Source organism: Salvia hispanica, chromosome 5, assembly GCF_029641045.1.
Source record: "Salvia hispanica isolate PSC_SH4W2 chromosome 5, Shi_PSC_v1, whole genome shotgun sequence".
NCBI lineage: Eukaryota > Viridiplantae > Streptophyta > Magnoliopsida > Lamiales > Lamiaceae > Salvia > Salvia hispanica.
This window is the reverse complement of record NC_142696.1, coordinates 26,082,477-26,154,565: the sequence shown is the minus strand read 5'-3', so window position 1 is coordinate 26,154,565 and position 72,089 is coordinate 26,082,477. Positions and strand designations below refer to the sequence as shown.

General features: G+C 39.6%; 3 protein-coding genes and 5 pseudogenes across 4 annotated transcripts; 6 read left to right on the top strand and 2 right to left on the bottom strand.

Moving 5' to 3' along the window:
- The window catches only part of LOC148926552 (uncharacterized), a 4,645-nt pseudogene extending 4,315 nt beyond the window's left edge, over nucleotides 1-330 (top strand).
- A 5,204-nt stretch (nucleotides 331-5,534) lies between these two features.
- On the top strand, nucleotides 5,535-6,473 carry LOC148926551 (wall-associated receptor kinase 2-like). The gene is made up of 2 exons (XM_089059169.1): nucleotides 5,535-6,012; nucleotides 6,112-6,473. Exons 1-2 carry the CDS (start codon nucleotides 5,535-5,537, stop codon nucleotides 6,471-6,473), a joined length of 840 nt encoding a protein of 279 aa, XP_088915295.1.
- A 23,657-nt stretch (nucleotides 6,474-30,130) lies between these two features.
- On the top strand, nucleotides 30,131-31,075 carry LOC125189611 (wall-associated receptor kinase-like 1 pseudogene; annotated as a pseudogene).
- A 5,810-nt stretch (nucleotides 31,076-36,885) lies between these two features.
- On the top strand, nucleotides 36,886-44,308 carry LOC125189612 (putative late blight resistance protein homolog R1C-3; annotated as a pseudogene).
- Nucleotides 40,381-42,742, bottom strand: LOC148926550 (uncharacterized; annotated as a pseudogene).
- A 6,495-nt stretch (nucleotides 44,309-50,803) lies between the features above and the next one.
- LOC125189613 (uncharacterized) lies at nucleotides 50,804-51,755 on the top strand (annotated as a pseudogene).
- Nucleotides 51,756-56,702: 4,947 nt separating this feature from the next.
- LOC125189124 (wall-associated receptor kinase-like 1) lies at nucleotides 56,703-62,556 on the top strand. 2 transcript variants are annotated; one of them, XM_048086345.2, is made up of 6 exons: nucleotides 56,703-57,248; nucleotides 58,709-59,113; nucleotides 59,250-59,762; nucleotides 60,372-60,728; nucleotides 60,841-61,017; nucleotides 61,127-62,556. In XM_048086345.2, the coding sequence occupies exons 1-6, from the start codon at nucleotides 56,735-56,737 to the stop codon at nucleotides 62,230-62,232; spliced, it is 3,072 nt and encodes a 1,023-aa protein (XP_047942302.1). In that variant the 5' UTR covers nucleotides 56,703-56,734; the 3' UTR covers nucleotides 62,233-62,556. The 2 variants fall into 2 exon arrangements, with proteins under 2 accessions (XP_047942302.1, XP_047942301.1); XM_048086344.2 differs by having other exon boundaries at nucleotides 60,796-61,017.
- Nucleotides 62,557-63,100: 544 nt separating this feature from the next.
- Nucleotides 63,101-64,417, bottom strand: LOC148926549 (uncharacterized). The gene has a single exon (XM_089059168.1). The coding sequence runs from the start codon at nucleotides 64,415-64,417 to the stop codon at nucleotides 63,101-63,103; it is 1,317 nt and encodes a 438-aa protein (XP_088915294.1).
- Between the last annotated feature and the right edge of the window lie 7,672 nt (nucleotides 64,418-72,089).

The following is a 72,089-nucleotide window of genomic DNA, read 5'->3' as shown; positions in this document are numbered from 1 at the left end:
AGTTAGTAAGGCCAATAGAATTATGGAAAGACTTCTCTACACAAAAAGGCCTATGACGATCCACGTGCTCTCCTGCTCAGGAGAGGTATGGCGAATGCTGCAGTAGTGGGAAATGATGATCAGTTGGAGAGTCGGATTGACAAGCTCGAGAGCGCACTTTTGTCGGCAACTGAGAAGAATAAGCCGCAAGCTCCTCCAATCAAGGCCACCACAGTAAATGCCCAAGAGGATCACTATATGAATACGACTGGGCTTTGGAATTCAAATAGGAGCTCGAATCCTGAAAGGCAGGATGACGCACCTTGGAGAGAACACCCGAACTTTAAATGAGAAGAGGGAAACTCTAACCAGCCTAACCTACCTCAGAATGCTTACGATGGACCCCCAACCCAAGATACACAACTGAACTGGTTAGGAAGAAACCAGCATCACCACCACAACTAGTTCAGCCGGTACCCTTCACACCAAAATCAACCAAACTACCCATACAATCAAAACCATCCAAACTACCAGCCGCTTCCCAACGACCAGTATAACTCCCATCACCAAAAAATTCCCTACCAAAACCATCCAAATCCCAATCGTAGTCAATGCCACAACTCTAACCAACTCGACCAGTACCCTTCTCATCAAAATCAGCCAAACTATACCTACCATCCACACCCTAACACCTAGTACAAAACACGCCAGGAAGATCTATGGAAGAGATGATGGGAGAGATGCTTTCTTCGTACAAAAATATGAGGAATGATTTGCAGTCAAACAATGAGGTGGTGCAAGGCATGAAAAATGCCTAGAAAGAGCATAAGGAAAACATGGACAAGTTGAATAATCAATTGTCTCACCTGGAAAATTCGATGAATGAGATTTATGTGAATTCGGGAAGGCTCCCAGCCACGGTGCACATACCTGACAAGAATAATGTGAGCAAGGCGATATTATGGTTGGGAACATCGTACAAGGAGTCTGAATGGAAGGAGTCATTGGGGGAATCAAGCAAGACGAAGGATAAGGGGGACATACTGACCAAGATGAGTGGTCCTGATGAAACTGAACAAGTTGTTGAACCTCAAATTAGCGAGGCCCCAAAGGAGAGTTTAAGGGAAACCACTGAAGAACCTGAAGAAGGGGTGAGGAAGGTGGAGGAAGATGCTGCCAAGATGGCTGAGGGTCCGGACCTCGTATCTGAGGTAGTAGGAGATAAGAGCCCAGCAGAACCGATAAGAGAACAAGAGGAGGAACCCGCCAAGCCAGTAGAGAAGGCAGAGTATGAGAAAGTAGTGGAGACAGAACCCAAGGTTCCAACTGACCAGTTTGAGGCAGAAGTGTCAACCGTGATAAAGCCGAAAGTTGTAAAGAGAAAGTTGGTGCTAAAGGACGACCCGAAGGTGGAAAGGCAGAAACCAAAATGCATATCGCAGAGGTGCTTGGGTCATGGAATGGCAAAGAATGCAGGGGAAACTACCGCATCTGAAGCGGTGGAGATCTCGAGCGAAGAAGAAGGGACTCCTACAAAACTTGGGGAGGATCCCGTCTTGACTACTACCCAGGAGGAAAGCCACCCAATTACAGAGCCAGGACCTTCTCTCGCTACTAGTCAGGAAGGAAGGAGGGGATCCTACAAAACTTGGGGAAAACCCAACTGAAGGGCCAGAAGAGGAGGCGGTCATTGAAGCCAAAGAGAGCCAACTTACTTCCCAGCTTACTACCCAGGAAGGTCCATCAACTCCCAAAAGCTGAAAGAAGGAGATCAAGAGAATGACACCCCTAATGATGTACCACCAAAGGTATCCATTAGAAGAAGGAACTAAAGAAGGCGAGGATGAAACCCATAACTCGGTAGAGGGAGACAGTGTACACTCCGATGATGTACCACCTGAAATACCCTGCACAGCAGCTACACAATGCTCCAGCCCGAGGTGGAGCCTGAGGAAACAGTGATCACACCCCGACACTGACCATTTATATGTTTGTCGGTTTTATGTTTATGTGTTAATATATTTGTGATAGTGTGCGCATACCCTTTTTCATAACACTTAGCCTATTCCATAGTCTAAGTGTGAGAAGGATGGGGTTTACACCTTATATATGTTGTTTAGAAATTTTCATTCTGTTATGTGATTTTTGTTTTTTAAATATTATATCTTCTCCCACTTAGCCTATTGCATAGTCTAAGTTTTGTGGACCTAGTATGTTTTGCATCTCTAGTTTTTTGTTCTACATTGTCTATGTGTTCTCTATGTTCGTTACTCTTCTCCCACTTAGCCTATTGCATAGTGTAAGTGTGAGAAGTTTCATGTATATTATGTTTTTCATGTGTTATTTATTTTTCATTTTTTCTATGTCCTACGTGTTTGATACTGGCCATCCTGTTTTCCACTTTATTGAGCTCACTTGAGGGCATGCAAGGATGAAGTGAGAGGGGGGACCTAATGGTCAGTATAAATGTATGTATGTGTTGTCGCATGTTGTGTCAGTACCTAGTAAGTCAGTTTAGGTTATGTTTTTTTTAGGATATGTGCTGAATGAACGGGCTTAAAACTCAACCGTTTCAAACTGATGGTGGGGCAATTGATGGAAATAAAGCATGTTAAACAATGGAAACCACCCCTCCCAGTAGATCCTAGTTAGTATAGAGGATGCAAGTATTAGAGAAAAGCCCAACCTTAAAGCTAGACACAAAAGCCCTCTTAAATGGTGAGTTAGAAGCCTAAAAGTGGAACTACTTTCCGTTAAACATATAAAAGAAGAGTGACTGCCACATGATGTCTAGGGTGAAGTGACCGCGTGTAGAAAAATCCTAAGAGCAATAGGAAACCCCCCCGAAAAAAAAAATCCCTTCCCTTAGAACCCTTTTTCTAGCCCACTCCTTTAAACCCCGATATAACACACTAGCCACTAGGACTGTGTGTATGGAAGGTATAAGGCAAGAAACTACTGATCAAGAGCTGAGGCAGAGAACCAACCGGAAAAAAAAGCAGAAAAATGAAGAAAACTGACGAGGAAGAGATACTTGGTCCAAAAAAAAAGAGAGAAAGAAGAAAAATGGAGAAAATGGCCTAGAAAAATCATCCGGACCATACACAAAAAAAAAAGAAGAAGGAAAAAGGAGTCTACTGACCAGTTGGAGGCCAAATCATGAAAAACATCAAGCCAAGCAAGAAGAAATGCCAAGCGCTCAAGTACACACAGCTCCTCCGCATCAGAATAAAGTAGTGCTGTTTTGAACCTTAGAGCCTTAGGAACATCCACCCCAAACGTTACAAGCCCATAGCCCAATTACAAGCCAATAAAGACCCTTAGGAGCTGTGCGTGAGATCTAAGTCCGAAGCATATGTGATTTAGCGTACTGAGAGAAACAATCCGAGCATCCCTGGTGAGGAATGAGTGACTGAGCGAATATAGTGTTTGGGTGAGGGTTTGGGCAATCTTGACAAGGGGATATACTGGCTAGGAAGGAAAAGGGGGGCGGCGGAAGTTTGAGGCAGCTTACAGCCAGATTGAACTCAAACTAGAAGGGAAGAATGGTTAAAAATATAGCCTGTTCAATGTGTTTTCTTTTATGTGCGTTTTTTGTTTAGCGTTTTTCTCTTTGCATCAAAGTTCTTAGAGCGTTGCGTCTTTAGTTTTCGGTCTAAGGTCGGTCAAGAGAGGTAACCGGCTTGCAAACTCAACTCATTATTTTTATTTGGCTTGTTTCTTCATACTTGAGGACAAGTATATTTTAAGTGTGAGCAGTTGATGAGTCTCGTTCTAGGCCTTGGTTACTGGTCAGTATAACGTGCTTTATTGGAAAATATCTGGAAAATAGTTGTTAAAGTGTGCAGGTTAAGGTACTAAATCAAGAGGAAAGGATCAGAAGGAATTCGAGTTAAAAAGCACCAAAAAATGTGCAAACTGGTCAATATGAGCAGAAAAGGTGCAAACTGGCCAGGATGGATGCTACGGAACTGGACACGAGAAGGAAGGACTTGCTTGGAACAATCCACTACTAAAGAGGGGCAAGATTGTCATTTCGCATGAAGTGGCAGCCCTAAAAATTAAGGTCTTAAGTGGCAGCCCTAAATGAGAAGTAGTGTTAGTGGAATGATATGTAGGGTTATTATTTGTTAAAAACTTTTCATAAATGAATGTGCTCTATTTTTTGTGTATGACCAAAAATGGTAAATGTGCCCTATTTTTTTTGGACGGATGGAGTAATTATTAGAATACATTAGTTTAAATATAAAATGTAATTAAAGAAAAAAAATATAATAAAGACATTATGTCTCTCAAAAATCATAATATTACTCTAAAACTAAAATACTCCCTCTGTCCCAGATTTATAGTCACATTTAGTTATGACACGGGTTTTAAGGAATTGATGGAATGTATAATTAATGAAGTGAGATGGTGGAGTGTGTAATAAATGAAGTGAGTTAGTTGAAGGTGGGTCCTTTTTTTACTTTTTGGTTGTTTATTTTTGTTTTAGTTTATTTTAATATAGATAATGATATTTTGATGTAATTTTGATGAACAATGGGATAAAATTGTATAACCAAATATGGAAAATTCTAAATGTGACTCTAAATGTGGGATGGACTTTTATGGCAAAATGTGACTATAAAACTGGGACGGAGGGAGTATTAGTTAAACAGCAATCCTGCTTTATCCAAATTTTATTAAAGGGGCAACCTCATTTTTACCTTTTACCATTGGTCAAAAAATGTGGATTTCTAGTCTCATTATTTACTAATACGATTTCAATTAGTTTTTTTTTCTCATAATCAATGAATTTTAGTATTTTATATCAAAATTAGTATTGCCTCCAAATCCTAATTATCAAAATTATAACTTTTTAATTTAGTTTTCTAAAATATGATTTTGACTCACTGTCACAGGAACACGTTTCTTGGAAGCAGAAAATCGCAACGTAAAAAGCTTTTCCCATGTAGTTATGCCTTTATCCATGAGAGGACAAATTGGATGTACTATCTGAATAACTCAACGGCATTGGCAAATGATAATTGTGCATCAAAAAAAGGCCACCGGTAGTGCGCTTGGACTGGCTCGTTGGCGCTGAGAACTGCAGCCGAGCTAAGAATTCTAGCACTTACGCGTGTCTAGACCAAAGGAGTGATTGTGTTGATTATGTTGATGACTATTATCATATTGTAGGATACACATGTAGCTGCCCAAAAGGGTACGAGGGAAATCCTTACTTACCGGGAGGATACAAGAGTTAGTTTCTTTTCTCCCCTAGTTCTTTTCATTTCAAGTTTTCTCTGTCTCATAGAAATAGAACATATTTTCATTTTCGTCCGTTCCATAAAAATAGTCTATATCCATTTAGGAAACTGTTCCACGTGAACAAACACTACTAACAATCATTCTCGCTTAATTTACCAATTGAACTCCAAATCACATATTTCTATGGAACGGAGGGAGTACGAAAACCACTTATGAATACATGCTTTCGGTAACTTGACTCTATCTCATTTGCTTCTCTGCCAGCAATAATTCCCTCTTCAAGTTCACCTACCAGAAGTGGATGCATGGATCAATGTGGGAAAGTATCGATTCGATTTCCATTTGGTGGGGGTCCAAATTGCTTCTTGGAGCCATCTTTTGAAGTTGTTTGCAACAAGGACACCCACCCTGCCACACCCTTCCTCCGTCTTTTCAACACTGAAATCCTTGAGCTGAACTCATCGAAAATTATTGTCATGAACCTATCTTCAAATTGCTACAATTTGTCAGAGTCAGACTATCAAGTTGAGCGGAGCTTGAAGATCGACTTGTTGAAAACACAGTATCGGTTATCAGATGACAACTGGATCACTGCCATTGGCTGCAATGTTATGCTTAACGGGGTTGTTGGACAAGACAAGCAAACTTCTTTACGCAGCAGCTGCGCAGCCATTTGCTCTGACAGTCAGATCTATGCAGGTGGTGATAGTTTGTATGGACTGTGCAGGTATGGACCAACATTTTATGCAGGTGATGGTTGCTGCAGAGTACCAATTCCAAGAGGTAATAATCAATTGATGTTTTGTTTCTATACATTCTCTATTACTCCATTAAAGAGCTTGACATAAGTAGACAGTGAAGTATGTGTTGGATCATTTGCAGGTACATCGTACCTTGAATATAATTGGACTGATCTCGGTGAACGGAGGACAAGTTCCAGTATTTCTTGCAGCTATGCCGTCATTGAATACACTAACAATGAAGATGGAGATGGTTCATTACAAGCTCCATTTATGAATTACTCAAAAGTGATCCAAGGTCAAATTGTTCAGCCGAGCATGGCACTGGATTGGGGGATCGGAAGGATGAATTGCAAAGAAGCCCAGCAGGATCTCGCTAACTTCGTATGTCGAAATAATAGTGAATGTGTTGATTTTAATGCTACGCTTGGAGGGTACCTCTGCATCTGCTCCAAAGGATACACAGGCAATCCCTACCTCAATCCAGGCTGCCATGGTTGGTAACCTCTAAACCTTTTGCCTTATTATAATGATTTACTATTTGGCAATTCATCTACAGATTTATGCTTTATCAAATTTTCAACTAGTGATTATCTTTTGAGCAAATATTGATGAATGCGCTGATAATACAACTAATACATGCGCCTCAAACTCAATTTGCAAAAACCTTCCGGGGACATTTCTCTGCTCATGTCCAAAATGGTATATTCGTGATGGGAAAAAAGATGGCACAGGTTGCATTCCGCTGCCACCATCCAAAACCAAGATGATTATCTTCATAGGTAACAATATACTGTTTCAACTCCCATATCAATCTGTTTAATACTCCCTCTGTCTTTTGCTATGCATATTCCTTTTTGGGATGCTCGAAGTTAAATGAGTCATTTCATTTTTTTTGCATTCCCTCTATTATTTTTTTCTCTCTAGTTTAGTCCCTTTCTTACTTTATTATCCTCCATTAACTAACAAAACCTCATTTTCATAAATACTTGACAGGCCCTAGGAGTGCAGTGCGTGCGGTGTGATATGTGTCACTCGATCTAACAGGTCCAGAGGACTCGACTAGACTTCTGAGGCTAGAAGATCATGAAACTATCAGAAAGGGGTCGTTGGGTGCACTCTATTCCTTCAAAAACCTCAATCCACTATACTAACACTTAGCATAGAGAAGTAAAGGATCGATCCCACGAGGACGAAGGTGTTACGAAACTGCATTTGAGGATGTTTTGGGAAAAGGGGTTGGCTGCTGCCACGCGATTTTTTTGTGGGTCGAGAACTTAAGACTACTTGGTCTAAGAGATAGAAAAATTTAACTCTACCTACTGGGTCTAAGAACTGGAAACGTACGAACATGCATGACTGAGATATTTTAATGCTCTAAAACAACTGGAGTAAACTTAACTAGACAGACTTTCCTAATTTGGACAGACAAGCATAAAGCAAAAAGCAAGACAAGTTTCCTTAAACTACCAGGGTCTGGAAAAGCATGTAGAAAAGTAAAAGAGACAAAGCAGATCGTACTGACAGGGTCTGGAGGATATGCAGAAAAAGTAAAGTACATGCAGAAAGGTACTGACATAAAGCAGATCTGGTTCTACCTACCAACAACTTCATCTTCTTCGAGAATCAAACGAGAATAACAAATAAAACAGAGTAATGAACACCATGAAAACAGAGCAAGCTTTAGATCTAAACTTAAAACAAGAAATTAAAGCCTAAACTAACCAATCTACGCTACTGGACCTAAAGGATGCAGAAACAGAAAGTAAACAGCCATAATCATGCACAATGTAAACAGCAAACTCCAAATACGCAAAACTCCAACTCAAATACACCACGTTTCAACAAAATCCAAACATCTCCATACGCGAATCCCCAACCTCCATCAACAAACCAACATATTTCAGCTCCAAACATCCAACAATAACAAGACGAAAGCTAAAAGCAAGAAATAAACATAAACTCAAAGATATCCAACCCAAAGCAAACATAAACTTCCATAATAACTAGAAATAGGTCCGAATCCAGTAGATCAAAGTCAGAAGCTAAAGTCGCGAGACTTAAAAACCACAAACTACTAAACGAAAGCAAATAACATTGTTTCTTCGCCTTCACAAGGCGGTGTTACATAGCAAAATAACGATGATGATGAGAACCACGGTGGCCAGAATCTTCCATATCCAAGTGCGCAGCAGACGAAATGAAAATTTGAAGTGTGGAACTAGAGCTAGAGCTAGGAAATTGCAGAAGAGCCGTTCACGGTCTGTCTTGTTCTTCAAGGTTGAGCTCCTTATATACGTGAGGCTCTGATCCCTAGGGTATCCCTCTAGTGATTTGACGCTCTTGCCCTTGAGTAAGACTCTCTAAAATAATCTGTTCTCGCTCCATTCTGCTCATGTTGCCAACTTTTGATTCTCCCAGGTCCGAACGATGACTTCTGATTTTTGCTTCAATTTCATCTCTTTTGCATCTGCAAGGTCAGATAACAGCAACTCTTAGGCCCAGCAGATTTACTACGCACCTGAACTCATAAACGCACATTAGCGCCCCAAATGCACAGAATTTTAACCCTAAACCGATGCATTAAACGAGCCTTATCAAACTGCTCACACTTAAACCATACTTGTCCTCAAGTATAAAGACAAGGAAAAGGAATAAGCCCAGTTTCAATGCATGATTTCCCCTTAACCGACTCTACTAACAAAGAAAAAGACTCAAACTATTAGACCTAGACGCTAAAGGACTTAGACAAAGAAAACAGATAAAAACACACATAAACACATAAATGCATAAATTGGTTTATTTTCTAGCAGCCATTCCCACAAGATTGAGGTCAATCTAAGAATCTGCAGTCTCCGAATCTTCCCCTTCTCTTCTTCTATCTAATCGGCTTGTCAGTTTGTCAAGATAGCCTCTAACTTCACTAACTGTTGGATTCGCTCGATCACTCATTCCTCACTAGGGATGTTAGGATCGTTCACTCTTATAGTGCTATACCACTGATGCCTCGGGTCAGAGAGTTCCCATGTCTTAGCTCTTATTATAATTTTTTTCTCCTTTCCTCTCTGGACATCGTCTAGCTTATTCTTCCCTGGACTTTGTCCAGCTTATACCTCCATTTTTTTTTATTTTAGTCTGAACCTAGTCCCGTTTATTCCTCCTTTATATACCCTGGACTTCGTCCAGCTTATACCTCCAGTACCCTTTCCCTAGGCCCGAGAGGTTATTTCTACCACCAAAATTTTTTCTCCTTCTAAGCTCTCTTCCTAATCATCAAGTGGCAGCCCTCTCATTTTGTGTCAGTATGAAGTGTTTAAGGCTTATAACTCACTTTTATGGAGGGCTTCACAACTAGATCAGTCGAGGCATATTCTATCGTCCTTACTTCATCCAAACCGATTTTGATTTATTAAGGAAAAGGGCATCAAAGTTGACATGCATTCTCTCTTCAATTACTCTCACTAAGGGGCTTTTGCTTTCTATTTACCAGTTATGCATAAACACAGAACACATAATTTCCTACTAAACGACTACTACTAACTCCTAGACCTAGTAAACAGACACACATACTTGACAGTAACTTGCACTAACTCCCTCCCCCCTCCCACTTCACCATGCTTGTCCCCAAGCATTTTTGGTGAAGTGGAAAACAGGGCTAAGTTAGTGCAACACTTAACAGACTCACAAAACACATATTATATAAAAACAAACTTCTCACACTTAGACCGAGAATCGGGCTAAGTGGAAAAAGATACACAATTAAACAGACACCAAAGCATGCTATATAAAAACAAACTTCTCACACTTAGACCGAGCATCGGGCTAAGTGGGAGAAGATAGCTAACACGTATATTCATAAAGATAACACAAATATTCACAGACACATATAAACGGGCATGCTTTGTAAAAAGAACTAAAACATAAAAAGACATAAAAAAAAACTGAAATTTAAAATTACTTGGTTATGTGGGGGGGGGTCACTTTCTTCTGGCTGGGCTTTGGTTCATCATCCTTCTTGGCCTTCTGTTCCCCTGGCCTAGGGGTATCCTTCTTCACTGGTACACTGGTGGTGGTCTCACTGTCCTTCCTCTTCTTCTCTGCTGGCATTCCCTGGACGCTGGAGGCTGGCTTCCTTGGGGTGACTCCCGGGATTAGTTGCCTAGATTCTGTGGGCAACTTTGGAGGCATGCTCTACTGCTGGGCCCGGAGGATCTTCTGGTCAACCACGGTGACCATTTTCATCATTGTCCCATGGCCTGGGCCATCTTGTCAGCTTGCGCAGCCATCATCTCCTTCTGAGTTACCGCCCCCTGGTGCAGCTTCAGCAAGATCTCCTGTTGCTGCACCTTATTTGCTCCCAGCTTCAACATCGTTTCTTCCATCCTTGTCTGCCACCCTTCACTTGCCACTTTCTCATCACCTTCTTCATCCGCCTTCTCGGTCTTTATCTTCACTCCATCAGCCTTCCCTACTTCGTAAAATCTCAGCACGCCATCCTTCATTATCGTCAATCCCTTGTTGAAGAAGAACGGGAGATCGAAGTATCCTGGGTCGCTACACATTGGCAGGTTGGTGACTGAGTTGGCTATCTTCATTGACACATTCCTCTGGAGGTATGCTCCCAGCAAGTTGCACGTGTAGAGATGGCGGTCGGAGTGAGTTCTGACTCTCTGGCATGCATAGGCAGTCCAGTACCCGAGGTGGACCTTCACGTTGTTCAACATACACCACATGAAATACAGCTCTGGAGTAGTGAGGATTGCACCCACTTGACCCAAGAGATTGTACCCGATATATACTTGTATACCCTTGGATGTGCTTGTCTTGAACTTGGCCACCTTCTTGTGGGCAACCATCCTCCAGGCCTCCTCAGCATCGAAGCCTGCTGTATACTTGGGTGCGCCGATCTCTCACTCGTTCCACGCTCCTTCTTCCTCCTCCTCGGGTATCAGTAGTCCCAGTCTCAATGACCACTCCCTTATACTCATATCCATCTCCTCGTTGAACAGCCTGAAAGAGATTGTGTCTGCATCGAGATCTGTAGATTGTTTGAACTCGAAGGACGTGAAGAACTCCTTCGCCAGAGCCATTGGTACCTCCGCGTTGCTGTGGTTGAGAAGCCACTCAAACCCTATGCTTTTGAAGTAGGAGATGAACTTCTTCTCCACTCCCAGATCCTCTAGGTCCGAGAGGCACAGTTTCTTTTCGGATTTCGCCGACTTCCCATTCGTGACTCGGCCATCACATGCCTTCTGCAGCTTTGGGTCCTCAAATTGGACCATGGCTTCCAACGACCTCTTGATCACAAGGACCTCCATTGTTTCGAAAGGGCTCTCCTCCACGGCTGGTATCTCAGCCTCCTCTTCTTCAGTTGGATGGGCAAACGGCACACGGATAGCCTCCGGCTCGCTAATCACCACAGTGGTGTTCGCGGGCCGAGATTTCTTCTATTGGGGCTTAGCAGTATGCTTCCCCTTCCTTTTCCTTTCTGCCTCGTATCTCGTCTCCATAGCCTTTGGAGAGATTTCCTTCTCGGCTGCCACACTCTCCTGGACCAAGGGGATATCATCCCCTGCCTCTTCTATGTCCTCCAGCCTCAGGCGCTTGGGCCTGCCTGCCTCTGCCTCATCCACTTGCTTCCTATTACGACGGGAGTGCCTCCTCGTCAGCCTCTCATCAGTTGGGGTCCCTTGGTCATCAGTAGTTATATCGTCTACCACGACGATGTCAGTCTCTATCTCTTCACATTCTTTCTCAGCATCTTGTCCACTGCCGTTTCTTTCCTCTTCCTTCTCAACATCCTTCTCATTAGCATTTTCTTCCTCCTCGGTCTCCCTCTCAACAACTTCCTCATCAACACTCTCACCTTCCTTCTCAGCCTCCTTGTCATCAATTGCTTCACCTTCTTCACCTACGCTGCCCTCACTACCCATCCCACCATCCACAGTCTCCTCTACACCCTGTTCCTCAATCTCTTCCACATCCCCAGTTTCTTCTTGATTTACTTCCTCTGCTCCATCATTCTCCCCACCATCTATACCCTCCTCCTTTTCCCTTTCGTCCCCTGACCCAGTGGCCTCTACATCCGGTGTTTCTTCTTGCTCACCTAGACTACCCCCTCCCTCCTCTCTTTCTGACTCCTCTGTATCCATCCTATCACCCTCCTCCTCTATAGTTTCTTCTTCATTTACAGAGGGTTCGGCATGGGGCTCAGTTTTTGTTTGAGGACTAGTGTGTGGGGGGTTCGTCTCTTGGGTTAGGTTTTCTGGTAAAATTTGGGGGTTTTTGGGGTGTGTGGGTAAGGCTTGTGCAATGGGTGTTTTGATTAAGGTTTGGGGTCTTGGTGGAATTGTAAGTGGGGTTAGGGCAGGAATTACCTCTTCTTGTTTCCGACATGCCTCCGACATTTGGGCAAAGAATTTCCTCGCCTTCGGCCCCTTTCCGTACTTCCTCATGAATTCTTGTATGATTTCCTCAGGGTCCGGTCGGCTGCGAGAGTCGAACTCGTCGCCTCTGTTGCTTTCTTTTTGGTTTTTTCCTTTGGCGGGTTCTTCCCGCTGGTTGAGCGTGATGCTGGATTTCTCTGCATCTTCGTCTACGGCGGTGGTTAATGGCGGTGGGTTTGATGGTTGTCGGATCTGCAGAGAGAGAAAGAAAAGTTTGGGAATTAGGAGTTATGAGAAAATAATTTTAGGTGAGGGAAGTTAATTAGTTTTTAGGGAAGTTATTTTAGGAAAAAGAAAATAAAAGGAAAATAAAAGAAATAAAGGGAAAAGAAAATAAAATAAAATAAGAAAAGGAATATCATGATTGGCTGCAGGCGAACGGTCGCATCTCTGACGCAAGCAACCGTACGCCTCGCCAGCTTTTCGAATTTCAAAATTCAAACTTCCCCCTGATTTTTCTCACTTCTCTCTGACCGGGTAATCTTAAACACTTAGTAAAAAGAACGAAAGTTGCTGAACGTCTAGGTCAAAGAGATGAGCCTTTCACACTTGTGCATTTCCACAGACGATCAGAATTATCAAAAATCTTTTTCGGTTTTAGAAGTATATATATATATTTTTTGTATTTTCATAAAAAAAACTTATTCATGTTATTTACAACTAAATGTTTAAATATTCTTGGGAATTAACTGGTCCAGTCAGCTGATCGAAAATTTTACCCTATCTACCTGACCCAGTAATTCTCGAAGAATATTTAAACATGGCTTACTAGGAAATAGTGGAAGGTATGTGGAGTGGAATTTCTTCCACTTCACACAACTCCGAACTATCCCTAAACACTTTCACTCTATGACCATTAACAAGGAAAGGAACAGAGTTAGCATTGACTCTCTGAATTTCCACTGCTCCATGCGCTCGAATGCCAACGATTGTGTAAGGCCCTATCCACTTGGACTTCAGCTTCCCAGGCATGAGCTTGAGCTTTGACTGAAAAAGGAGTACTTTCTACCCAACCTGCAGCTCCTTGACCCGAAGGTTTTTGTCGTGCCAGAGTTTGGTCTTCTCCTTATACCACATGGCCGAATCATATGACTCCAACCTCAATTCCTCTAGCCCCTGCAGTTGCAGCTTCCTCTCTTCCTCACAAGCATGAGCCTTCATATTCATTTCCTTGACTGCCCAATACGCTTTGTGTTCTATCTCCACGGGCAGGTGGCACATTTTTCCAAATACCAATCTGTAGGGTGACATTCCTATTGGTGTCTTGTAAGCGGTTCTATAGGCCCAGAGGACATCACCCAGACGCTTGCTCCATTCCTTCCTTGAGGTATTCACCGTCTTCTCTAGGATGCCCTTGATCTCTCGATTTGAGATTTCAGCCTGCCCATTTGACTGGGGATGATACGGAGTATATAACCGATGGTGGACTCCATACTTTCTCATCAGTCCTTCAATCGTCCTATTACAGAATTGAGTCCCTTGGTCTGAGATGATCGCTCGGGGCACGCCATATCGGTTGAATATATTGGCCTTTAGGAACTTTGAAACTTCCTTCGCGTCGCTTGAACTTGTAGCCTTGGCCTCTATCCATTTAGACACGTAATCCACAACAACCAATATATACGTATTTCCAAATGAGGACGAAAATGGGCCTATGAAGTCCATGCCCCAAACATCAAAGATCTCGCAGACTATTATCGGAGTCTTTGGCATCTCATCTCTCATAGAAATCCCTCCGGTCAGTTGGCACCTATTGCAATTTTGGCAAAACTCATAAGCATCTCTATTCAGTGAAGGCCAGTAGAACCCGCTATCCAGAATTTTCCTTGCAGTTTTCCTTGGGCCGAAATGGCCACCACACGCTAGTGCATGGCAATGGTTCAGTACGTCTCTTTGCTCCCACTCTAGAATACACCTTCTTATTACTTGATCTGAACCCATCTTCCAGAGGTATGGGTCATCCCAAAAGTAGTACTTGGAATCACTTTTAATTTTTCATCCTCTGGGCCCTAGTGATTTCTTGTGCGGCAGGTAGTTCTCCAGTAACTAAATAATTCGCCAGGTCCGCGAACCAAGGCTCGTCATTCTGCTTGCCTTTCCGTTTCTCTGACTCCTCGGGCCCAGTTAATGCTAACACTGCTACTCATCTAATCGGTCTAGCGGATCCCCTTAAGTAATACAAGTGCTGTTCGGGAAAAGAATCGGGTACGGCTTCCTCATCTTCTCCTCGGGTAATCCTGCTTAAATGGTCTGCCACTCTATTCTCGGTCCCTCTCTTATCTCTAACTTCCCAGTCGAACTCTTGCAATAGCAGCACCCATCGGATTAGCCTTGGTTTAGATTCCTTCTTGGCTAGGAGATATTTAATGGTTGCATGGTCAGTGAACACTATTGCCCTCGACCCCAGTAGATATGGTCGAAATTTTTCAAATGAGTACACCACAGCCAGCATCTCCTTCTCGGTGGTGTCATAGTTCTTCTGGGCCTGGTTGAGCGTCTTCCAGGCATAAAATATGACGTAACTTTTTCCTTCGATCCTCTGGCCCAACACTGCTCCTATTGCAAAGTCACTTGCGTCGTACATTACCTCGAAGGGGTAATCCTAGTTGGGCGAGCGGATTATCGGAGTTGTGCCCAGACGATCCTTGAGTAACTGGAAGGCATTTTTACACTTATCGTCAAACTCAAACTCCACATCATTCTGCAGAAGTCTTGTCAGGGGCTGGGCGATTTTTGCGAAGTCCTTAATGAACCTTCGGTAGAACCCTGCATGCCCCAAGAATCCTCGAATTTCCTTCTGATTCGTTGGGTGTGGAAGCTTAGAGATCACCTCCACTTTTGCTTGATCTACCTCGATGCCCCTCTCAGATACAATATGTCCCAGTACTATCCCTTCCTTGACCATGAAGTGGCATTTCTCATAGTTCAGCACCAGGTTCTTCTTCCTGCATCTCTCCAAAACAATATCTAGGTGCCCCAGGCAAGTGTCGAAAGAATCTCCATATACGGTGAAATCATCCATAAAAATTTCTATGCAGTCCTCCAGTAGATCCGAGAAAATGCTCATCATGCATCGCTGAAATGTCCCAGGTGCGTTGCACAGACCAAAAGGCATTCTCCGGTAGGCGTATGTTCCAAAGGGACAGGTAAATGTGATCTTCTCCTGATCCTCCGGATTGACATAGATTTGGAAGTATCCACTGTAGCTATCTAGAAAGCAGAAGTATGCTTTCCCGCCAACCTTTCCAGCATTTGGTCGATGAAGGGTAGCGGGAAATGATCCTTGCGTGTGGCCGCATTGAGTTTTCGGTAGTCTATGCACATTTTCCACCCCGTGACTAACCTTGTGGGAACAAGCTCGTTGCGGTCATTCTTGACTACTTGTATTCCAGATTTCTTCGGCACCATGTGGACAGGACTCACCCACTCACTATCGGGAATGGAGTATATGATTCCCAGGGCAAGCAGCTTCAATACTTCCTTTAAGACTTCCTCTCTCATGTTGGGGTTGAGTTTCCTCTGGAGATCCCGGTGTGTCTTGGCCCCTTCTTCCAAATGGATATGGTGCATACATAGACCGGGGCTGATCCCTACTAGGTCAGATAGAGTCCACCCTATTGCTTTCAGGTTCCTCCCCAGCACTTCTAATAGCTTGACTTCCTGCTCCTGGGTCAGAAGGCTGTTGATTATGACAGGCGGAGATTCGCCTTCACCTAGGTAGGCATACTTCAGACCCGGAGGAAGATTCTTCAACTCTTTCTTTGGAGGAGTCACTTCAGGTGGCAACGGATTCTTCTCTAAACCTTTCTTGACCAGTTCATCCAACTCTGGCAACTTTTCCACACTGGCCAGTTGGACTGATCCCTTGGACCCAGGGGATCCTGCATCGCCACAGAAGTCCATTACTGCCTTTGTGATTTCTTCATCAGATAGCCCTTGTTTAATAACTGCTTCACACCATCCTGCAACTTCTTTTCTCATAGATTCTGTCATATCCGAGGTATCAGCCTGTTCCTGCAATAGTTCGGTCTCAAGAAACTCCTGGACCAGGGGGTTAATGACATCAACAAAATGGAGATTTTCCACGTCAAGTGGTTTCCTCATAGCTTCATCAATGCTAAAAGTGAATTTCTCCCCATTGTAATCTAAACAGATGGTGCCATAAAAAACATCAATTATAGTCTTAGCGGTCCTCAAAAATGGTCTTCCTAAAAGAACGCCACTAGACTCAGCAGTTTCGTTTTCACTCATCTTTATCACATGGAAATCAGCAGGGTATAGAAAATCATGAACTTTTACTATCACATTTTCTAACACTCCTTCTGGGCTAATGCATGATCTATCAGCTAACTGGATCACCACTTTCGTATCAGTCATTCTTGCTCCTACCAGTTTTTTATATATGGAGAGCGGTAACACATTAATAGATTCACCTAGATCACACATAGCATGCTCGACTCTGACACCTCCTATAGTGATAGGTAAGGTAAACATACCTGGGTCAGTTTGCTTCGACGGCATTATCCTCTTTTGAATTACTGCATACATTCTCCCCGATCACAATCTTTCCATCGGATTTTGCCTTGCCCGCAATGAACTCCTTAATGAATTTGCTGAACGGGGGCAGCTTCATAGCCTCCAGGAACAGGAGATTGATCTCCAGCTTTCCAAAAATCTCCATGAATTCTACGGGGTTGTCCTTTTTCTTCTTGGCATCCCCTCGGTAGGGAAAAGGTTTAATCCTCTTTGTTGCGTTGGCTGGATCTTCCTTAGAGGGCTCTTCCACCTCTCCCTTCACTTTTTCAATTTCTACCTCAGGCTCCGGGTCTAAGAAAAATGGGTCAGCCATCCGAGGTAACGATCCTCCCAAGTCACCGGCTTGGATATCGTCTTCTTTCCTAACTTCCTCTTTTTGCTGGGCCGGGTGGATAACATCTTCGCCCATCGGCACTGGCATTTCATCATTTACCTTCAGCTTGGGTCCTCCATATGCTTTCCCGGATCTCAGGGTAACTTGGCTGATATTTTCCCTTTCTGGTGGCTTTACTGAGGCTGGAATCCTTTCATTGCCTCGCATGTCGCTCAGGGGCGTTGCGATCTGAGATAATTGCTTCGACATCAGATCCACCGTGGCCTTGTGTTCCTGCTGAGCATCCTGGAGCTTGTGGACCACGTCATTATTTTCCAGCAAGTTGTTTTGCATGTGCTGTTGAGAACTCACTAGGTCATGGACCATATCGTCCAGATTCCTCTGGGTCCGGGCGTTCGGTTGACTGCCACTTGGCCCTTGACCATGATTTGGTCCACCCCCTTGAGGCGGGCGAAAGTTTACTTGACCTCCTTGGTTATTGTTGTACTGATTCCCTGGTCCCTGATAGTTGTTGTTCCTCTGGTGTGGGGGTACATATGAGCTTCCCTGGTTATTTTGATTCCTATTGTTCCAACTGGGTTGATTTCCTTGACCTCCCTGACTCCAATTACCTTGTGCTCCTTGATTCCAGTTGCTCTGTCCCTCTTGATTCCTTCCGGACCAGTTGGGTTGGTTCCCTTGGTTTCCTTCTGAGTTAGTAATCTGGAGTTGAGGGTTTTGATTCCCATCGGACCACCTAAAGCATGGATTGTCCCTCCATGGAGCGTCTTTGATTCTCCACTGGTTCCAATTGCTGCCTTGATTATTTTGGTTCCAATTTCCTACATCATTTATATGGGCTGGACAATCCATCCCTCCTTGAGATCCGCAATAATTGTAACCATCCTCTGGACCCAGTGCTTGTTTTTCTTTTTCTGTTGGACCCGGTGAATCGTTCTTCCCCAGGGTAGTTAGAATAGTCTTCTCCAGCTGCTCCATTCTAACATCCATCCTTGCATCCACTCGGGCATCCACTCTTTCTTCACCTTGCACTGTCACTGCATCTGCACTTCCTTTCCTTAGGATGGTACGAGGTGAATCGTATGCCTTTTTTGCATCAATTAATCTTCCCAGTATCTCTCGGGCCTCGCTCACCTTCCTCTTGGTGAAATTTCCTCCACTAGCTGTATTCATCAGGTCTTTGGACTCAGGTTTTGCCCTTTCATAGAATAGATAGTAGGTTTCGGCTTCCATCATCATGTGGTTTGGGCAAGCATCGAGCAGCCCCTTAAATCTGGACCAGTATTGGCTCAACGATTCATCATATTCTTGCTTGCATTCCTGGATCTCCTTCTTAAGAGCATTTGTTTTGTTAGAAGGGAAAAAGTAATCCAGGAATTCCAACTTGAAATCCTTCCACGTATGGATCGAGTCGGGAGGCAACCTTAATAACCACGTGTTAGCCTCTCCCTTCAGCGCAAACGGGATCGCGTGTAGTCGGTAATCCTCCTCGGTTGCATCGTTGGGCCTCTTCTGAATACTGCAAAGCTTACTGAACTCATTGAGAAATTCATATGGACATTCATTCCTCCGATCCGAGAAATTTGGTAGAATACCCAACACATTAGTTTTGATGTCGATTGCCCTCTGGCGCTGGTTGGAGACGATAGCCTGGGCGGGCTCGCCATCTAAATGGGCAGTGAGCCAGCCAATCTCCGGATCGTCGTCGCCTGTGTTGGCCATACCTTCAACGCTTTCCTCCTCTATTTCTGAGGTTGACTTTGGTTCCTTCTTTACTGACGAAGTTGACTCCTCGTCGCTCTCCGAACTCAGTTGAACTGGATCTCCTGTTGTAAGCCCCGATCTGGTGGTAACTGGGAATATCGCTTCCTTCACCCGCCAACTAGTCTGGGCGCTTCTCCAACCAGGTGAGTTGTTCCAGTGTCCGAACCGGTAGCTCCTGTTCATAAACTGAAAAAAGAAACAAAAGAAAACATAGTAAATAAACTATTTACACCAAAACATTCGCAAACACACAAATAACACCATGCTATCCCCGGCAACGGCGCCATTTTGACAGGTCCTAGGAGTGCAATGCGTGCGGTGTGATATGGGTCACTCGATCTAACAGGTCCAAAGGATTCGACTAGACTTCAGAGGCTAGAAGATCATGAAACTATCAGAAAGGGGTCGTTGGGTGCACTCTAATCCTTCAAAAACCTCAACCCTCTATACTAAAACTTAGCATAGGGAAGTAAAGGATCGATCCCACGAGGACGAAGGTGTTATGAAACTGCATTTGAGGATGTTTTGGGAAAAGGGGTTGGCTGCTGCCACGCGATTTTTTTGTGGGTCGAGAACTTAAAACTACTTGGTCTAAGAGATAGAAAAATTTAACTCTACCTACTGGGTCTAAGTACTGGAAACGTACGGAACATGCATGACTGAGATATTTTAAGGCTCTAAAACAGCTGGAGTAAACTTAACTAGACCGACTTGTTGGGACTACCGCCGCGGAAGACACGGAAACCAAACAGGTCCTAGAACGGATCTATTTAGGTGATTATGCATTCAACTCCAATTTCATGCAATATTCATAGATCTATAGATATAACATCAAATAAACACATAATCATGCATATTCGATGTAGATTCGATTGTTACCTCATAATCCATCATTGGATTGACGTTGCTAGCTGCACCACCCGGAGATCCTTGGTTTATCGACCACGAATCTTCCGTACTATTCCCTTGTCCTTGATTCTCCATCCGTGTGGGCGGATCTTAGATAATCAATTAAATAACTTTGAATGGATCTAGGGAAAGCCAATACAAACACCAAATTGTCTAGATCTAATCCTATGAATTAGGATAGATCAAGAACAACAATCAAAACCCTAATTCTCCCACGTGCTAGGCACGAAAATCGAGACCAAGAGGGAGAGAGAGAGAGGCGCCAATTTTGGCGGCTAGGGTTAGGGTTTAGTGTGTCTTGGATTGTGTGCTAGGGTTTCCCTTTCATTCATTATTTATAGTGGACCTTATTGGGCTAGTAAGGGGATCCATGGAATGACTTAAGTGTTGGGTCCCATTAGATAAATTACTAATTAAATCAAATGATCCATGATTTAATATATTATCAATGGAATATTATTTTATTCCACTAAAGAATAATATTGCACTCCCACTTAAATCACCAAATTACAAATAACTTGGGTCCATTTTATTTTATAATATTTCCCGCGTTTAAGATTATCTTGATCCATCAATTTAATTCTTTTGTCTGCTATGTGACTAGAATTAAATTAATTCTCCAAAGAGTTTTTCTAGTTTGAAACTTTATTTATTATTCGTGGAATAAATTCCAACTGCGCAGATTTCTGAATAATAAATTCCTCTTTCAAAACACCTCATTGGGGATCACCCTTTTAGGGATTTAATCATACCACACTGGGCACGCGAATTCTATGAAATAATATTCCAATACCTTCATGTTATTCAATTACTACCACCCAAGATATCATGAACTTGAGTTACATACAAACTCTCACATATTGATAAGTCAAAGTGGCGTTTGATTGAATAAACAATATTGATATTAATATCATAGACTAGAAAATACTAAACTTTCTTGAAATATATTCTTTCAGTAGATAGCAATAAAGAATACATTTCGGATTAGATCCTTTCAGTGCTTTACCACACCGGTGTTACTAATCTCATCTTAGGTAAGAGAGAATTATCACAAACACCGCAACCGTACCAATAGGTAGCCAAAGCCTATCTAGGTTGTGAATACGTTTTTCTTCTTACTAGATCTGGCCAAGTCCCCTACTGGAAAACTCATGAGGAGATTCATCGAATTTCCCTACTTGACCTTCTTAGTAAAAAGCCTTACACTTGTTTATCATATTTCAATAATAAACCATTTATATTATATTATTTATTCTCATAGTTAGGTAAACAAGTGGACGTGGCGTTTCTCGTATACATGCACAAGCTGACTGTACAAAGGCATGTACGCTCGAAGCATCTTTTAGTATACAAACCCCAACAATCTCCCACTTATACTCAAAGAATGCTTTCGAGTACACCAACCGCTCTATTGGCCTTGTGCTACACATTCACACACATTTTCTCCCACTTATACTCAAAGCAGGCTTTGGCCACTATGTACTCAAAACTATAATTCATTAAAAGAATCTACCAACATAGTTTTCTAGAGTACATAAAACGAAAATATACTTGTAATTTATAACCTTAATTCTTGCTAAGGAGCACGATTATTTGATCAAAATATTTCTAGGCCCTTTGATCCAGTGGAATAATTTTATGTGCCTTTCTCAAGTGCACTTATACATATTCCTCTATCAAAATCCACTATTTTGATCATTCTGAATTTCTACTAATTAAAGTAGAATACTTATAGCAAATATAAAGTTTTAATCATGTCAAATATGATTCCCAAAACTTTAATTATATAATACCAACTCAACTTGGTATTAACCTTGCTATATAACTTGTGATATAAATTTATGCATGAACATAATTACCTCATCACAATGACTAATTGGAAATTAGTCCTTATGAAAAAATAAAACCGAATGATTGCATTCTTTGTTTTATAGTCATAAATTCCAAGAGTTCATTTATTTAACCATTTGTTGTGATCTTTAGAAATACTTTTCTTTGGAAATCCAAAAGCAATTCTAATTTTAATAGCTAACTTGGAAATGTCTTTTAATGTTATTAGAGTCTTAGAAAGTGTGCAATTCATCACTTCTTTCATTCTAGGGTGTGAACCCTTTTAACTCTATCAAACATTACCTTAATTCCATTTATGAATATTCTATGAGACAAAATTTAGCTCCCACTTTTAAAAATAGAAAAATACTAGTCTCAATATTCTTTAAGGCTATTAAAACAATTTAAATAGTGCTTGGAGTTAAATTCATCCTAGTTTAATAAAACAAGCCATGACGCTCTTATTAAACACTTAGAATTTAATTATTCATTAAGAAAAGCTCCCACTATTTTAATTATCACTTTCACAACAAAATAAATAAAACAATAACTAATCAAATAGTCAACTCTAGGCTTGGAACATTAAAATAAATTTAATGTGCACACTATATTTACTACACAAGAATTTCTAGTATTTATAATAAATACTTATCTTGTTTCTAGGTGAATTTAATTTACTTGTCTTGTAATCAATTATTGTGATTATTTTTCTTACACCTTTATTTGAACAAACGCGATCATAAGATCAATTTATTTTGTATTGAATCCATGTCGAACATTAATGTTCTATTGACTCTTCAACAAAATAATGGTTCAAAAGACTTAAGGATTAAAGAAACTTAATAATCAATACTTCTAGAAGAAACCTTCATAATAATTGAATCAACAATTTTTAATTACAAGTAAACATTTTGATATTAACCATGTTACATTTGATGTCATAAATAATTGGATAGTCAAAACTTCATTTATCTAATAATGCAAGCATTATAAAATGACATCGATAATCCAAAAACACAATTGATAAACCAAGAATAAAATTCCATATCAATAATCCATATGATATCAAAACCAAACAATATCAAAAACTCTTAAAATTCAACAATGTAAACATAAAAGCAAAAATAAACTCTTCTGACTTGAACATGGTCATCTCGAAAGTCCACCCCTTCTTTTCATCTTTGTTTGAGCAATCACAAGCTTATTATAAAGCTCCAAAAACGAAAACCTTTTGTCGCTAAACAAAATTTCATTTCTGACTTCATTAAAGCTATCTGGAAGCCCATCAAGGATCATTATTTGTTGGGTTTCTGGGTCAACTTCCCCTCCCCCCCCCCCCCCCCCCCCCCCGACAAGTGAAGTTTATTGAAGTAGCCAAGCATGACTAGGGCATATACCCCCACGTCTTGGCCCTCTTCAAACACATCATGCCTTAAATGCTTCACAGCGGTACCAGCTCTTATCTTAGAGGACTTTTCTTCAAACCACGTGGGCTTGTTGACCAACGGCCTTTTGGGTTCGTCAAACCTCTCAAGGGCATTGCCAACACTGGCCAAAACGAAGCCCTTGAGATGACATTCTGCGGTATGCCACTGATCAAGAAACTCCTTGTCCTCTCCTTGTAGATGGTATGTGGGCGGACGAACCTTGCTGAGAATCAATTTCAAGTCATTGATCAAACGATCAACATCAAGTTTACTTTTCCATTCCTTAAACAATTCAGAGTCATGCTTCCTCGAACTAAGTATGGCATAATAAATATCCCAAGTGTCAATCATCTTTCGTTCAAGCTGAGAATAAATACCAATAATATAAACATGTAAAATTTCAAAGAATTGCAAATAACCACAAAACAATTCATCAATTTTACATCCACAAAAATCAAGCACAAACGTTCTTCTACTAGGAAGCCGAGTCTTATTCATGCAAGAAATTCATTATTTTTACTGGCCACAATGTCGACAGATAGTCCAGAGACCATAAGAATAGCATGGCTGACTAACAATGCTAAAGCGTATAACCATAAAATTAAGCACTAAGGATTCTTTACTTGCGCGTGAACTCCTCTAAAGAAAGGTCGAACCGGACAAGCACCTCCTCCTATAGCTCCCTCTAAGCATTATTAAAATACAATCCTTATAATTTCGCAGTAATATTACTGAAAAACTAATTTTACGATTTTAATAACCTTTATCTAGAGAAGTCCAAACTTACGAACTGGTAATGTTCCTCCCGTAAAGACAGGCCGGTCACTACTTCGCACTAAGACCAATTTTATGGAGGCCATATACAAACGTGTTGTAATTATCGCTTCATATTTTCTTGTTGGTGGTTTTAATAGTTTAATTATCACTTAAGCAGATAAGGCAGATATCCATATTCAAAGAGTAATTAAACATGTACTAGCTATGCATGCAAGGCAATAAGTACATAGGTGATGCACGAGTTAAACTAGATTTTAACAAATAAAATCATAACTCAAATTAAATATCCATCAATCATCAATAAAACATGTAAACACATTTACATAAGGTTCACATAAACATAATGACGAAACTTGATCATTTAATTAAGCATCTAAAATAAATAGGTAGAATTAAAATTCTATCTTCACACAAACAAGATTATCTAGACATTAAGTCCAATCTTAAACAATCATACATTATTAGTTAAAATAACGTATCTTGATTATTAGAATTACCTTTTAATACTATTATGATTTTCTTAGATAGAATTAATCCATCCTTATCCTAAAATTAATGTCTAGGTGTATATCATAAAAGATTAGCTAAGTCTTAATTTAAAATGCCCACTTGGATATATAAATCCGCATTTATCCAATTAAGACTAAATCCATTTAAAACACACCAATTAAATTTGAGAACTAAATTTCTCTTAGCTTTCATAAAATCACATGACAAGAAGAATCTTATTACATCTTTAATTCAAAATGATGTTTTCTAGATGAAATAAAATTCACCTTCATCAAAATTAAAGACAAAATTCAACTTAAATAAATAATTAAGGATTTTAATAGCAAAATTAATGCTCTATGAATTTTCATACCTTTAAATCATATTTGATGTTATCTAGATGAAACAAATTCACCTTCATCAAAATTAAAGATAAAATTCAAATTAAACTAGGAATTGAATTCCAATTAAAATCCAATTAACTATTTCAAACTTTAATAATTTAGGATTTAAGTAGCATGTTAATGCAAAGAATTTTTCACTTCTTTAATTAAACTGATGTTATCTAGATGAAATAAAATTCACCTACATCATATTAAAGACAAAATTCAAACTAGGAATAGGATTCCAAATAAAATCCATCCAATTATTATATATGTAATTTTCGAAAATTTGAAGGTTTAAAACAATTGAAAAACTCATGTCTTTTCCTTAGGTATATATCTAGGAAATAATTCCATAACACACCAATTAAAATATAGACAATTTCAATTAAACCTTAAAATTAAAACATGAAAGCATATTAAGAGAATATTCTTTAAAAATCCATCCTTTTAAGGAAAAACCAAAAATTAGATCAATCAAATATTGAATTCCCTTATGTTAATTATTATGATATTATCTAGATGGAAAGAATCCATCAAAATCAACTAATTAACAAATTAACTCAACTTATTTGACCTAATTAATCAATTGGCAATATTTTAAAGAAGACAATTATTCTCTTTTAAATTAGAATCTTGATTTAATTGAAAAATCATTCTAATTCCCACAAGATATTTAATTATTCTAGGTTTAGGATTTTAAATCACAATTATAAATAACTTGTGCCTTAAGAAACGAAAAACACGAAAAACGAAGAACGAGACGACGCAACGACGCAACCCAAAACCCTAATTAGGGTTTGGGCCGCCACGGGCCTCGCGGCAGCCGCTGCTGCCGCGCCCGACCTCCGCTGCCTCCTGCGGCTGCTCCCACTGCAGTAGCCGCCGCCGCCGCTGCCTGCCGCCGCCCGAAGACGGCGCCGCTGTTGCTGCTGCGAGCGTCGCCACTGCCCGGAGTAAGGGCTGCTGTCACTGCAGCATTTCCGCCGTGACGCTCCCACTGGAGTGGCCGCCGCCCGCTGACTGCCTCCCGCCGCCGCCCGAAGACGACGACGCCGCTGCAGCTGCCCGGAGTCGCTGCTGTCAGCCGGAGCTGCTGCCCGGAGAAAGATGACGTCGCAGCTGCCTTTTCTGGAGCTGATCGCCACTGCCGCCGCCGCCTGCCGCCGCCCGAAGACGACGACACCCCAGCCACCGTGGCTGCCTCGCTCAGCCGGATCTGGATCGGCGATCCCCGACAAGGCAAGATCCACAGCCCGGTTTGATTGAACATGCCTAGGGTTTTAGCCCTTGTATTCCTTTTTCGTTTTTCCGATTTAATTAATCTTGATTTATCGCGGTCGCTTCGCTTGACCGAGATCTTAAATCTTAATTATTCGTTTCTCAATTTGTAACAATTCTTTTATGTTCATCACATATGCATATTTAAACATCTAGCATTTAAGCAATTTAAATTATTCTTGCATATTAAGAACATAAAAAATATAGATCTATAAATACTTGCTTAGATCTAGAATATTCTTGTGAAAAACTCGAATAAAATTCAAGATTCATAATATTCTTTCATCGATCCAAGTATTCAATCATGGACCACTTTATTTCTTGATTCAAAAACATATATTCACTTAAACACATACATATATGTAATCATCAAACATATAATCTAGTATATATTACTTAGAATATATAGATCTAATGTTGTTCATCATAGATCTAGAATATTTTTGTGAAAAACTTGAATAAAATTCAAAATTCATAATATTCATTCATCGATCTAGAACATCATATCATAGATCCAAAAATAAAATCAAGAAAAACATAGATCCAACACATATTGCATTATTTTCGAAAATCCCAAGTTTTTACACTATAATTTTCAAAAAATTCAATTAATCAAATACATAATCAGAGCCTAAAAAATGGCTCTGATACCAGTTGTTGGGACTACCGCAGCGGAAGACACGGAAACCAAACAGGTCCTGGAACGGATCTATTTAGGTGATTATGCATTCAACTCCAATTTCATGCAATATTCATAGATCTATAGATATAACATCAAATAAACACATAATCATGCATATTCGATGTAGATTCGATTGTTACCTCATAATCCATCATTGGATTGACGTTGCTAGCTGCACCACCCGGAGATCCTTGGTTTATCGACCACGAATCTTCCGTACTATTCCCTTGTCCTTGATTCTCCATCCGTGTGGGCGGATCTTAGATAATCAATTAAATAACTTTGAATGGATCTAGGGAAAGCCAATACAAACACCAAATTGTCTAGATCTAATCCTATGAATTAGGATAGATCAAGAACAACAATCAAAACCCTAATTCTCCCACGTGCTAGGCACGAAAATCGAGACCAAGAGGGAGAGAGAGAGAGAGGCGCCGATTTTGGCGGCTAGGGTTAGGGTTTAGTGTGTCTTGGATTGTGTGCTAGGGTTTCCCTTTCATTCATTATTTATAGTGGACCTTATTGGGCTAGTAAGGGGATCCATGGAATGACTTAAGTGTTGGGCTCACCCATTAGATAAATTACTAATTAAATCAAATGACCCATGATTTAATATATTATCAATGGAATATTATTTTATTCCACTAAAGAATAATATTGCACTCCCACTTAAATCACCAAATTACAAATAACTTGGGTCCATTTTATTTTATAATATTTCCCGCGTTTAAGATTATCTTGATCCATCAATTTAATTCTTTTGTCTGCTATGTGACTAGAATTAAATTAATTCTCCAAAGAGTTTTTCTAGTTTGAAACTTTATTTATTATTCGTGGAATAAATTCCAACTGCGCAGATTTCTGAATAATAAATTCCTCTTTCAAACACCTCATTGGGGATCACCCTTTTAGGGATTTAATCATACCACACTGGGCACGCGAATTCTATGAAATAATATTCCAATACCTTCATGTTATTCAATTACTACCACCCAAGATATCATGAACTTGAGTTACGTACAAACTCTCACATATTGATAAGTCAAAGTGGCGTTTGATTGAATAAACAATATTGATATTAATATCATAGACTAGAAAATACTAAACTTTCTTGAAATATATTCTTTCAGTAGATAGCAATAAAGAATACATTTCGGATTAGATCCTTTCAGTGCTTTACCACACCGGTGTTACTAATCTCATCTTAGGTAAGAGAGAATTATCACAAACACCGCAACCGTACCAATAGGTAGCCAAAGCCTATCTAGGTTGTGAATACGTTTTTCTTCTTACTAGATCTGGCCAAGTCCCCTACTGAAAAACTCATGAGGAGATTCATCGAATTTCCCTACTTGACCTTCTTAGTAAAAAGCCTTAGACTTGTTTATCATATTTCAATAATAAACCATTTATATTATATTATTTATTCTCATAATTAGGTAAACAAGTGGACGTGGCGTTTCTCGTATACATGCACAAGCTGACTGTACAAAGGCATGTACGCTCGAAGCATCTTTTAGTATACAAACCCCAACAAGACTTTCCTAATTTGGACAGACAAGCATAAAGGAAAAAGCAAGACAAGAATCCTTAAACTACCAGGGTCTGGAAAAGCATGTAGAAAAGTAAAAGAGACAAAGCAGATCGTACTGACAGGGTCTCGAGGATATGTAGAAAAATTAAAGTACATGCAGAAAGGTACTGACATAAAGCAGATCTGGTTCTACCTACCAACAACTTCATCTTCTTCGGGAATCAAACGAGAATAGCTAATAAAACAGAGTAACAAACACCATGAGAACAGAGCAAGCTTTAGATCTAAACTTAAAACAAGAAATTAAAGCCTAAACTAACCAATCTACGCTACTGGACCTAAAGGATGCAGAAACAGAAAGTAAACAGCCATAATCATGCACAACATAAACAACAAACTCCAAATACGCGAAACTCCAAATCAAATACACCACGTTTCAATAAAATCCAAACATCTCCATACGCGAATCCCCAACCTCCATCAACAAACCAAATATATGACAGCTCCAAACATCCAACAATAACAAGACGAAAGCTAAAAGCAAGAAATAAACATAAACTCAGAGATATCCAACCAAAAGCAAACATAAACTTCCATAATAACTAGAAATAGGTCCGAATCCAGTAGATCAAAGTCAGAAGTTAAAGTCGCGAGACTTAAAAACCACAAAGTACTAAACGAAAGCAAATAAGATTGTTTCTTCGCCTTCACAAGGCGGTGTTACACAGCAAAATAACGATGATGATGAGAACCACGGTGGCCAGAATCTTCCATATCCAAGTGCGCAGCAGACGAAATGAAAATTTGAAGTGTGGAACTAGAGCTAGAGCTAGGAAAGTGCAGAAGAGCCGTTCACGGTCTGTCTTGTTCTTCAAGGTTGAGCTCCTTATATATGTGAGGCTCTGATCCCTAGGGTATCCCTCTGGTGATTTGACGCTCTTGCCCTTGAGTAAGACTCTCTAAAATAATTTGCTCTCGCTCCATTCTGCTCCTGTCGCCAACTTTTGATTCTCCCAGGTCCGAACGACGACTTCTAATTTTTGCTTCAATTTCATCTCTTTTGCATCTGCCAGGTCAGGTAACAGCAACTCCTATGCCAAGCAGATTTACTACGCACCTGAACTCATAAACGCACATTAGCGCCCCAAATGCACACAATTTTAACCCTAAACCGATGCATGAAACGAGCCTTATCAATACCGCCCGAAAATAAATGACTCACTTAAGATAATCAAACCAAATAATCAATCTGGATCATTGGAATGGAAAAATAGATGGTATAGATATTCCTCGTTATAAAATTTGTCAGTTACATATATATCAATTTATGATTAAATTGGAAAATATAGATGCTAGTTAGTTCTCCTAAAAATGTGATAAAATTTTTAATTTTACATAATTCTTTGAATTCAAATCAAACCTTTATTGTTTGGAAGAAAGTAATAATCATATATGTGGCTCAATTGACGTCTTTTTATTTTGTAAATTTTACTATTAATTTTCTCTCTCTGAAGTTTCATATAGGTATAGGATCTGGATTGGGGTTTCTACTTATAATCTCGATGTTCTTTTGGTTGTATAAATTATTGCAAAAGAGAAAGAAAAAGTTGGTAAAAGCTAAATTCTTCAAACGAAATGGTGGTCTTCTCTTGCAACAACACACAAATGAAGGTGCGCTTGGAAAAACAATAGTTTTCGCAGCAAAGGAGTTGGAGGTGGCTTCAGATAACTTTAATTAGAGCAGAATTATTGGATAAGGAAGGCAAGGCACTGTCTATAAAGGGATGTTATATGATGGTAAGATTGTAGCGATAAAAAAATCAAAGTTGGTTGAGGTGAATCAATTGGAACAATTTTTAAATGAAGTGGTGATACTATCACAGATAAATCATAGGAATGTGGTCAAATTATTGGGGTGTTGTTTGGAGACTGAGGTTCCTCTGCTTGTTTACGAATTCATGCCAAATGGGACACTATTTGATCTAATACATGATCAAAGTAGTGAATTTCCATGTACATGGAACATGCGCTTGAAAATTGCAGTAGACATAGCAGGGGCAGTAGCGTACTTACACTCTGCATCTTTTGTGCCTATCTATCACAGAGATATCAAGTCTACTAATATCCTCCTAGATGAAAAATATGTTGTCAAAGTGTCAGATTTTGGAACATCGAGGTGTATTGCTTCAGATAAAACTCACTTAACTACTCTGGTTAAAGGGACGTTTGGATATCTAGATCCAGAATATTTCCGGTCAAGTCAATTCACAGAGAAGAGTGATGTTTATAGTTTTGGGGTAGTTCTTGTCGAGCTTCTTACTGGACAACGACCAATATCTCTTGATAAAACAGAAGAGGAAAGAAGCCTAGCGACACGGTTCCTTGTATGCATGGAAGAAGAATGTGTGGATACGATTTTAGATCCACAAGTTCAGGAGCAAGGAAGAAAGGAAGAGGTGACCCTAGTTGCGAAGCTTGCACAAAGATGTTTAAACTTAAAAGGAAGAATGAGACCAACTATGAAAGAAGTTGCTACTGAATTGGAAAGTTTCAGGATATCTGAAATGTCGAGTGGTGTTAATGTTGAATCAGAAGATGTGAGATATTTCGATGATATGCCCATGATGATTTCGGACACTGAGTACACATGGACGAACAGTTATAAAAATGTTTTTGCATCATCATCATTAGACACGCGCCCATTAGTCCGTTAGTGTTATTTTTTAGTGCGTCATAATATTGACGCATTTATAGTAGACTCAAATAAGATGATCAAGACTTGGTTCAATACGATCTCTGCGGTTGAAGATTGTAATATTATGGAATTGTTTTACATATAATTGTTTTAAGTTAATTTTATTAAATGTTTTGGACTTTTCATATTTGTGGTTTTGTTCCTCTGGGTAGGATCTATAAGAAACAACCCGAAGATCCCCTATGCACTTGCAAAAACTCTCTTATTTTTCTTACTAGTTGCTCTGTTCTTATCACCCTTGCACACTTCCTTATCAATAGAACTTAGCTCAATTTATAGAGCAATGACATCATAGGTGGTGACTAGCAAATATTTCATATGCACAAAAGTAATACTAATAATACTAATAATACTACTAGTTATTCTGTTTTAATAATTTATCAATCATTTAAAATTTTACTTCACAAAATATTTTTTTAAATTAATCTAAAATTTCTTTAATAAATAAGCTGGCTGTTTAGACTCAGTCTTTCTTGTGGGGTCAATACTTCACAAGATGTTTTTTTAAATTAATCTAAAAAAATTGTTATACGATATTTGTAAGGAATTGATGGCTCAGCTGCATGATTAGAAGAAGCAGCTGATCACAGCTGATCTCTCAATCAGCTCTTTCAGCAACCGTCAGATTAGATTTTAAGTTTGGGGCTTTTAATCTGAACCGTTGGATGCACATATCAATTAGTTTTGTGATAGGTTTAAATACAAGTTTGTTTGGAGTTTGTTGTAATCGTTTTTTCTTCCGTTCTCAACAATCAGTAAATAGAATTACATTTTCAATCTTGCAATTCCAATCCCAGTCAATTCTCGTCGGTTTCAAGTTTGTTCTACAATCACTTCTACAATTGGCGCCGTCTGTGGGAAGGTCGCCGACGAAGAGGAATCAAGCTCGGGGGAGAGGTCTGATTTGGGGGAATCGAATCCGCGAAGACGATGGCTTCAAGATTTGAGGCCGAGAAATTCACAGGCAAGAATGATTTCGCATTATGGAGGATGAAGATGCGTGCTATGCTGATACAACAAGGTCTTGCTTCCGCTCTGACGAGTGAGGGGAAAGAAGACAAGGAGAAGGAAGATCTCGATGAAAAGGGCGTGCAGAAGCGTGCGGAGATTGAGGCGAAAGCTCATAGCGCAATAGTCCTTTGCCTTGGTGATAAGGTACTTCGAGAAGTTGCGAAGGAGAAAACTGCAGCGGATATCTTGAAGAAATTGGAGGATCTCTATCTCACGAAGTCTCTTGCAAATCGCCTACTGATGAAGCAGAGGCTATACTCCTACAGGTTCTTGGAAGGGAGAGGGATCCTGGAGCAATTGGAAGATTTTAATAAGACCGTCGATGATCTTGAAAACATCGATGTGTCAATAGGAGATGAGGACAAAGCTATTCTCCTATTGAATGCGCTTCCTCCGTCATATGATCAACTTCGTGATGCGATCTTGTATGGCCGTGAAAAGACCATAACCCTGTTGGAGGTGCAATCGGCATTGAGGTCGAAGGAACTGCAGAAGGGAGATTCGAAGCTGGGAGACTCGACATCTGAGAGTTTGAATGTAAAGAAATTCAAAGGAAAAAGGCAATTCAAGAAGCCTAATGATAACCTCAAAGCCAGCTCAAGTGATCAAAAGGAAACACGATCTTGCCATTGGTGCAAGAAACCGGGCCACTTGAAGAGAGATTGTTATGCTTGGAAGAGAAAACAAGAGAGTAGCGGTGGCAAGGTTGTGAACTCAGCTGAGGAAGTTGAGGAAGATGGGTCTCCTGAGGCATTGAATGTTATGGAAACGAAGGAGGGAGGATCTTGGATAATGGACTCGGGTTGTAGTTTTCACATGTGCCCGAATTTGAGCTGGTTTGATGATATTAAAGAAACATCTGGATCTGTCATTCTTGGTAACAATCAGATATGTTATGTAAAGGGAATAGGCACTGTGCGATTGAAAGTTGAGGGTGGATGCACGGTTATCTTGAATGGTGTTAGGTATATTCCTGAAGTGAAGAGGAACTTGATTTCTTTAGGCTCTCTTGAGCAAAAGGGATGCAAATTTGTGTCAGAAGGTGGAAAGATGATTGTGAGCAGGGCTGAAAAGGTGTTGATGGTAGCAGAAAGAAGGGGGAGTCTGTATTATATGACAGCTACCGTTCAGAGGAGTTCTGGGGAGCTACACACTGTGGCTGGTTCTGTGAATCTATGGCATGTTAGACTTGGCCATCCGGCTGCTGGAAGTGTGAAAGAACTCATCAAGAAAGGAGTTCTGCAATGCTCTGATGAAGATGGTGCAATCCAGTGTGAGGAATGTATATTGGGGAAGGCCAAAAAGTTACCATATCCCAGAGGTACACACTCTTCAACTATGCCTCTAGACTATGCCCATAGTGATCTATGGGGGCCGGCTCAAGAAAACTCAATTGGAGGTGGTAGATACTATATGAGTATAATAGATGATTTCTCTAGGAAGATTTGGATCTACATCTTAAAGCAAAAGTCTGAAGCTTTCAACAAATTCAAAGATTGGTGTATGGAAGTTGAGGCTGAAAAGGGAATGAACTTGAAATGCTTGCGGACTGATAATGGCTTGGAGTTTTTATCAAGGGAGTTTGATGTTTTTTGTAGATCAAAAGGGATTAGAAGACATAAAACGGTCCCTATGAATCCCCAGCAAAATGGGGTGGCAGAAAGAGTAAACCGTACTATTCTTGAAAGAGTGAGGTGCATGCTCTTGGCTGCTGGAATGGAGAAGCGTTTTTGGGCCGAGGCAGCAGCCACAGCAGTGAAGTTAATCAACAAATGTCCTTCTTCCAGCATTGGAGGTGATACACCAGACTATAGGTGGTATGGAAGACACAGCAATTATGATATTCTTAGAACTTTTGGCTGTAAAGTGTTTGCACATGTAAACCAGGGCAAATTAGAAGCAAGGGCTCTGAAGTGTGTCATGATTGGATATCAACGTGGAGTCAAGGGATATAGGTTGTGGTGTGTGGAACCTGGAAATGCAAAGGTCATTATAAGCAGGGATGTAACTTTCTGGGAAGATGATCTGCCATTTAAGAAAAAGGCTGATGTTGTGACTGAAGCTTCTAAGTTTGAGGTGGAGGCTGAGGAAATTGTTCAAAAGCAGCAGGATGAGCAAAATGGTGAGCAGCAAGGTGGAGCTACTCCTGATGCTGATAAACATGGTGACCGGCAAGGTGGAGTTGCTACTGATGCTGATATTGATGCCCCTCAGTCAGATCAACAGACACAAATTGAACCAGGAAGCTATAAATTGGCAAGAGATCGTGTAAGGAGAGTTATAAAACCACCAGCTAAGTATTCTGATGCTGAGTTTCTGTTTTTTGCACTATTAGTTGCCGAGGAAATAGAATACTCAGACCCTAGCACTTATGAAGAAGCCATGGATTGTAAGGAATGGGAAAAGTGGATGAAGGCCATGGTTGAAGAAATTGACTCATTACTCAGAAATGGAACTTGGGTGCTGGTAGAGAGGCCTGATGGAAGAAGAGTGGTGAGCTGTAAGTGGATTTTCAAGAAAAAACTAGAGGGTGCTGATAGTGAAAATGTCAGATTCAAAGCCAGGCTCGTTGCTAGAGGATTTACACAGGAGCATGGCGTTGGCTATGATGAAGTTTTTTCCCCGGTTGTAAAACATACTTCTATCAGAATACTATTGGCAATAGTTGCAAGGAGAGATTGGGAGCTTGAACAACTTGATGTCAAGACAGCCTTCTTGCATGGGGATTTGAAGGAAACTCTCTATATGGCACAACCAAAGGGCTTTGTGAAGGCAGGAGATGAGGGCAAGGTATGCTTATTAAAAAAGAGCATATACGGCCTCAAACAAGCTAGCAGACAATGGCATAGGAAGTTTGATGACCATGTAATCAAAAGTGGTTTTTTGAGGTCAGCATATGATGAATGCGTTTACATTAAAAGTGTAGGTGGAGCTGTTGTAGCTTACCTGTTACTGTATGTTGATGACATGCTCTTGGCTGGAGCATGTCCAAAGGAGATTCAGAAGGTAAAGCTTGATCTCAAAAAGGCTTTTGAGATGAAAGATTTAGGGCCTGCAAAGCGCATACTGGGAATGACCATTATCAGAAACCGAAAGAAGAAGGAAATATGGTTGACACAGACAGATTATGTGTTGAGATTGCTCAAGAGATTTCAGATGAGTAATGTTAAAGAGGTCTCGGTTCCCATGAGCCAACAATATAAACTGTCAGCTGATCAAAAGCCTAAGTGCAAGGCCGAAGAGGAAGAAATGAAGCATATCCCCTATGCTAACATCATTGGAAGCATTATGTATGCTATGATTGGTACCCGGCCAGACATTGCGCAAGCCCTCTCAGTAACCAGCAGGTACATGTCTAATCATGGGAAGGAACATTGGTCTGCACTAAAATGGTTAATGAGATATTTGAAGGGAGCTTCTGATGTTGGGATCTTGTTTAAAGGGGATGCTGAGTTTAAAGGAGATGCTTTGACAGGATGGTGTGACTCTGATTTTGCTGGGAACATAGATACTAGAAGATCACAATCTGGTTTCTTATTCAGTTTATATGGGTCCATTATCAGTTGGAAGAGTAGCCTTCAAGGGGTGGTTGCTTTGTCGACTACAGAGGCAGAGTTTATGGCTATGACTTCTGCTGTCAAAGAGGGTAAATGGCTTAAGGGAATATTGGAGGATTTTGGTATAAAGCAGGAAGGAGTCAGCATTGGTTGTGATAACAACAGTGCATTGAGCTTAGCAAAGCACCAAGTGTACCACGAGAGAAGCAAGCACATAGACGTGCGTTTGCATTTCATCCGGGAGGAGATAGAAAAAGGTTCAGTTAGAGTATTCAAGGTTGACACAGCTGAGAACCCAGCTGATATGCTAACTAAACCAGTACCGAAAGAGAAGCTCGATGTGTGTATGAAACTTGTGAATCTTTGCAAGAGAAGCTCAGTTAGCAGCTAATCCATCAAGGTGGAGTTTGTAAGGAATTGATGGCTCAGCTGCATGATTAGAAGAAGCAGCTGATCACAGCTGATCTCTCAATCAGCTCTTTCAGCAACCGTCAGATTAGATTTTAAGTTTGGGGCTTTTAATCTGAACCGTTGGATGCACATATCAATTAGTTTTGTGATAGGTTTAAATACAAGTTTGTTTGGAGTTTGTTGTAATCGTTTTTTCTTCCGTTCTCAACAATCAGTAAATAGAATTACATTTTCAATCTTGCAATTCCAATCCCAGTCAATTCTCGTCGGTTTCAAGTTTGTTCTACAATCACTTCTACAATATTGGTCAACTTTGATGGCATTAGCATATCATGGAAAATCAGATCAAAAGCCTTGCACAGTTTCGTCTCCAGTTTTTGTTTGGTTAAAGAAGCAAATCAGAGATCGCTCTCTGACGTGCAGTGCGGTATGGATTATGCTGCTATATATTGATTCACTCGCGGAACATCTAGACATGATCTTGGATCATCAATTCTGTATATATTGTTCTTCCGGTCAAAGTGTTGATTCTTACATTCTGCTTCAGAAGAAGCCACGCATTGAAAGGCTACATGAAAATATTATTTTTTTATTAAATTTTCTTGGGGATTTAGCAAGAGAAGCTCACAACATACTAAGAGCACGATTCACAAATGCAGTAAATCAAGCAAACAATCTCTTTGACTTTGGCAACCTCAAGTCAATTGCAGAAACAGATCTCAACAAGGAGATGTTTTGCGACGAATTGGAAAAGTCAGTTGCAGAAACAGATCTCATCCGGTAAGAAGCGATGCAGATCAAAAGTAGCAGGAAAGTTCAAATGCCATCAAGAGAGACGGGCGATGGCGTGGTTGGGCTTGAAGAAGACTTACTGAAGATAAAGAGCCGGCTATGTGAAGGATCATCCCAACTCGGAATCATCCCCATTGTTGGGATGGGAGGCATTGGGAAGACCACTCTTGCGAGGTATGCCTATGACGACCCTTTAAGTGTTCAACACTTTGACATTCGTGCTTGGCTCACAATATCGCAAAGTTCTAACATAAAGACAATTCTTCGCACGGTTCTGCGTTCCATTAAGGACGTGTTCAACGTTCATGTTCCGTTTTGGGTCCATAATGATGAGTTATTGAAAGGGAGGAGATATCTAATCGTGATGGATGATTTGTGGGATACAAATGTGTGGGATGAGTTACAAAGGATGTTTCTAAATGATCTTAATGGGAGTCGAATTATCATAACTACAAGGGAGTTAAGGGTAGCTTCTTACATGAACATCGAGTATCATAGCCATCCTCACCACATGCATTTGATGAATGTAGAACAAAGCTGGATGTTACTTAAAGAGCAGAGTGTTTGGATGTGAAAGTTGCCCTCTAGAATTGGAGAAAATCGAGGAGGTCATAGCAGAAAAATGTAGAGGGCTTCCACTTGCAGTTGTGGTGATAGCTGGAGTTCTCTCTAATAAGGCCAATCGGAGGAAAAACTATTGGGAAATCATAGCTAGGAATGTATCAAAAGTTGTTTACACAAATGATGAACAATTCAATAAGATATTGTCTCTGAGTTATAGACTATTGCCTAATCCTCTAAGGCTTTGTTTTCTGTATATGGGCTGTTTCCCAAAAGATTGTGAGATCAATGTGTCAAAACTAATCAAACTATGGGTGGCAGAGAGTTTTCTGACATCAAGTGACTCTAAAGTATGGAAGAGTTGGGATATGAGTATTTGGAAGAATTGGCTGCGAGAAGTCTTGTCTTGATCATAAAATAGGAACCGATGGCAGGATTAGGACAGTCAAGATACACGATCTCTTGAGAGACCTCTGTTTGCGAAAATGTGAGGAAGAGAACTTTGGTTGCACCATAAATGAGTTTTCGGGCAGCTTTCCTTAAGGTATTGAGAATTCAAATCACCTTAGTGTATTCTGTAACATCTGTAACATCTTTGGTAGTAATCCAAGCATGAAAGCATCACGTATGCATACCATCCTTCTTTTCAAGCACTGGGCCTTTGATTCTTGGAAAAGTTTTAGACTTCTGAGGGTATTTGATGGATTAAGTGTAACTATACACCCAAAATCCAGCTCTGATATATACATCAGTGAGCTAATTCACTTGAGATACCTTGCTTTGACCTGTGAGCCAGTCAGGCAGATGATCTGATAGGAGTGAAAGGCCAATGGAACTGATGAGCACGAGGAGTGCTCTCTCTGCTGCAGCTAAATACACCAACTCACACCACAGATTGTAAATGCAGAACAAGAGAGAACGAGCAAATTTTATTGATAGGAAAATAAAGGGAATGATAATCCTCCGCAGAGGCCTACGACCAAGTCGTCCAAAACAATTAATCTCTCCAAGATATTCTGGACTCCCTAGTTTACAATTATTTATACTGAATAATAGAAACTACTAGAATGCATAAAAATAGGAATCCCCAGATTTGCTCGATCTACTCCTTTCCAGCGCCTACTTCCAGATTCTTCTCCTTTGAACCAACTGCCTCCCTACTTCCTCGGTGGCTGTATACCTTCCAGCCGTTGACCGTATCAACTGCCCCGGTCGTCGAAACAGCCTTGTCCGCAAGGCTGAAAAATGGAAACTGGCCTCTAACACCCGCCACATCCATCCAAGTGGCTTCATCATCCTCTAATCCGTACCATTTAATGAGGACTTGGTCAACAATTTCTCCATCCCGTGAGTCAGTACGCCTTGCTAGCACCTTGTTGGGAATGAAAGGAGGGTCAGCATTGACGAGGCCGTCAGGAAGCGTTGCCTCTACTGGCGCATCCCCAATGGCACGTTTGAGGAGTAAAACGTGGAACACCGGGTGGATGCGGGCCGAGTCGGGAAGGCGATAAGCTGTCATACCAATGCGAGCTTCGACCCGAAATGGCCCAAAGAAACGAGGTGCCAACTTCCTGTTGCGGGAAGTGAAAAGTGAGGGCTGACGGTGGGGCCGGAACCTCAAACAGACCAGGTCGCCCACACTGAATTCGACGTCCCGGCGTTGCTTGTTTGCGGCCACTGTCATTCGCTCCTGGGCCCGCCCTAAATGATGGCGCAGCAGCTCCAACACCTCATCACGAGAGCAAAGAGTGTCTAGAACGGACTGTGCCCGAATCTCTCCTGGAAGAAAGGCATGCAAGGTGGGTGGAGGGCGACCGTAGACCACCTCGAACGGGGTCATGCCCGAAGCTGAGTGGGCGCTTGTGAACCACCTCGCTTGTGAATAGTTCCGCCACCTACCGGGCCGTGAAGGGGTGTCTAAGGCCGATGAAGTGAGCGTATTTAGAAAGGCGGTAGACGATGACGAAAATGCAGTCAAGACCCCCCGCTCTCGGCAGTCCTGAAACAAAATCCATGCTGATATCTTCCGAAATCCGATCCGGAATCGGCAAGGGCTGCAGGAGACCGGCTGGAGATTTGGTCTCGGTCTTATGCCTTTGACACGTCGCGCATGCTGCGACGAAATTTGTGACTTGCTTCATCATACCGGGCCAATAGACGTTCGAGGCAATCCGGCGATATGTACGGTAAGCTCCTGAGTGTCCCCCCGTAGGTGTAACATGGAATTCAGCAAGTAACCTTGGTATCCAAGGAGAACGGGGTGGGACCACTATCCTTCCCTTGTAGAACAGAGTACCGTGGACTAGCTCGTAATGAGGGGAAGTTGGCTGGCCGGCTTCCAAGGCAGCTTTGATCTTAGCGAGGGCTGAATCGGTAGACAGCGTCGCCTGGATTGTTGACCACTCTGGCCATGATGGGATCGAGATGGCCGAGAGTTCCAACGCCTCCTCGTCGAAGGGTGGGCTAGTAGTTGGCACAGACTACGCTGATCCGTGTGAACGACGAAGCGGCGACCCAACAAGTAAGGGCGCCAATGATGGATGGCAAGGACGAGGGCCATGAGTTCCTTCTCGTAGGCTAATTTGGCTAACCAACGAGCGGATAAAGACTTGCTGAAATAGGCCACCGGTTGACGCTCTTGCATTAAAACTGCCCCAAGACCTCGGCCCGAGGCGTCACACTCAATCACAAACTCCTTAGTGAAATCTGGCATCCGGAGGAGAGGTGCCGATGTCAGCGCTGATTTGAGAGAGTCGAAGGCGGAGGCCGCTGCCTTCGGCCAAGTCCAGGCTGTTTTGGATTGGGGTGCCAACGGCTTCCTCGGGAGTTCCGTCAGTGGGGCTGCAATCTTGCCGTAGTCTCGGATAAAACGGCGGTAGTACCCTGTTAGCGCAAGGAACCCCCGAACACTCTTTAAGGATGTCGGAGTTGGCTAGCGGAGGACTGCCGAGATCTTGGCAGGGTCCATTTTAACTCCTTCAAAGGACACGATGTGGCCAAGATACTCAACGTTGTCTCGACCTAGAAGACACTTCTTTGCGTTGACGACGAGGGCATGGTCATGCAGGGTCTCGAAAACCTGGCGGAGGTGGCGCATATGATCCGCCCATGTCGCGCTATAGACGAGGATGTTGTTCATCAGACTCTGGAATGTTGCCGGAGCGTTGGTGAGGCCGAACGGCATAACCAGGAATTCGTAATGGCCGGAGTGGGTGCGAAAAGCCGTTTTAGGCACGTCGTTGGTCGCCACCCGAATCTGGTGGTATCCAGCTTTTAGGTCGATTTTGCTGAACCACTTGGCCCCATGTAATTCTTCAAGTAATTCCTGTATCACCGGAATAGGATACTAGTCAGGTACCGTCCGTTTGTTGAGTTCCCTGTAGTCCACGCAAAACCTCCAAGAACCATTTTTCTTGCGAACGAGGAGGACCGGGCTAGAGAAAGGGCTAGTGCTTGGCTGAATCACCCCGGAACTCAGCATCTCGGCGACGAGCTTCTCCATTTCATCTTTCTGCAAGTGATTTCTGCAAGTGATTATACCGATACGGGCGAACAGAAACAGGGTTAGTACCTGGAAGGAGGGGTATCTGGTGGTCAATGCGGCGGCGGGGAGGTAGTCCTGCGGTCTCCCGTGTGACTGCCGGAAATTTCTCAACCAATTTCAGCAGTTGTGACCGAGCTGCCGAGGATAGGGCCTTGCTGATTCCGAAAGGCTCCGCCACAACCTCCTTCTCAATTGCATGGAGGACCCAGCAGTAGTCCCCTTCCTCGAGGCAACGGAGGTCTTGGGTGGAACAAGCCCGGCGCATGAGTGATGGATCACCCCTGAGCGAGATGGGGCGTCCGTTGATTGCGAAATCCATGGACGACCGCTGCCAATTTGCCATAACGTAACCGAGGGAGGCCAGGCATGAGACACCCAGAATTACGTCAATGTTCCGGAGGGGAAAGACGTAGCAGGACACCACAAACTCCTCATTCTCCAATGTCAGAGGCACGCCCCTGCAAATCCCCGCTGCGCGACGTGTTGTACCATCGCCCAGCACCACTGAGTAGGGTGATGTGGGAGTAACTGGCAGCTGGAGCCGTTGGGCGCATAAATCTGATATAAAACAGTAGTTTGCACCGCTATCGACCATCACCTTAACCTGTTGAGAGGCGATTTTCCCAAATAGCTTCATTGTGTTCGTCGTGTCTAGGCCATTCAAGGATAGAACAGATAGCTGGGGTTCAACCTCTGTCTCCAACACTTCTGAGTCCTCGAGCTCAGAGTCGGTGGGCGTTTCTTCCTCCTCATCGCAGATCAGAACGTTGAGAGTCCTAGGGGGACATCTATGGGCTGGGCCGCACTTGACACAGGTACCTGCTGCGATGTGCCGCCTATATTCCTCCGGAGATACGTTCCGAAAGCGTTTGGATACCGGCTTTGAAGAGCCAGATGAGTGAGAGGGGTTTTGTGAGTAGCCCTTTGAGAAAGAACGAGTTGATTGGGCTGTGTATGTGTGCGCCTGGGAGGATGATTGAGAAGGCGCTGAACGCGGGGGCTGAGTGGACGCCATCGTGTCGATGTCTAGCGCTAACTCGACCGCATCCTCATAAGTAGTGATTTTAGCGGCCTTCATTTGTAGATGGACCTCAGGTCGAAGTGCTGCCATAAAAAATCCCAAGTATTGCTGACACGAGATGTCCGGAACCTGTACGAGGCGCGCCTCAAAAGCAGCCACGAAATCTGTCAGAGAAACAGTGTGGCGGACTGCAGCGAATACTTCATATTCATTCAATGCCCCATTGCCTCCAAAGCGTTTCATCAACTCCCTTGCAAACCGAGCCCACGGCAGATCCGGAACTCGCTGTCGCAACAACTGGTACCAAGGGAAGGCAGCGCCTGCCAGAGCTACCATTGCGAAGCCTACCCGGTCCTCGTAGGGGGTTTCCGAGATCAGAAAATATTGCTCTGCCCGTGCGAGCCATGCGAGGGCGTCCGAACCATCAAAAGTTGGCATGGGTGACGCCGAAACACCGCCCGCGGATGCTGACTTTGGCCCCCGATTCATTGAGGTGGATTCGTCCTCATGTCCGGCAGTCCCCTTAAGTTTGAGTGAAGCGAAACCCTCGCGCATCTCCTGAAGCATGGCAGTCAGTTCTGATCGTACCTCCGTGACTTGGTCATCGGTGCGGCGGAATTAGGCATTCAGTTCCTTCGCCGCCGCATCCAACAAGAGCCTACCATGTTCCAAATCCTCTGTAGTCTTCTCCAATTCGTCCAGTCGCGTGTCCGATCGAGAGTTCACCATTGTTCACCGCACCAATTGATAGGAGTGAAAGGCCTATGGAAGTGATGAGCATGAGGAGTGCTCTCTCTGCTGCAGCTAAATACACCAACTCACACCACAGATTGTAAATGCAGAACAAGAGAGAACGAGCAAATTTTATTGATAGGAAAATAAAGGAAATGATAATCCTCCGCAGAGGCCTACGACGTCATCCAAAACAATTGATCTCTCCAAGATATTCTGGACTCCCTAGTTTACAATTATTTATACTAAATAATAGAAACTACTAGAATGCATAAAAATAGGAATCCCCAGATTTGCTCGATCTACTCCTTTCCAGCGCCTACTTCCAGATTCTTCTCCTTTGAACCAACTGCCTCCCTACTTCCTCGGCGGCTGTATACCTTCCAGCCGTTGACCGTATCATGATCACACTTGTATATAACTCCTTGTATCACCTTCATAATCTTCAGACTTTAATCTTCAGAATCAGAGCATTTATCCGAGTTACGTCTGCCATAATTATGAACAAATATGGGCTTCCTAAACTAGATGATGAAATAAGACATCAGGAATATATGGAATTTGAAGTTTGGAGGATGCCAAACTTGAGGCACCTCATCTTGTTGGATGGCTTCCTGCCTGATCCCTCCACAAAGAGTTTCAAACAGATTTCTTGTTGGAAAAGCTAAACGTGTATGCAGAGCCCTATCCGATCCGGAAGGGTTATGATCTGTCTCAGAATATTGCCTTCCCATTGGCATTGAAAAAGTTGAGCTTAAGTGGGTGCAGATTTCTGTGGGAGGATATGGGAATGATTGGATTGTTGCCTAATCTTCAAGTGCTCAAACTGAAACGGCATGCCTGTCATGGACCTGAGTGGGAAACAAGTGAAGGGGAATTTTGCCAACTGAAAGTACTGCTAATTGAGAGCACAGATCTCGTTCAATGGACAACAGAGAGTTCTCATTTCCACAAGCTTGAGCAGCTAACTCTGTTTGAATGCAATAAGTTGAGGGATATCCCGTGTGAAATTGGAGAGCTAGATAGCAACGCTTCAGCTGATCGAAGTTGATATAAGGGACTCAACAGTGGTGGTAATGAACTGCGGGTCCGTTTGCTCAAGTCACGCAGATGGGAGAATTTCGCTTCATGGTACTATAATTGATTGATTGCATTGATTTATGATCCTTGTGTGTTTCTGTATGTTGTGTAGGAGGAATAATTATGATTTGCTAGTTAGTAGTTGGTATCGTAAATGTCATATTTTACATGTGATTGATTGATATGGTCCCGTCGTATACAGGCCTAACCTTACCCGTCACACATGGAGGGCCACAGACTCCACTGCAGGCCAGCACCCCATCTACATCTCCAAGCCAGCTCAGGAACAAGACCTCGAAGTCTAATTCAGGTCACATTAGGCCTGACATAACCACAAGCCCACAGCCTCCATCCACTCCGAGCAGCCTATATGACTCCAAGCAGCCCGCGGCTCCATACGCCAAGCCTCAGGAATTCAGCCCGCCGCAACTGTCTGACCTAGACGCCAGATCACACGTCCTAGTGTCCCACCAAATAGAATGATTTTGTTTGGAGATCAGTATCAACCTATGTGATCCCTTATACTTTTAGATCTTCTATAATTTTTTTTATCGAGTCATAAACCATATTAAACGCTCTCTCTTGGGTTTTGTTTGTCGGTTCTTTCCCGAGTTGAATTAAGAGTCATAGTGTTCAAATTTTCTGTGTATAGGAGATTTGTTTAGTTTTAAAATTATTGGTGTTTGTAATTACTCTTCTCATCACAATCTGTTATTTCCTTTTCTGCTTAAATTCATGCATGTTGTTCTTCAAAATAGTGTGTAAATTTATTAAGAACATGAGAACATAGAATTAGGAGATTGCATGTTTAGCTTATTCCAGATATATAGTACTCCCTGCGTCCCACGAAAGATGTCACACTTGTGGGACGACACGGGATTTTAGGAGGTTTTGTTTTGTGTGTTAAATGGAGAGAGAAAATATAATTTTTATATTAATGTGAGAGAAAACTTTTTCCAAAAGGGAAAATGTGTGATCTTTTATGGGACAAACTAAAAAGGAAAGTGTGACATCTTTTGTGACGGAGGGAGTATATATTTTCCCAACAAGTAATCCCTCTGTCCTAGTTAAGATGACTCCTTTCGTTTTTCGCACGTGTTTTGTAAAAATCATAGTAATAAATAGTTAAAGTGGAGGGAAAATAAATTACGAGAGAGAATAATATGAAATAAGCTCTCTTCTACATTATTTTTTGTCTTACTTTACTTTTCCTCCACTTTAACTATTTATTATGTTTTTCAAATCACATGCATTTTAAATGGGACAGGCAGAGGCGGACATAAGAAGGGGCATGGGGGCCCATGGGACCCCCAACATTTTAAAAAAATATAGGGTATTTTAGTAATTTCACATTAAAATTAAATTAAATATTAATTAATATTATATTGTGTTTAACCTATGTGAGTTAAATGGACTCTTCTCATCTCCAGATGTCACCCGCCGCAATTCTTCCTCCCTCTTTCTCCAATACATTTTTGTACAAAATTATTGTTTATACAATAGAATCAAATAGGGTTTTTGGCTTTTTAAACCAAAACCTTTCCCCGAATTCTGGTTTTTCCCATGAACTATGAGATTTGTTTTTAAAACCACGAACTTTCATTTCGTTAGGATTTTCCCAACCCGACCCGAATAACACATTTTCGACCCGAATAGCATAATTCAAAATGTTAAAGTTGTGATTTGTTTATTCAAAAGTTGTCATTTGTTATGTAATAATTGTGAGTGTATGTATTATTGTGCCAAATAGTATACAAGTAATCAATTTAGTGACAAATAGGATTAAAATTGACATGTAGACAACCCGGGTTTTGTCGTTGACCCGCCAGGGGAAAATCCTAACGAAATAAAAGTTCGTGGTTTTAAAAACAAATCTCATAGTTCATGGGAAAAACCGGAATTCGGGGAAAGGTTTTGGTTTAAAAAGCCAAAAACCCAATCAAATAAGGCATTTTCACAATTTCAATTCCTAGAATAGTAGAACTATTCGGCACTTCCTAAATCAGAGTAAGAGAAAATTGCTTTTTATTTTAAAAATGGGGTGTCTTCGTGTTTGAGCTTTAAAAGTAGGAAGATGTTAAAATGACAACGCTGTTTTGGGTGACACTGTGCCACCAATCTGAGCTGTTAGATTTTGGGTGAGATGTGGATCCTATGATATATAAACTGTCACATGGCATAATAATTATATACAAAAAAAATATGGGATTAGGCGTGGAGGGGTATTAAAGGTATGCCACCAAAATCTGATTTGGACGGTTTTATTCTTCCATAAATTCAAGCAATTAATAGTATGGTAGATAAGGTAAGTTATTATTCTTCCTAATATTACGGCATGTACATTATATTTTGTAAAATTATAGATTTATTTCTCTTATAATGTCGATTATTTGATTTCCTTTACTTCTTTACCCATAATTTTTTCATATGCATGATATTATTTTATTTCTTTACCCATAATGTTTTCATATGCATGATATTATTTTAAACATTATTGTAGTTTTACCTTATTCTATTCATATCAATATTGCAACGTTATTTATTGAATATTGCATTTTACTTCTACATGGTTTGCATATTACATACACATTATTGTATTTTGTTCCATACTTTTTTGTTGGCGCATGCAGTATGCCTACCATATTTCAGTAATGTCTTATAATTTGCTTGTTACTAAATTAAGATTTACATACTATATAATAATATTATTTTGTTCATTCCACATTTTACTCAATGTCATGGTAGTACAGAATATGACTACTAGATTGCATAGTATTGTGTTGAGTATTGCTTTATGATGAAATAATATTTACATGTGTTCGAAGTTTACATTTTTTTTAATGTGCAGTACAACACATTACAATATAAAAGAGTCTGCATTATATACAACTTGTTATTGCATTAATCAATAAATAATTGTTGTAGAGTTTACATTACATAGAAATATTTTTGAAATAGAAAAATACATTGACTTCCATCCATCACATATAAATGTAACAAATTTGATCCACACCAAGTCATCATATTCTTCGATTTCCATAAACCTGAAAAAATAAACAAAATTCAATTGAAATTTATTACAAAAATCAATTGAAATTTATTATAAACATGTGAGTGTATAGTTTTAATTTTCAAATATTACATTGCATAGAATAAATACTACTCCCTCCGTCCCGCTTTAGCAGTCCCATTGACTTTTCTGCACTCGTTTTGTAAAAATGATAATAAATAGTTAAAGTAGAGAAATAATAAAGTAAAAAAGAGAATAATGTAGATAAGACTCTTCTCTATATTATTCTCTTTTTTATTTTATTATTTCTTCACTTTATTTATTTATTATCATTTTTACAAAATGAGTGCAGAAAAGTCAATGGGACTGCTAAAGCGGGACGGAGGGAGTAGTACATTATATTACATAGTATATTACCCAACATAATATCCAGTAATATGCAATTACATATACTTTGGAAAGCAAGATCACTATACCAAATATGATGCAAATTCTAGAAGATAACTAATTTTAATGTGAGGTTTTGAAAAGCAAGCAAATCACATTGAAGAGAATGCAAATTCGTATAAAGAAACAAGCAATTTTTTGAATTGTAATATGCGAATCAGTAATACTCAAGCATAAAATAAGCTACCTAACAAAATCGACCCAAAAATCAGAGCAACAACACTTCTATGATTATCAAGCAATTACGAAAGAAAAAACAAGCAAATTTTTATCATATAACAAGCAATTTCAAGCATAAAATAAGCTACCTAACAAAATCGACCCAAAAATCAAAGCAACAACACTTCCATGATTATCAAGCAATTATGAAAGGAAAAACAAGCAATTTTTTATCATATAGCAAGCAATTTCAAGCATAAAATAAGCTACCTAACAAAATCGATCCAAAAATCAGAATACGAAAGAAAAATCAAGCAATTTTTTTATCATATAGCATGCAATTTCAAGCATAAAATAAGCTACCTAACAAAATCTACCCAAAAATTAGAGCAGCAACACTTCAATGATTATCAAGCAATTACGAAAGAAAAAACAAGCAATGTTTTATCACAAAGCAAGCGATTTCAACCATAAAACAAGCTATCTAACAAAATCGACCCAAAAATCAGAGTAGCAACACTTCCATGATTATCAAGCAATTACGAAGGAATAAGCAAGCAATTATCAAACAAAATACAAGCAACACACATTGATTGAACAATTTTTCAAATTTGCAAAATTCCACAACCGAAAACATTGGGACCAAAATATCAAAATCAAGATGGGGATGTTGAACCAAGTCTCGGCAATGGCAAAAATCGACCTAAAAATAGCACCAACTAAACGACGTAGTTAAAATAGATAGCCACCCAATCTTTCGACAACAAAAACAGAGAAGCAACACTTCTAGTATTATTAAGCAATTACCAAGGAAAAAGCATGCAATTATAACATTTTATAACATACACTAGAAAGCCACAAACAAAAAACATAAGGATGAAAACACCAAAATCAAAATGGAGATGCACAACCAGGCCTTAGTGACGGCGAAATCGTCCTAAAAATCGTGGCAACTGAATGACAAAATTGTATTAGAAATCCGCCGACTCTTTCCATGGCAAAACTAGAGCAGAAACACTTGCAACTATGCTCCACCCATGTCAATAAAACCCTCAACAACGAAGTGAAAATTGGGGTCGTTGTAAACCCCACCAAAAACCGCAGATATTGAACGAAAATATATCGGAACAGAAAGAACATAAGGATTTATGAGAGTAGTGGAGGCGCAATTGTGAAAATCCTATAAACCCTACAAACCTCAAGAGAAATTGTAGAGAATCTGATAGGAGAATTGCTTTTAATCTTCAACCCTGGCGTCTTCCTTTGGTATCGAAATCGGCGACATGGGTGGAATGGAGTGTGATGGATGATTGAAGAGAGAGAGTCTCTTCTCATTTAGGATTTGATTTACAAAATATACGTTCCCTGAATTAGAGGATGTCCATATTCAAATCAAATTAATATGGATTGACAAATATACCCTTAGCAAGCAATATCTTATACATTAACATGCAATTCGGACTCTATTTCTACAAATCAATCTGACGCGTTTATACAGAGATCCAATGAATGTAATTGGTGGTACATTGTCACTCTAACTATGGTGTCACCCTAGTGCTCCCCTTAAAATAAGATATATATATATATATATATATATATATCTTATTTTGTTTGTTTGTTTGTGAATAATATTTAGATAATATTTGTTCATCTCTCTTTTATTCTATATCTTGCTGTTATAGAAAATTATTTACTTTGATTATTTGGGATTGCCAAATTGAGTATTATATTCATTTTGTAATGTTTCAATGAGTTAGTAGTGGTCTCCAATTTAAGTTTCTAATATGTATGTACTTATTGTGCATTTTATTTTATGTAGATGCAATTTAAGTTTCTAATATGCATTTACTGAATTGTGCATTTTCTTTTATGTAGATAAATGTATCGTTATTTCAAGAAAGTTTCTCCTGTTGCCGAGGTCTCATCTTCGTCAGTGAATGAACCTCCACTTCTCCAACCACAAGAGTTACTGATTGAAGACAAAGATAAAGTCGATTTAGAGGATGAACCCGCACTTCTTCAATCTCAAGAGTTACCAAATGACGACAATGATAAAGTTGATTTGGAGAAGCTTCCAAGTGATCCCGGGAACGACCTGACATAATGAGTTATCCACAAAACTTAATAGAACAAGTTCATAGAGCTTATTTACTAAGAGATCCATGTCAACCACGCAACCATAATGTCCTTTCTACAAGTAATGGAAATTGAAAACGTAAATTTGTCTCACTTTGGTTTGATGAATTTAAGCCTTGGTTGGAGTATAGTGTTTCAAAGGAAGCTGCTTACTGCTTATATTGCTATCTTTTCTCAAGACTTCACGGAAATGGGCAACATGCCTTTGTATAAAAATGATTTACTACTTGGGGCAAGAAAGAAAGGTTAAGAGATCATGTTGGAAATCATACAAGTGCTCATAATAGGTGTAGATTAGCATGTCAGGATATTATGAATCAAGCTCAACACATTGAAGTCTCTATATCAAAGTAGTCAACACAATCGAAGCTTGATTATCGCAGCAGATTAAATGCAACAGTTGTTTGCCTTCGTTATCTTATCATGCAAGGAATGCCTTCTCGCGGACATGATGATTTGAAGGATCCTTAAATCAAGGTAACTTTCTTGAGCTTTTGAAAGTTATTTCCTCTTGCAGCGATGAGATATCTAGTGTTGTACTAAAAAATGCTCCTGACAATCTCAAACTATCATCACCGAGAATTCAAAAAGACATCATAAATGCATTTGCTGTTGAGACAACAAAAGTCATTGTACAAGATATGGGAAATGATTTTTTCTCCATATTAGTTGATGAGTGTCGAGATATATCTGTCAAAGAGCAAGTGGGTGTTGTGGTGCGATATGTGGACAAGAATGGATGTGTTATGGAACGTTTTCTTGGTGTGGTGCATGTTAGTGACACGGTTGCGACCTCACTGGAGAAGGAACTTGATTCTTTGTTATCTACTTATGATTTAAGTGTATCTAGTTTGAGAGGACAAGGATATGATGGTGCAAGCAACATGAGAGGAGAATTCAATGTGTTGAAAAGTTTGATACTTAGGAGAAATCCCTGTGCTTATTATGTATATTGTTTTTCTCACCAGCTTCAACTCACAATTGTCGTTGTTGCCAAAAAGCATACAAGTATTGGTTCTTTTTATAATACTATCAACCGTTTGTGTAATGTTATTGGAAGTTCTTGTAAGCGCAGAGATATACTTAGAGAAAAGCAGAGAGAGAAAATTTTAGAGCGGATTGCAAGTGATGAAATTCATACCAGGAGAGGATTGAATCAAGAGATGGCGTTAAAGCGGCCTGGAGATACTCGTTGGAGTTCACATTATGGTACTCTTATCAACTTGATGCAATTTTTTTCTTCTATTAATGATGTTTTTGTATATGTGGGGGAGAATGCTCATGAGTATCCACATAGGGCTGAAGCTAATGATGTGTCAGCAATAATTAATCTCTTTGAGTTTGTCTTTGTATTACATCGTATGAAGCAATCTTGGGAATCACACATGAACTCTCTCAAGTGCTACAGAAAAAGGATCAAGAATTGTCAATGCAATGAATCTTGTCAAGGTAGCCAAAGCACGTTTGCAAATGTTGAGGGAAGAAGGTTGGGAGGGTTTACTTAATGAAGTTTCTGAGTTCTGTAACAAATATGAGATAAATGTTCTTGACATGGAAGATGAGTTTGTGCCTCGAGGAAAAGTAAACCGTAGAGCTGAAAAAAGGAAGAATCTCCACTATTATCGAGTTGGGATATTTTGTTTTGTGATTAACATGCAAGCTCAAGAGTTAAACCATCTTTTTGGTGAAATTAACACAGACTTACTTTCATGTATGGCATGTTTTGATCATAGAGATTCATTTTCTGCGTTTGATTTGGAGAAGCTGCTTCGTCTTGCTAGTTATTATCCATCAGAATTTTCTGGAGTTGCTTTGAAAGAGCTTGAAAATCAACTTGAAAGCTTTATTTATGATGTGCGGATAGATGAAAATTTTTCACAAGTATTTGGGATTGGTGGTCTTGCTAAGAAGATGGTTTCTACAAGAAAGCTTGAAAATTTTCCATTGGTTTATTTGTTAGTCAAGTTGTCATTGATCTCGCCGGTTGCTACTGCCTCAGTGGAAAGAGCTTTTTCAGCAATGAAGATCATCAAGAGTACTCTACGTAATAGTATGGGAGATCAACTGTTACATGATTGCTTAGTTCCTTACATTGAAAAGGATGTCTTTGTTCATGTTAGTAATGAAACTATTATGCAGCGATTTCAGAAGATGAAAAATAGAAGAGAAATGTTATGATATGATTGTATTTGACTTTAATATTTAAACATTATTATTTTATTTTTATATTTTTATTTTATTTTTTAAAATTATTTTTGGACCCCATCGTTAAAATCTTGCGTCCGTCACTGCGGACAGGGACACAGAGTATATTTAGTTTTGGGGGTGTAAAACTAAATGATTTGAAGCAATTCTATATCAAGTCATCTGTCAGGGTCCATTAGTTTGATGTTAATGGAGAAAGAAACTTATGTTTAAATCAAGCTTGACCCTTGCTCACTTGGCTTCAATCGTGTCAACTATCAAAGACCATGTTCTTGAACAATGATAACAGATAAGTGTATGGCACCCATCTGTCATCCCCTTTATGTTCAGTAAGTCGCACTTGACAAAATCCTTCTTCTACGACTTTTCTTTCAGTTACTGGCATAGGTCATTACCGTTGACATAGTCATCGATCTGCATATTATAATTATGATTCATAAAACTTTTTAATTTTAAATTTTGCACCCTCTGAATCTTATCTCATGATATCAATTGCTGACAAATAACATGCACAATTAGAAAAATAATTAATAATGCTCAAAGTCATGGATATTTGACTATAGAATTTCTGACAAAAATATTGTAGACTTGACCATTACAATTTGAGAACTATTTATAAGACAGAAAAACCCTTAACAAGCATAACTCTAATGAAAACGTGCCAAAAAGTTAATCTAACTAGAATTAATTCCTACAAATTCTCTATATTTAATACAATAAAAAAAATCGTTAAGGCCATTTTTAATGCTAATTGTATTTTTAAATATACCACCAATGCTTCAAAAGACATTCTTATTGTTGGTGACCCAACTAAAATTAGAGGACGCAAGTGGAAGCGTTCTAAAAAAGCAAAAGATTAAATTAAATTATCATTAATTTAAGGCGCTTTGTTTTGTGTTCTGAATTGTTGTTATTATTTAAAATTTTCCAATGCAATTAATTGCATTTCGATTTTTATGTCTTTAAAAAATAAGTTTTTGTACAATAGCTGTGACGCCCCACTTTTTGAACCCTAATTCTAGAACCATAAAATTTTTGCATTAAATGCTTTTAATGTCGTGAAGTATGTGCATTAAATGATGAGTAAATTAATTGCATGATTCTTTGTGACCTAATTGCGTTTTGGAGTTGAGATTGGTTTGAATAGTCTATATTGTTGAAAATGTGACGTGGCCGTGGAATGGTCAATGTCGTTAAAAAAATGTGACGTGGAAGTGGAATAGTCAAAAGGGATGAAATTGTGATGTGATCGTGTTAATTTTTGATGTGGGGTGAAATATATCGTGGCGAATTATTTCCTAAGGGATGAGTGAGATTACATAGGATTTTCATAAATATCATACATATTTTATTTGGAATTTTCGACCACCATGCTTTATTGGAGAGGAATCATATTTTTCTTGGATTTTATTAAATGCTTGGGATATTTATCCAAATTAAATCCAAAGTCTAATTATTCTCTAATTCCTTCATGGAATTTTCGACTCCTACCTTGTTCCTAGGGAGATTTCGAAAATCCCCTTATTTTATAGGAGAAGGAATTGTTTATTATCTTATTTGATCCCATATTTATTCCCTCTCATGAATAAATTCAAATATCCAAGCATATCTTACCATATCTAAACAGATCTTGCCATATCCTATTTAAATTAGAATTTAAATTTGATTCCTTGTGGGAGAGACTCAAAATCACGCCACTTTCCTAGTATTATTGAGAGAATTATTATTTTTATTCTGCTTCGTGAAATCTCTTGCTCCATGAAAATCCAAATAAATCCTACGCAAAATTTAATAGGCAGAAATCGCTACTCCTTATTTTAATAGTGGGATTTATTATTTTCTACCCCGTTATATTTTATTCTGCTCCGTGATATTTTATTCTACTCCGTAAAATAACAAATTAAATCATAGGCTAATTAAATAGCCTAGATTTCGAATTACTCCTTATTTCTCCCCAAAAATCACGTCAACTCCCTCTTCCATATCTTCTCAAATCCTTAATTTATTTAATTAGAGATATTATATCTTGCACTCTATAAATACATGAGAAACCCTAACCCTAGCTCACACAAATCACGCTCCCTCTCTCTTGAAAATCACGCCTCCCACTCTCTCCACTCTCTCTCAATTTTTCTTCAATTTTTCTCCGATAATTCTTCATCTTTTGAGAAGAATTTAAGTTGAAGCCTCAAGAATTGTTGAAGAATCAAGATTATACTTTGTTTCTATCGATCGTTTTTATCAAGAAGAGGTATTTTGATCTATCTTTTCTCATCTAACCGATTAATCGGTGTTCTTAAACCCTCATGCATATAGATCGAGTGAGAAGGGGAAACAATTGATGAATGAGAATTGATGTGCGTGTGTATGTGTGTGCATCGGTGTGCGTGCATGTGTGTTTGTGTGTGTGCTTGTGATATGTGTTGAAGAACACTCATGCATAACATGATTTGATGATATATCTGGAGTTGTAGTGCGAATAAAATTGATATGATGAGCATGTCTGATTTTTTTGAATGATAATATAAAACGAATCGATGGGAAAAAGGGAAACGTTGGGAACATGCATGTTTTTGTGTAGATGATGAGACTTACTTGTGATACACATAATTTAAAGGTGATAACTCGCGCTCTCGGCGTGATAGCAAAGGGAAGAGCGTACTTGAGATCTAAGGAGTCGAGGTGGACTTTATTTACTAAACTCTTTTATTACCAAAATAATGATTATGGTGTTATAAGGGTGGCTTAAAAAATTATGCCATGCCTGTGATTATTTTGATGATGTTGTGTGTCTGATGCCTAGTTTGTGAGTTCGCTCCATTAGGCTATAGGGCTATATAAACGAATTCGGGTCTGAGTAGGGCCGCAAACCCTATTAGGCTAGTGTACACAGTTGGGATCGGGAGCCGTCCTTGCTAGTCGGCCGGTCTCGTGGGCGAATAGTGTGGCCTCACTTTCGTCGCACTATGGAATTGATGTGAATTGTGGATTGTTGAGAAAAAGGGGGAAATTGTTTGACTGACCAGTTTATGAAATTATTTTGTGATACTCGATGATATTCTTTTATAAATGCAAACTCAAGTTCACTATGGTAAGGATGACATATCTATTAAAATATTTTGGCATGAGTCCACTGAGTATGTTAAAGTACTCAGCCCTGCATGTGTTTTCCCTATATGCAGGTTGAGCGGCGACGAGCGGTTGGCGGTGTTGAGAAAATTAATTGAATAATAATAAGATCATTTTGAAACATCGAGTGGAGCTGTGTCTTCATACATGACTTCACTTTTCTCTTGGATGCTTCCGCTGAAACATGAACTTCTTATCGTTTAATTGAGTTTGAACTTATTCCATTTTGTTTAGAATATCGAGACATGATACATTTTGGATTATATTAAACCCTTGTCGTTTTGGGCATAAATTGTGATATCTATTCTTCATTGAATTTCATTGTTAAGCCGTTGCCTTATTGTTTTAATTGTTCATTAATTACCTTGGTCAAACACTTTTAATGAAACTCTAGCCTACGTTCTTGTTGCATTTAAATTCGCCTAGATCGCGATCGTCGCATTTATTATACTCTAGAAGGGTGGTCGTGAAAATAACTCTAACCTCATCATGCTTCATTCGTCCCATTAGTATTGAATCATGTTTATTTTTAGGCAATTTCATTAGAACTGAGTCATTTCATTTTTTGACAAAATATATATACTTTAAGGAAATGTTCACGTCCAATGCCTAAATATTTATACAACGTAAGAGGTGGTTAAAAAATGTCTGGCAACTACTAATCAAATTGTCAAGAAATAAATATACGTGGTCCCTATAAATAATGTGGTATACAAGAGAGTCTCCCATGGCCATGATCACATCTCCATTCAAATTGTCAAGAAATTAATATACGTGGTCCCTATTAATAATGTGGTATGCAAGAGAGTCTCCCATTTCCATTCACGATTCATCCCCACCACAAGTCTACTACGACCAAACATTTAGTCTTTATTTTATTTTATTTTTTATGAGTAAATAATTTTAAATTTAAAGGTCGCGTCATATATAGCTTGAGACTTTTGGCCTAAAGCATTAACTTAACTATTGCTTGACCAACTCACATACGCAACATTTTGTGTATACGGTATGGACTTGGTTGTTTGTAAAAGGGAGTGGTGAATTTGGTTGTATTTTCTTTTTTACCTTTATAAGATAATGTTTGGATTAGAACACATATCGTTTTACAAAATAAAGTTGCATAAAAACTGTGTCGCCCAAGGAAGGGGTCATCTTTCTTATGACGGAGAAGTATAAAACCAATACTATATAAATATGAAACTCATATTCCACTAACTTTTTCCACTCATTTTTTATCGCATTTATTAAAACGAGTTAAATGTCGGTAATATTTCACATATGGAGTGAGTGGATGAATCAAGTGTAATGTTGAAAAGTGAAAGTGAGATAATTAAATAAATAACATCATGAAAAGGACAATAAACTATTTATTTAATATAGTATAACTGTATAAGTCGTCTCCAAAGTGAAGTAGTGAGATGTTTTAATCAAATACTTGAATTGGTCTAAAATGTACATATACGTAACTAATAGTCGTCTCCAAAGTCAAGTAGGGATACTACCTCCGTCCCCCAAAATTTGCTATACTTTGACCCGACACAGATTTTAAGAAATGTAATGGAAAGTGAGTTGAAAAAGTTGATGGGATGTGGGTCCTACTTTTAAAGTATTAGTTTTATAATAAAATGTGAGTATGAATGAGTTAATGGAATATGGGGTCCACTACCAAAAATAGTAAAAGTGAAGTGTATCAAATTTTCAGGGACGGACCGAAATAGTAATATGTATCAAATTTTCAGGGACAGAGGTAGTATTTTAAGCCAAGTTTTATTTATTTTTTATCAAGATAATTATACGCTCTCATTCAGCAAAACTCATTCATTATGTGTCCTCTGCAACTGATCATCTCTATCTTCCTAATTCTCCCACCATCACTACTCTCCGCCGCTCTACATGCCAAACCGGGATGCCTCGACCGGTGCGGTGATTTACTCATTCCATATCCATTTGGAGTTGGGCCGAATTGCAACCTCAACCCATATTTTGACATCAACTGCGATTCTTCCACAAATCCTCCAAAAGCTTACCTCTCCATATTGAAGAAACAAGTTATTGAATTCAATCAAACTTACATTCGCCTCCAAAACCCCTACATGATTTCAGCCTGCTATGATGAGGATCTCTCAACCCACAATCAACATAGTATGAGTGTGAACTTGTCGGGAACTCCCTATATTCTTTCTTCTGAAAACGTGCTCACTGTAATCGGGTGTGATGATATGGTGCTGCAATCCAACGGAAGTTCCACCCTTGGCGGCTGCTCGGCGTTTTGTGCTGACAAGAGTGCTGGCTTCGGAGACTGCCACTTCAATGGTTGTTGTCATCAAGAGTTCGAAGGTAATTGTGTTAGTTTTGTTTTGATTCGCAATAATGTTTTAACGTTACAATAACACATACTAACAGACTAACCGTCTCTTATGAATTTGTGACCAATTAAGGATTAATTATCTAATCTGTTCATATCTTTTTTGATTTATCAGTTAATACAAGATCTTAATATTCGAAATATGACAATTCTATCTCAATCTTTCCAACGTATCATATGGATGCTAATCTTATTAATTTGTTCAATTTCATCAAATAGGAGTATTTTAACTTGGAGATAATTGTTTCTAGAATATAAAATAATAAAATAAAAATATTAATTAAATCGCAATCATTTGGCTAAACTTTATCCAAATATTATTAAGAGGACAATCCCAGCGTTCACCTTCAATTCATCCAAATATGCGGACTTCTTAATTTTAATCTATGCGAAACACTCCCTCGTATCTCCATTAAATTTCTCATATAAATTTCTCATATTTTTTTATTGAGTAATTTCCAATAAATATCTTATTTCATTTTTACTATTTTAAATGATGGATCACATATTTTACAAACTCATCCTACTCACAATTATTATAAAATTAATATTTCATCCGTCCACAAAAAATATTCATATTTTGTCATTTTAGGATGTCACAAAAAATTGTCCATTTCAAAATATGGAAAGTTTATCCCTTATACTTTACTCATGTTTTCTTCTCTCTCATATTTTACTTTAAAGACTTTTTCTTCATACCTTTCTTAGTTTACCTATTTTTTTTATTCTCTTTTACTTTACAATATTTTTATTAAAACTCGTATCATTCACAAATAAACAATTTTCTTATGGTCGAAGTGAGTATAAAAAAGTAGGATTCACATCTAATAAATTTTTTACTCAGTTTCCTTCACTAAGTTAATATGACACATCTACTGGGGAGCGAAAAGAGCAATTTTTTTAACAAAAACATTGGATACTCTCTTATGTTGGCTACAAGTTTCTTATTAACAAAGATAAGGTAGTGGCTATATTTGTAAAGAAAATTAGTAGGGTCAAAGTTCGAATAATAGAAGAATAGTCTTTTGCGAAATCATGCAAAGGACAAAATTTATAACGTTACTAAGAGTATGAACTTTTCATTTTTAGTTAATCCCATAAAAGTATGAATTTTCTAATTTTAAAATATTTAATACTTAACTAATAATATGGAATTCACTACCCACTTACACTACTTTCACTATTATCTCTATTAATCTCTCTTACATTATCAGTTATGCATTAAAACACATGTCCAACCAAGAGTGCATACTCTCGTGTAAAGGAGAGAGAATAATATACTTTTTCCATTTTTCTATTTTTGGAATTTAATTCTCTACACATTAATGTTGTGAGTTTCGCTGTTCACTACCTACTTTTTTTCTTTCAATTCTCATATTTTATCAAATTCACATTAAAATTATTCTCGTCTCCAATTCCCTAACTATTTTAGGAGTAGAAGGAAGTACAGGACTTTTCTTGGAAGCAGAACTGATTGACTTGAGCGGAAGATCACAACGTAAAAAGCTTTTCCCATGCAGCTATGCCTTTATCCAGGAGGCGACAAATACTAATGAAACAGTATTTTCATATCCTTTGTACTATCTGAATAACTCAACGGCATTGTTAAATGATGATTGGGCTTCTGCAACAAGGCCACTAGTAGTGCGCTTGGACTGGCTCATTGAGGCTGAGAACTGCAGCCGTGCTATGAATTCCAGCACTTACGCATGTCTAGATGAAAAGAGTGTTTGTGTTGATTATAGTACATATTCGTATAACAAAGATGTTACAGGATACACATGTAGCTGCGTGCAAGGGTACGAGGGAAATCCGTACTTACTAGGAGGATGCCAGAGTTAGTTTCTTTTCTCTCTAGTTTCCATACTTGATATGAAATTCAACACATGAAGTTTAGTTAATTTCTAGTATGATGTTTATTCTAAATACATGGTTGGGGTAACTTGGCTCTGTCTCATTTGCTTCTTTGCTAGCAATTTCCTCTTCAAGTTCAATTGCCAAACGTGGATGCATAGATCAATGTGGGAAAGTATCGATTCCATTTCCATTTGGTATGGGTCCAAATTGCTACCTGGAGCCATCTTTTGAAGTTTTCTGCAACAATGACACCAACCCCGCGACACCCTTCCTCAGTCTTTTGAACACTGAAATCGTTGAGCTGAACTCATCAAAAATTGTCGTCAACTACATGAACCTATCCTCTAATTGCAACAGTGGGTCAGACTATCAATCTGAGCCAAGATTAACAATTGACTTGTTGAAAACGCAATATAGTTTATCAGATGACAACTGGATCACCGCCGTTGGCTGCAATGTGATGGCTGTCGGGGTTATTGGACAAGACAAACGAAGTTCTATTCGCAGCATCTGCACAGCCATTTGTTTCGACAGTATGATCTATGCTGATGGTAGAACTATAGCATCGTGCGAATATGGACCAACATCTTTTGCAGGTGAAGGTTGTTGCAGAGTACCAATTCCAATAGGTAATAATCATTTGATTTCTAAAAGAATTTGATAGGTATTTTTGGTTTATAATTATGGGTCGTTTTTAAGATTACTTTGAAAATGTTCGGCACCGGATTTTATAGTTATTTTTGTAAATAAAGTGAGAGAGAATAAGGGTTCAGAGTTACGTTGGAGAGAGAAGCTGATATAATGTTATTTTTTGTATGGGATGTCCAAAACAAGATAACAAGTCACTTTTATCAGCCTAGAAGGAGTATTTAATACTATGCTCCGAGATATTTTATTTTCTACATTCGTTTTGAAAAAATAATTATAAATAATTAAAGTAAAAAAAGAGTACCGTTTTTTCACTTTAATTATTTAATATTATTTTTCCTAAATGAGAGCAGAAAATGAAACGCCGCGGAATGAAGGTAGTAGTAATTTTCATGGTACACTTCCTTGCAAACCTGTAATCCTGTACATTCTCTAAGGGTTTGTCTAGTTCGTTTTATTTTCTACATTCGTTTTCTAGTTTTATCAAGAAAAAGATATTTATAAGCTCAAGATATAGTTATAATTCTATATACTATCTTAACTAGGAAATGTTGCGGTTATAAGTGATATATGTGTTGGATCATTTGCAGGTACAACTTACCTTGAATTAAATATGACTAATCTCAAAGAACCACGGACAAGTGTCAATATTTCTTGTAGCTATGCCTTCATTGCATATGCTAAAAGAATGAATGAAAATGATCGTTATAGTAGTGGAATCTCGTTCATGAATTACTCAAACCCAGTCCAACTTTATGTTCAGCCGAGCTTGGCATTGGATTGGAGGATCGGAGCGATGAATTGCAAAGAAGCACAGCAGAATCTCTCTAATTTAGTATGCCAAGATAATAGTGAATGTGTTGATTTTGATGCTACGCTTGGAGGGTACCTCTGCAACTGCTCCAAAGGATACATAGGAAATCCTTACCTCAATCCAGGGTGCCTAGGTTGGTTACCTCTAATCTTTTGCCTTGTTATGCTATAATGATTCACTATTTCGAAATTCACCTACAGATTTATGCTTTATCAAATTACGAAGAGTGATTATGTATCGAGCAGATATTGATGAATGCGCTGATAATTCAACTAATACATGCGTCTCAAATTCAATTTGCCGAAATGGTCCGGGGACATTTCGCTGCTCGTGTCCAAAAGGGTATATTGGTGATGGGAAAAAAGATGGCACGGGATGCATTTCGCAGCCGCCATCCAAAACCAAGATGATTATCTTGATAGGTAACAATATACTGGTCCAACTCTCATATCAATCAGATATGCTTTGCTCATTGAGTTTTACTTATATGTAAAATTGAGTTAATTTTCTCACAATTAAGATTGCATGTAGGTATAGGCTCTGGAATGGGGTTTCTGCTTCTAGTCTCGATTTTCTTTTGGTTATATAAATTGTTGAGAAAGAGAAAGGAAAAAATGGTAAAAGACAAATTCTTCAAACGAAATGGTGGTCTTCTCTTGCAACAACAGACGAATGAAGGGGCACTTGGAAAAACAAAAGTTTTTCCTGCAAAAGAGTTGGAGGTGGCTACAGATAACTTTAATGAGGGCAGAATTATTGGACAAGGAGGGCAAGGCACTGTCTACAAAGGAATGTTATATGATGGTAAGATTGTTGCGATAAAAAAATCAAAGTTGGTCGAGGTAAATCAGTTAGAACAGTTTATAAATGAAGTGGTGATACTATCGCAAATCAATCATAGGAACGTGGTCAAACTATTGGGGTGTTGTTTGGAGACTGAGGTTCCTCTTCTTGTTTATGAATTCATGCCAAACGGCACACTTTTTGATCTCATACATGATCCAAGTAGTGAATTTCCATGTACATGGAACATGCGTTTGAAAATCGCAGCAGACATAGCTGGTGCACTAGCGTACTTGCACTCTGCATCTTCTGTGCCTATCTATCATCGGGATATCAAGTCTAGTAATATTCTTCTTGATGAAAAATATGTTGTCAAAGTATCAGATTTTGGAACATCAAGGTCCGTTGCTACAGATCAGACTCACTTAACTACTCTGGTTAAAGGCACGTTTGGATATTTAGATCCAGAATATTTTCGGTCTAGTCAATTCACAGAGAAGAGTGATGTTTATAGTTTTGGGGTAGTTCTTGTCGAGCTTCTTACTGGGCAAAGGCCAATATCTCTTGATAAAACAGAAGAGGAAAGAGGCCTAGCGGCTCGGTTCCTTGTATGCATGGAAGAAGAATGCCTGGGCACGATTTTAGATCTGCAAGTACGGGAGCATGGAAGAAAGGAAGAGGTGAGCCTAGTTGCAAAGCTTGCACAAAAATGTTTACACTCAAAAGGAAGAATGAGACCAACTATGAAAGAAGTTGCCACTGAATTGGAAAGTTTTAGGATGTCTGAAATATCTAGTGGTGTTAATGATGAATCAGAAGATGTGAGATCTTTTGATGATATGTGTCCACGATGATAGGCACTTAGTACACATGCAAGCTCAGTTATAAAAATGCTTCTGCATCATCACCAGACACGCATCCGTTAGTGTTAGTTGAAAGTGTATCATAACATAGATGCATTTATAGTAGTCTCGAATCAGATGATCAAGACTTGGTTATATGCGATCTCTGAGATTGAAGATGGGAATATCAAGTAATCGCTTTATAATTGTTTTAAATTTTTTTTATCACATGTTGATATTTTAGATTTGTGGTTTTGAATCTTTGTTATTTAGTTACTTGAATTTTGTTATTGTGTTGATTCGAAGTGAATGAATTGAAAGTTTATTATTACAGAATGTTTTTTATATATTGATTGCTAAGTTGTTGAGGAATGTGTGGTGAATAGAAATGGTGAACTGATGGAAGAAGAAGAAAGAGTTGAAGCTCGTTTTAGCTTAGAAGGTTCAGGAACCGTTGGATCCAGTATAGATTAAATCTTTTAATCTGGATCGTTGCATTCATACTTGTTGGAAATTTATGTGGAGATAAATGAAACAAGACCAACAAGGTGAATACTTTGTGTAGAGAACTCTTGTTGAATACTTGAATGAATAATGAGTACAAGGATCATCCTATTTATACTAGTGTAGGAATGCACTAGTTGGATGAACCTACACAAATACATATATCAAAATTAAAGTAATACATAGAATTAATACTAGAAGTTGGACCATTAGTTCATGAATCTAGGAAATACATTAATCTTCAATACTCCTCCTTAATGTTTTTCCGGTAACTTCAAGCTTCTCTCTCAAAAGCTGAAATTTTGCTTTCGGAAGGGCTTTCATTGACTCTAAATTGTTGAGCATAGCCCTTGGCTACAAGCCTTGCTTTGAATTTCTAAATGGTTTTGTCTGGATCCATCTTGAGTTTGGAAATCCAATTTACTCCAATAACATCTTTGTTAGAAGGGCGATTTACCAATTCCCATGTATCCTTCTCCTTGATCTTTTGAAGCTCCTCCTTCATGGCTTCAATCAAGACAGATTCTTTATATGCTTCTAGAAGGTTGTGAGGATCGAGGAAAGAAACGTTACAACTTTCATAAATTTCAGTTTGTAACCTTGTTTTCCTCTGCGGTGAATCTGGTGATGGATGGTCTTCATCTTCTTTCTTTGTTTGGACAGCCACCGTGCCTTTGCCTTTGAAATCCACCAATTCACCATTTCCCATCTTGACTTTTGTTTTGACAGAACAGTTGATGTTGGTGAAGATGCTCTCATTTGGCGTCATATGGTTGTTGCATCCACTATCAGTGAACCATGTGTCATTGATTTCTTCTTTTGAAATTTGACCAGCATAGAACAAATACTCGTGGTCTTCTTCAGAATAGTTGGCATGGTGCTTTTCTTTGTTCCTGCAGTCTGCTTCCTTGTGCCCAAATTTTAAGCAGTGCGAACATTGAGGCTTTCCTTTGTGGTAGCAATCACTTTCTGAATGATTTGTTCTGTTGCAAATACCACAAGGATGATATTCACCATTTATTTCCTTCCATTTGCTATCACTTGATCTCTTGAGATAGACTTTGGATTGAAAAGCATTTTCCAAAGTTTCTTCACTTCTTCTGGTCAATCTTTGCTCATGTGCTTGTAAAGACCCCATGAGTTCTACAAGTGATAGTGTAGATAAGTCCTTCGATTCTTCGATGGCTGCAACTACATGGTCATACTTTTCGGTGAGACTGATCAAGAATTTTTGAACAACTCTTGACTCTTCGATTGTTTCTCTATAAGATCTCATTTGATTGGCAAGATCAATTACTCTGGTGCTATATTGTATAGCATTCTCAGAATCTTTCATTTTGAGATTTTCCATTTCTCTTCTCAAGCTTTGAAGCTTAATGGTTTTGACCTTTGAACTCCCTTGGAATTCTTGTTGCAAGATCTCCCATGCTTCTTTTGAGGATGTGGCTCCCTTCAATCTGGGAAAGATGGCATCGCTTACGGCCATTTGAAGGTTGAATAATGCCGTAGCATCTTTTTGTTGTTCCTTCTTTTCTACCGCAACAGTGTTGCCTTCTGGAGGAATCTGTACGCCTTTTTCTATCACATCCCATAGATCTTTTGATAGAAAAAATGTCTTCATTTTGATACTCCAGAAATCATAGTTTTCACCAGCAAAGACGGGCAGTTGTCGACTTGCTCTAGAATTTGCCATTTTCTTCCACACCTTGATATAAGAACGACTTGGCTCTCGATACCACTTGTTGGAAATTTATGTGGAGATAAATGAAACAAGACCAACAAGGTGAATACTTTGTGTAGAGAACTCTTGTTGAATACTTGAATGAATAATGAGTACAAGGATCATCCTATTTATACTAGTGTAGGAATGCACTAGTTGGATGAACCTACACAAATACATGTATCAAAATTAAAGTAATACATAGAATTAATACTAGAAGTTGGACCATTAGTTCATGAATCTAGGAAATACATTAATCTTCAATAATACTAGCCATTGGTTAGTTGTGTGGGTTTAAAATTCTGGTTGTCTTCTTTCGTTTTCAGTTTTTTCCCTTTTCTCAGCTCGATCAAATCCGATCGATTTTGTACTCAATCAACACAAGTTCGACCATTGACTGATTGAGAAAAGTGCTGAATTGAGTGTGTGTGATTTTCACACAGTAAGATGGAAGAGTAATCGGACTTGGGTTTCTTTCGGCCAAGATGGTCGCCGGTCACTTTGCCTTCTATTTTCGATTCAGGTACTTGTTTTCAGCTTGCTGCTCGTTTTTCGTTTGTTTTGCTTGCGGTTTTGTTCTCTCTTTGATTGTGGTGGGCTGCGGAGTTTTTATTCATCCTGATGGAGGAATCTTCAGACGGGGGAAATGTAGAGGTGTCGTCGGTGGTTGGGAGGGAGGTTTTGGATTCCCTGGGGAAGGGTGTAAGTGCACGGAAGGTAGGGGGTCAGAGGAGGTCTTCTTGTTCTACTTGTACCAAATCGATGTCCCCTCGACTCAAACTGGCGGATATGAAGAGGGGAGGCGTTCGGGGGCGTAAAAATTCTTCGCAGAATCCAAAGGGAGCTACGATTGTGAGAGGGGTTAAAAAGACTGGAAATCGGAAAAAAGTACCCTTGACCCTCATTTCGGAGAACGAGGGCCAGCGAGATTTCTTCAATTTTGATTAGTGTACGGAGGTGGTTGAGGGTGGATCGAGTTTTCCTTCTGTGAATCCGGAAATCATGGATGTGGTAGGAGAGGAGTGTAAGGGAGAGGAGGTTTCTGGGGTGCAGGAGGTTAATCTCGTGATTTGGTGGTGAGCCTTCACAAAGATCTGGTGGTGGAGAATTCTGTGAAGGAGGTTGATACGAGTAGTGCCCCAATAACAGAGACAGACACTTCCGTGATGCAGGATAAGAAAGGGTAACAGTGACAACATCTTGATGCAGGATAACAGTGACAACATCTTGACGAGGACAGAAGAGAATGTTGCGGGAACGCGAAGGAAGAAGGGAAGAAAGGGTCAGACCCAAGTGGAACTGAGAAAAGATGGAAGGCCGAAGCGGCAACAGAAGAAGCCGGTGATGTTTGGAGACTTTGTGTCTCGTCAGTTTAGTACATCTATTATTTTAATTGGTGTCTTGTTAGTTTAGTATTTTGGTTATTTTTATTCTTTTTGAGTCGAGCATAATTATAAGCTCCGTGCTGGGTTTTCTTGTTGGTTCTTCCCTGGTATGATCGAGTCGAACCAAACCTAGGGTCCTTAGATATATAAATAGGGATTTTGTGTATTGATAAAATCAATCAATATATTAGAAATTTTCTAATTCTCTTGCATTACTTTTCCGCTAAGTTACATTTTCCACGGCCAAACCCTTGTTGGCGTGGGAAATTCGGTTGCTCGACGGAGATTCATCTCGGCGAACGGACCTTTATCCGACGAACCTCTTGTTAGAGTTTGTATACTAGAAATCACGTTTCGTTTGAATGAATACTATTACAACTTTTATTTTATTTTCTAAAGGAATAAACAGATTATTTTTTTCATAATGTTGTTATGTTTTAGATTTAATGGATGTTTATTACATATTTAAATGTATAAGTAACTTAACAAAGTCTAAGTCTTTGTTTTAGTAGATCGGTTGTGGGCGTCGTTCACTTTAAGGTAACACGGTCAGTTCTGAACAAAGAAAAAGAATAATTTCACAACCTAGATTGGCCTAGACTACCTATCGTGAAAGGTTGCAATGTCAGTCCGATTATTTCTAAGCCTTACTGAAATAAGATGACATTGGTGTGGTCTAGCACTGAATTGGATCTAACAGCGAGACATGTCTTTATGCTATCTACTGAAAGACAAGGTCTCGTAAATTATTGTTTCTTAATCAATGTACTTTAGCATCGAGGATACGGTATTGATTATGCATTACTTTGACTTACCAAATGGTGCGGGTTTTTCGCAATCCAATAAGCCTGGTATATTGGGTAGTGGTGATTAATATCTAGCGGTGCTAGGATTGCTATTATGTTGAATCGTGCGCGAGGTGAGTCTTGTTTGATAACATCCTCAAGAGGAGCTTGAAATAAGGTTTTATTATTCGGAACCTAGCTAGTTGGAGTTTGATTACTCTATGAATAAAAAATAAGAATTTCTTGCTGAGTCTTGGAATAAATAAGATATTAATTAATTAAGACTATAGCAGACAATAATTAATTAATGGATGCTTCTATCTTAAGCGCGGAAAATAAATAATAAGCAATGGAAACCCGGAGTACTTATAATTTCAGATTTGGATGGGGAGTGCAATATTACTTCTGTAGTGGCCGCTCGTAATATTCCAATTATAAGCTTATATTAAATTAGGTTTAATTTAATTAGTAAAAAGCTAGTTGAAGGAGCCCATATCCAAAACCTTCCATAGATCCATGTTTGGGCCCAATATATGACTTAATATAAATAGGAGAATAAAGAAGACAGAACATACACATTATTTTCTTCCAAATTGTCGCCCCCCTCTCTATAAAGGAAAGGGACGATTTTTCTCCTCCGTGGGAAAGGTTTTCCGTCTTCTTTATTTAAGTACTAGTATACTGGTGACATCAGCCCACCCTAATATCAGTTTATAATCCGGGAACCAGACAGAAGATCCGTGGTTTAGTACTGAAGATCTTCACGTGGAGAAGGCGCTAGCTATCTTCGATTCTTTGGAGAATCATCAAGGTAAAATAGCTAAACCGTAGAAAAGCATGTTTTAGATTTTAATTAATTTAAAGCATGATTTATTTGAGTTATGAGCATGATATATGTGATAATTGCGCGAATAGAATTTGTCTAAATAATCTGCTAAATAGATCAGGATTATTTGTAATCGATTTATGTGAGCGCTTCCGCTGCCAACCCCTTCACCTCTCGCCCCTGTTTCAGTTGCGAATTGCTTCGTAACATTTTGGTGCTTTCATTCGGACCTCATGATGATTGAAGGTTCTTCGGTTCGAACCAACGCAGAATCCATGGTCACGACCACACCAGCTGTTTCCGTCGAACTGACTGCCGCGATCGATCGATTCGCATCCCAATTGGAGAGACTTTCAGCGACAGTGGGTCGCTTGGAGTCAAGGATGGACATGAACGACCGGCAGAGTGGAGATATTCCGACGACGACCCGCCCTATTCCAGTGCCTCTGTTCTCAACCCAACCGTTGAGTTCACTGTCGTCCATCTTAACAACACCACTACAATCAACCCCTATTTGGACTCCTCCGGCATCTTGGTCGACCATTCCTCATACCATAGGTGGAAACCTCACAATTCTTGGGCCATTTGTTCAATCGGGAGCCCACTACTTATCTCTAACCCAACCGGTGCTGTCAGCGGTGACTACGTCATACGGCTTACCACCGTTTAGCCTGAGTTCGGGATCCGGTCTGCCGGTGTCTGCTGTGCAGCCTCAACCATAGCTCTCTCAACCGTGGCAGCCCGATTACTCGGGTTTTGGTATTTCTAGCTAGGCAACCATAAAATGCCCTCATCTTATAAGCCAGTACTCTTGCTGGAGTGCCCCGCCGAGCCGGCAACAATCAACTTTTGGTACACAGATCGGCGACCAGAAGCCTAACAAACTCAAGTTGGAGTCACCTCATTTCGACGGTACAGAAGTAAACAATTGGATTCGGAGTGTACAATACCATTTTGATCACGTGGGGACTCCGGAAGATCAACGGTTACATTATGTCATCATGCTCTTTGAGCCTAATGTGGTAGATGAAGGGACTGGCAGCGGAAGCACTTCCACTAAATCAATTACATAATAATTCTGATCTATTTAGTATTCAATCACTCGAAAGTTGATTTCTAGTATACAAACTCTAACAATCTCCCACTTATACTCAAAACAGCTTTCGAGTATACAAAAAAAATGTGCACTACGTCTAATTCTCCCACTTATACTGAAAGCGAGTTGAGATCTCGAGCGAGTCGAACTCCCATTCCTTCCACATGGCGCTCGAACGGGTTGACCGCCAATGCCTTTGTAAAAGGATCTGCCAGGTTGTTCTCTGACGCAATCTTGACCACTTGTATGTCTCCTCTCTGCACTATATCTCTGATGATATGATACTTCCTTTCTATGTGTTTGCTCGTTTTGTGAGCTCTTGGTTCCTTCGAATTTACCACAGCACCAGAATTGTCACAATAAATGGTGATGCTCTTGGGCAGATTCGTAACCACACCTAAGTCCATAAGAAAGTTCTTGAGCCATACAACCTCTTTTGCAGCCTCCGAAGCGGCCACATATTCGGCTTCCATGGTAGAGTGTCCAATGCATTTCTGCTTTACACTCTTCCAAATTACGGCTCCACCTCCTAAGGTAAACACATAACCAGAAGTAGATTTCCTCGAGTCTTGATCAGCTTGAAAGTCTGAATCAGTATATCCCAAAGGACAGAGCTCGCCTTCTTTGTAAACTAGAACATAGTCCTTAGTCCGTTTAAGGTACTTGAGTATGTTCTTTACTGTAGTCCAATGTACTTGGCTAGGATTTGACTGGTATCTTGCTACCATGCCAACAACAAAGCAAATATCAGGCCTTGTCTCGGAGACTATAGAATTCATAAGCTTTCGAACCTTTGGGGTATCCTATAAACAAACATATCTCTGTCCTTGAGTCCAGCTTAGTTGGATCCTTTTCCAAAACATGAGCTGGACACCCCCATATTTTGAGATGCTCTAGATTGGGCTTGCTCCCATTCCACAACTCATATGGAGTGGTAGGAACAAATTTTGACGGTAAATTGTCTAAAACATGGCTCGCGGAAAGCAAGGCATGTCCCCAAAACGAAATTGGCAGTCGTGCATAACTCATCATCGATCGGACCATGTTTGACAAGGTCCTGTTCCTTCTTTCAGCTACGCCATTCTGCTGGGGTGTGCCCGGCGCTGTCAGTTGGGATTCAATTCCCTCTACCGATAAATAGTCCAAAAACTCGGCACTAAGGTATTCGCCTCCGCGATCAGATCGCAGGCTTTTGATACGTTTTCCATGATGCGTCTCAACATAAGCCTTAAACTCATTGAACTTCTCAAAAGCTTCAGACTTAAAGCACATCAAATAAACATATCCAACTTTTGAGTAATCATCAATAAAGGTGATGAAATAGCGAAAGCCGCCTCTTGCCTCGGTTGACATTGGTCCACACACATCAGTATGAACGAGTTCTAGTACTTCCTTGGCCCTATTTCATTTCACCCTAAAAGGTCTCTTAGTCATCTTGCCTTCCAAGCAGGATTAACACGTGGAAAATGATTTAGTATCTAGTCCTTTGAGAAGGTCTTGATCCACGAGAGTTTGAATCCTCCTTTGGTTGGCATGACCAAGTCTAAGGTGCCATAAGTACGTTTCGTTCATTGAACTTGAAGGTTCCTTTCTTTTCTTTGAAATTTTCGATGCATTATTGAGTTCTAATTTGCGATTATTAAATTGTGTAGATATGATTGTGTACAAATTGTTTTCCATGATACCACGACAGATATAAGAACCATCTTTCTTAATAACACAACTGTCATTAAAAAAGAAATCGAATATCCATCAAAAACCAATTTAGAAACTGAAATTAAATTTTTTCTAAAAGAATATATCAACAAAACATTCTTCATAACCAAAAATATATCACTACTAAAACGCAAATAAACGTCTCCCACTGCTACGGCCGCCACATTAGTAGCGTCGCCCAGCTGGACTTCGATCTCTCCATCATATAGCCGTCTTGTCACCTGCATTAAGTCAAGATCAAAACAAATATGATCAGTAGCTCCAGTGTCTATAACCCAAGTATGAGATGAAGTCGAAGCCAAACATGACACGACAACTAGAGCTTGGTGCATACTGTAGCCTTACCCTTTTTAGGGCAGTCTGGCTTCCAATGCCTCTTCTCTCCACACCTGAAACACTTTCTTGTTTGCTTCTTTCCCGACCTCCTCTTTTTCTTTCCCTTAGCTTCCTTAGGTGCGACCTGGTTCGTCACTTTCTTCTTTCCTGCACCAGGCCTAGGGCCAGAGGAACGATGTGACGAACTAACCATCGCAGCCTTAGCTTGGTTCATGAGATCCTCTGCCGAATGAAGTTCAGTCAACAACTCAGCCAAGGTGTAATTTCTCTTGTTTATCTCAAAGTTGAGCTTGAACTGCTGAAAGCTAGGGGGCGGACTTTGAAGGAAGATAGTAACTTGGGACTCGGCATCAATGACGCCTCCCAAAACCTCAATTTCATTGAGGTGGCTCATCATCTCGAGAACATGGTCCCGCACAGACGAGCCTTCCTTCATAGTCTTGCACATGATACTCCGAAAGGCTTGAGACTTAGCCGTTCGATTCTGAGTACCAAAGAGATTTGTGAGATTTTGCATGATATCGGCGACAGTCGCCATGGCGGCATGCTGATGTCTAAGAACTGTTGACATGGAGGCCAACATATAACACTTAGCCTTCTCATTCGCCTTATGCCACCGTCTATGCGCATCTCGCACTGCCTGCGCGGTGTTAGTCGCCGACACTGGGGGCCATGGAGTAGTGAGCACAAACTTGTACTCATAAGCCGTGAGAACGATGTCCAAATTTTGTTTCCATTCTATGTAATTTTGGCCCTCGAGTTTGTTTTCTTTAAGAATTGCAGAAAGAGGATTGAGTGACATGTTGACGATTTAGTTTGCATTGCAAAATAGAATATTTACTATTTGTCATAAACTTATGTGATGAAGTTGAGGAGATTAACCATAAAACTTTTCAAATTCTCACAACTGTAAAATTAAAATTTTGTACCCTCAAGCAGAGGTCAATACGCATTAAAATTTTAACATTTTTACTGGTCACAACACCGACGAATAGTCTAGAGACCGCAGCACGGCATGGCCGCCAAATGTTGCCTAAGCATGACCTTCAGATTTAGCATTACAGAGGCTTGTTTCTACAACACACTCCCATAACAATGCTCATGCGTTGATAACAAGACCAAGCTATCTCGTAAATTCTGTTTGGACTTCTGAAACTTGTAATTTCTTAGGATTATTGTCCCCACATGGGTGGCGATAATATTGGAAACTACTTTCTAGTCCATACTATTTACATCTGAGAAGTCCACCTATATGAACTCGCTATTTCTTAGGATTATTGTCCCCACAACATGGGTGGCGATAAGATTCAGAAATTATCTTCATAAGTTGTGGACCAATCGATGGAGACCATATACAAACTTAGTTCGTAATTATCGCTTAGATATTTAAGTTATGGTTTTTCATTAATTATCCTTAGCCTTAGTGCAGATTAAAGGCATAATTATAATCTGTTGGTATTTAATTGACTGGATAATTAAATCTTTTATAATCTTTTAAAAC

What these genes read in the sequence shown, in the direction of transcription:
- LOC148926551 (XM_089059169.1), top strand. Translation starts at nt 5,535, where the DNA reads ATGGATCAATGTGGGAAAGTATCGATTCGATTTCCATTTGGTGGGGGT. An exon ending in CAGAGTACCAATTCCAAGAG is followed by an intron (nt 6,013 to 6,111) that starts GTAATAATCAAT and finishes GATCATTTGCAG; the next exon opens with GTACATCGTACCTTGAATAT.
- LOC125189124 (XM_048086344.2), top strand. Translation starts at nt 56,735, where the DNA reads ATGTGTCCTCTGCAACTGATCATCTCTATCTTCCTAATTCTCCCACCA. An exon ending in TTGTCATCAAGAGTTCGAAG is followed by an intron (nt 57,249 to 58,708) that starts GTAATTGTGTTA and finishes TAACTATTTTAG; the next exon opens with GAGTAGAAGGAAGTACAGGA. An exon ending in CTTACTAGGAGGATGCCAGA is followed by an intron (nt 59,114 to 59,249) that starts GTTAGTTTCTTT and finishes CTTCTTTGCTAG; the next exon opens with CAATTTCCTCTTCAAGTTCA.
- LOC148926549 (XM_089059168.1), bottom strand. Translation starts at nt 64,417, where the DNA reads ATGGCAAATTCTAGAGCAAGTCGACAACTGCCCGTCTTTGCTGGTGAA.